At 47.4% G+C, this 68380-nt stretch overlaps 4 protein-coding genes across 8 annotated transcripts; 2 read left to right on the top strand and 2 right to left on the bottom strand.

Annotated features, from left to right (window-relative positions):
* The first annotated feature begins 942 nt into the window (after nt 1-942).
* NRBP1 (nuclear receptor binding protein 1) lies at nt 943-12486 on the top strand. Its single transcript, XM_061155052.1, has 18 exons — nt 943-1089; nt 4009-4238; nt 4776-4898; nt 5088-5189; nt 6078-6167; nt 6310-6350; nt 6728-6822; nt 8325-8408; nt 8572-8630; nt 8788-8886; nt 10269-10401; nt 10589-10694; nt 10835-10885; nt 10982-11117; nt 11331-11384; nt 11473-11536; nt 11797-11852; nt 11941-12486. Exons 2-18 carry the CDS (start codon nt 4029-4031, stop codon nt 12043-12045), a joined length of 1608 nt encoding a protein of 535 aa, XP_061011035.1. The 5' UTR covers nt 943-1089; nt 4009-4028; the 3' UTR covers nt 12046-12486.
* Nucleotides 12487-12546: 60 nt separating this feature from the next.
* On the top strand, nt 12547-14233 carry KRTCAP3 (keratinocyte associated protein 3). 3 transcript variants are annotated; one of them, XM_061155055.1, is made up of 7 exons: nt 12547-12668; nt 12808-12992; nt 13072-13147; nt 13466-13542; nt 13670-13804; nt 13907-14020; nt 14140-14233. In XM_061155055.1, the coding sequence occupies exons 1-6, from the start codon at nt 12641-12643 to the stop codon at nt 14012-14014; spliced, it is 609 nt and encodes a 202-aa protein (XP_061011038.1). In that variant the 5' UTR covers nt 12547-12640; the 3' UTR covers nt 14015-14020; nt 14140-14233. The 3 variants fall into 3 exon arrangements, with proteins under 3 accessions (XP_061011038.1, XP_061011037.1, XP_061011036.1); XM_061155054.1 differs by having other exon boundaries at nt 13088-13147; nt 13336-13542; nt 14137-14233; XM_061155053.1 differs by having other exon boundaries at nt 13088-13147; nt 13336-13542.
* On the bottom strand, nt 13059-47688 carry IFT172 (intraflagellar transport 172). 3 transcript variants are annotated; one of them, XM_061155049.1, is made up of 49 exons: nt 47511-47688; nt 44767-44910; nt 44418-44530; nt 43940-43979; nt 43570-43635; nt 43279-43358; nt 42973-43060; nt 41758-41972; nt 40732-40855; nt 40218-40313; nt 39181-39342; nt 38770-38823; nt 38441-38544; nt 38180-38265; nt 33775-33887; nt 32758-32925; nt 31843-31979; nt 31498-31605; nt 29599-29683; nt 29209-29301; nt 28644-28721; nt 28180-28428; nt 27921-27999; nt 27637-27757; nt 27302-27446; nt 26006-26095; nt 25313-25410; nt 25014-25149; nt 24809-24925; nt 24330-24472; nt 22440-22533; nt 22214-22278; nt 21841-22021; nt 21500-21609; nt 21180-21309; nt 18532-18630; nt 18226-18335; nt 18036-18099; nt 17849-17935; nt 17445-17561; nt 16807-16917; nt 16493-16612; nt 15893-15988; nt 15613-15672; nt 15429-15527; nt 14970-15123; nt 14673-14764; nt 14324-14452; nt 13059-13177 (listed from the first exon to the last, which is right to left on the bottom strand). In XM_061155049.1, exons 1-48 carry the CDS (start codon nt 47547-47549, stop codon nt 14363-14365), a joined length of 5250 nt encoding a protein of 1749 aa, XP_061011032.1. In that variant the 5' UTR covers nt 47550-47688; the 3' UTR covers nt 13059-13177; nt 14324-14362. The 3 variants fall into 3 exon arrangements, with proteins under 3 accessions (XP_061011032.1, XP_061011033.1, XP_061011031.1); XM_061155050.1 differs by lacking the exon at nt 13059-13177 and having other exon boundaries at nt 14312-14452; nt 27637-27754; XM_061155048.1 differs by lacking the exon at nt 13059-13177 and having other exon boundaries at nt 14312-14452.
* A 1814-nt stretch (nt 47689-49502) lies between these two features.
* Nucleotides 49503-52417, bottom strand: FNDC4 (fibronectin type III domain containing 4). The gene is made up of 7 exons (XM_061156226.1): nt 52277-52417; nt 51955-52099; nt 51753-51868; nt 51301-51505; nt 50733-50822; nt 50284-50408; nt 49503-50110 (listed from the first exon to the last, which is right to left on the bottom strand). The coding sequence occupies exons 2-7, from the start codon at nt 52073-52075 to the stop codon at nt 50075-50077; spliced, it is 693 nt and encodes a 230-aa protein (XP_061012209.1). The 5' UTR covers nt 52076-52099; nt 52277-52417; the 3' UTR covers nt 49503-50074.
* Nucleotides 52418-68380: the final 15963 nt, after the last annotated feature.

The raw sequence follows: 68380 nt of genomic DNA on the forward strand, positions 1-68380 counted from the left end.
ATATCTAAAACAAGGTCCAGATTTCTAAGCGTGTTGGAGCCCTCTCTTTCAAAGATGAAAGAGCATCAAGGAACAAAGAAAGTTTGATTTTAAAAATTTTGAGGTGAAGAGATGGAAAATGAGAAGACTTTTGCCAGTCTTCTATCACTTTAAACAGGACTACAGATGCCCTTTAAGGATAGTGAAATTTGGTGATTATGACATTCCCAAGTACTGATTGATTCACCCTCCTCCCTCCACAATACGTGTCTAGGAGCCGAGATCATTTCTTTCCTTTGGGTTCTCTTCAATCTAAATTTTTTCCAAACATCTTTTCAAGGAAACCTGTGATAAACCTTACTGTTTCGGATCCTAATTTAGTTCTTACCAACTTTCGGTGAATAGCTTAATGCCTCTGATTCAGTATTTTTCCATTTGACAACTACTGCTGAAAGAAAATTTCAATTTCTTATGAGGATCAAAAGAGATAACATCTGTGAAAACCTCTTAGGAAGTTTTGGCCAACGTCAGTACTATCCACTTACGAAGCGTTAACTATTAATTTTCAGTTTCAATGTAACAGTAATTTAAAGAAAGTTTTCTGAATAGCTGTCCTGCACAGTCTCACCCCCAAATACTGAAAGCGGGTGGGCGCTCCTCTCGGATTGTGACTACATCTTTCGCTCCTTTTGTCTTTCAGTCGTACTAGAACTGTCATGGCGCCTTCAAGAGGGGCAAGGCCTTCCTTTCGCCCAGCAGAATCATCCGGGGCACCAGGACTGGACCGAGGGGTAGACAGAGAGACAAGCCTCACTGAGACCGAAAATACCGAATCCTCCGAGAGGTCTCAGCCGGACAGGCGCAGCGGGAGGAGACCGGGTTGAAGGCTACCTCTACCAGTACACCCGGGGCACCGCCCACCCTGGCCGCCCTGTCCAATGGAAACCCAACGGCAGTGCGGCACCGCCCACTGTTGGTCAGGACGCCGCGAGGGCGGGGTCCGCAGTTCGGTTGCGCCGCGGAGCGCAGCTGTGAGCGAGTCTTTCTGATCCGGGGCCCCGGAACCCGAGCTGGAACTGAAGCGCAGGCTGCGGGGAGCGGAGTCAGGAGGTGAGCGCCTAGGGGAGGGAAGGTTTCAGCGAGAGGACCGACGGATCGGCCTCTAGGGCCCAGATCTGGGACCCCCAGCAGGCGAGTGTCTGTAGGCGGCCCTGCTCACTCGGTGGCCAAGGCCCGGCCCGCCGGAGCCGGGGGGCCGCGTCGGCCCCACATTTCCTACCCGGCCCTCCCCGACTGCCCCCGAGTGGCGGCAGGGCGCCCGGAATTCTGCGGGCGCGGGGCGCGAGGCCCCGGCGTTCGTGTCGAACCCGGCCTGCCGAGAGGCGGGGCCGGCGGCGGGGGCGGGGGCGGGGGCGGCGGTCGCAGGCCCGGAGGCCTGCGGAAGCGCAGCATCGGGGCCGCGCCTGCTCGCGAGGCCGGCGCGCCGACTACGCGGGGGCGTGGCCTGCGCCCCTGACGGCGCCGCGGGGCCGGCCTCTGGTGAGGTGGCCGCTGCTGGCTGCAGGGCCTGCCTGGGGCCCCGACGCTCACTTGCAGTCAGCGGGCTAGGCGACCTGTTGGAGTGTTAAACTCTTCCTCGAGTTTATATCTGACTGGTCAGTCCTGCAGGTCTCAGGTCCTCTTCGGTCCGCTCAGGATGAGAGCGGGCGAGAGGCCTGTGGCCTGCAAGCTGTTGCCGAGGAGTTGAGATGCTGAGAAGCTGAGATGCTTAGAAGTTGCAGTCCAAAAAATGAAAAACTTTGCAGGAAAAACTTTGCAATGTTTTACCTGCACAGCTCAGAAGTCTTCACTTCTGAGCTGTTCATGTTGTGTGTGCATGCACACAACATGAGTGTGCATGTGGGGGTGGCTGGAGGCGGCGAGGAGATTCCCTTTTTCCGTCTGTGGTCTCATTTAAATTTCTGAACGACTCACCCTGAGACAAAAACTGCCAGTGTTGCAAAGGTTTCTTCATCAGCAGCAGGGGTCCTGGGGATTCTTGGGCATTGCCATCATCTTGCCTACTGGGGAGAGATTGGGGAGGGAGAGGACAAGCACATTCGAAGAGCGCCTATGACTGATGAAAGTTTGGCATTTCGTGCCATACTGTGGATTAACTGTCTGTGCCCTCGGTCCAGAAGTTTCTTTAGAGCTCACTGGCCACAGGCTTCCTGTATTTCAATTCCACTGATATTTCTTATAATGTAGCTGGGAACTTTCCTTAGCTGTTCAGATTCAGGATACATTCTATAAATAACGTTACTCTAGAAAGTAATCCCTGTGTGCTTTTAGCTACTTTTCAGGGGGAGAAGGAAAATGATCTGTAACTTGAATTTTCTGGTAAATTACTAAAACTGTTGATTGAAATCCATGATAGGCAAGAGAAAAAACAGGTGAAAAAGCATCTTGCCAGATTTTCTCTGTAGTGCTTTGTTGCTCTCTGATATTTACTGGAATGTCATCTAATAAAAATCTCCAAAATGAAAAAAATTTTTTAAAAAGACCAAGGAAATCTCCTGACTTGAGTTCAACATAGTGTAGGTTGGTGGCAGAGATGGGCAGAAGAGGGCATCTGAGAGTTCTAAAACGAAATGAGGGCTTTTCAAAAGATCCTCATCAGGAGCTTCTGTATTTTGAACTGACTTACAGGAGCAAATCTACAGTATATTTTCATCCTGGGGAGCATCCCCTTGAGCCTAGCACACACAGGTTCCAATTTCTTTACAGCCTTCATTCTTAAGAGATATGGAATAACATTCATCGGTTGTCCTGTGACTCTCTGAAGTTCATGATATTTAGCTTTTGAGAATTTTTTCCAAGAAGCCATGTTCATGTATATACTACTATACACTATTTAGTGTAATATAGTACTTTTCCTGTAATGGCTTGGTCTTGAATTATTTGTGCTTAAAAGGGATACCTGTGTCAGATCCAGTGCCTCAGAGGATGGAGCCTTTGAGCCATGTGAATGAAATGAAAACTGGAAGATTAAAATCTTAACTGTGCCTTAAATTTAGGCTTTGAGTATCGGCATCTTATTTATATTGTTCACTATGCCATCTCAAGCACCTAACTCAATGCTTGGCCCATAATAGGTGCTTAATAAACATTTGTTGAATGAGTGAATAGAAAAAAAATGTTGCTAACCAGTACCCACCCATTTACCACACTCACATCACAGGGAAGGTGAGGTCATCAGGAATGAAGTCACTAACCACTGCCAGTTACCTGGCCCAAGGGTAGTCTCATCATGGACTGGCAGGCTTATTCTGTGCATAGGAGGGATGGAGAGTGGGTGCCAGGGTTAGTCCAAGTGGAATAAATCATCTTAGGGTTTCAGTTGGACAAATTGGTTGAGAATACTACAGCTCTAACTCTAGAGCTGGTTCATTGGAACATTTGGGGATCTGGAGTCATCTGCCCTGCATAGTGCCCATGTAGCTTGGTTCTTGAGCATAGTGCAAGAGGTAGATGAGAATTCAAAGGAAAGGCTATTGGGTAGATATTTGCTGATGGAAAGGAATGAGGCCCCTGATTTTGCTGTTCTGTTTGAACCTTACTAAACATGACTCGTACAACCATAAATCTTTTGTTTGCCACTCTTGGGTGAATCATCTTTTTACATGACAAAATATGTTTATTAACATGTTTATGCATAGCAGCATATTCTTTAAGCTTGATGTATACTTCAGTTGGTCACTGACCTGGGTGAGTCATCTTCAGCCGAGATAGCTACCCTTCTCCAGACTAGGAGAGTAGTTAATGTTTAGGGTTCATACAGGACTAATTGTGATTTTGGACTTAAAGGAAACAAGGGAGGTATATGGTTTTTTTTTTTTTTTTTTGGGGGGGCCCCACCCCCACCCTCCCCCTCGAGGTATATGTTTTATTTACTTTTAAACCCCAGATTATGTTATTAGGATGGAATCTTTATAGAATCTATTCTAACCCTCTCCACCTTCTCCCTTCACCCTGCTCCAACCAATGCAGGCCTGAGTGTTTGTTCCAGCATGTCGGAAGGCGAGCCCCAGACAGTACTCAGCAGTGGTTCGGACCCAAAGGTAGAATCCTCATCCTCAGCTCCTGGCTTGACGTCAGTGTCACCTCCTGTGACCTCCACAACCTCGGCTGCTTCCCCAGAGGAAGAAGAAGAAAGTGAAGATGAGTCTGAGATCTTGGAAGAGTCACCCTGTGGGCGCTGGCAGAAGAGGCGAGAAGAGGTAAGGCAGTGGGAGTGTTTAGTGGGAGTGTTGTTTCCCTGGTAGCTCAGCTGGTAAAGAATCCGCCTACAAGGCAGGAGACCCCAGTTCGATTCCTGGGTCAGGAAGATCCCCTGGAGAAGGGATAGGCTACCCATTCCAGTATTCTTGGGCTTCCCTGCTGGCTCAGATGGTAAAGAATCCACCTGCAATGCGGGAGACCTGGGTTTGCTTCCTGGGTTGGGAAGATCCCCTGGAGGAGGGCATGGCAACCCACTCCAGTATTCTTTCCTGGAGAATCCCCATGGACAGAGGAGCCTGATGGGCTACAGTCCATGGGATCACAAAGAATGGGACACGACTGAGCAGCTAAGCACAGCACAGTGGGAGTGTGACTTCACAGTGAATTCTAAGAGGTGAGAAGTGGAGGGACAGAGTCTCAAAGGGGCAGACCAAACTTGAACGGGTCAGAGGCAGGGAGAAGATGACTGTATGGAGCATTACAACAGATAGTTCATGTGGTAATTTTAATTCCCTTTCATTTGAATTTCTTCTCAGGTGAATCAGCGGAATGTACCAGGTATTGACAGCGCATACCTGGCCATGGATACAGAGGAAGGTGTAGAGGTTGTATGGAATGAGGTACAGTTCTCAGAGCGCAAGAACTACAAGCTGCAGGAGGTAAGTAATGGTGAAAGGATGCAGCCTGTGGGTTGTTAGAATGCTGGTGTTAAAGAGGAATTGATGTTGGGAAGCTACTAGGAGAAGAGTATGTTGGGGTTAGATCATTTCAAGTGGGGATAGGAAATGGCTTTTTAGGATGATAATGCTTTCTGAACATTGTAATCCCAACATCTCCCCTGCTTCCAGGAAAAGGTCCGTGCTGTGTTTGATAATCTGATTCAGTTGGAACATCTCAACATTGTCAAGTTTCATAAGTATTGGGCTGACATTAAAGAGAACAAGGCCAGGGTAAGAACTTTTTCCTGAGCTTACTGGAAACAGACTAGCTACATTTATTGTTCTTTTTACATTCAGAAAAAGATAATATTGAAACAGCTGGAATCAGCTGGTCTTGAGATGTTGTGGTTTGGTCACTAAGTCGTGTCCAACTCTTTGCGACCTCATGAACCGCAGCGCACCAGGCTTCCCTGTCCTTCTCTATCTCCACATTTTCTCAGACTCATGTCCATTGAGTCAGTGATGCCATCCAACCATCTCATCCTCTGTCACCTCCTTTTCTTGGCGTCAGTCTTTCCCAGCATCAGGGTCTTTTCCAGTAAGTCACCTCTTCGCATCAGGTGGCCGAAGTATTGGAGCTTCAGCTTCAGCACCAATCCTTCCAGTGAATATTCAGGGTTGATTTCCTTTAGGATTGACTGGTTTCATCTCCTTGCAGTCCAAGGGTATGCCTATGACTATTACCTGTGCCTTTTGTCTGGTTATAGTTGGGGCAAAAATGAGTGAATTTTTGTTTCTTCCTTGCAATAGCTCATATTGCTCAGTAATTTTCATTGCCCTATTAAATCTAAGGAAGTAATACTAAGAACAAAAGAGAGAAACTTTATTAAAAATACAAGGCTTCCATGCACACACAGAGAACAGATGTGGGGACATAGTAGAGTAGCATGGAAACTTATACATTACCATATATAAAATAGATAGCCAGTGGGAATTTGCGGTATGACACGGGGAGCCCAACCTGGTGCTCTGTGACAACCTAGAGGAGTGGGACGGGGTGGGAGATGGAAAAAAGAAAAACACCAGGCTTCCAAATTTTATGGGTATGTCATATAAAAGTTACCCAGATAAGGGATAATTTCTGTTGTAAGGCTTTATTTGTGTGTTCTGCCTCTCCAGGTCATTTTTATCACAGAATACATGTCATCTGGGAGTCTTAAGCAATTTCTGAAGAAGACCAAAAAAAACCACAAGACTATGAATGAAAAGGTACAGAGAGAGCAGACAAAGCTTTAGGCTGGTTTGGAAGTTTAAAAAAAGATTATGAATCTGATCAGGAAAGGGATGGAGGGAACTGTGGAGGGCGAAGAGAGTGGATAACTGCTGACCCTTGGATCAAACTCTGTTCCAGGCTTGGAAGCGTTGGTGCACACAAATCCTCTCTGCCCTAAGGTAAGCAAGATCTGGTAGTGTCTTTCCCATATTTATTCCTGATTAGTTTCTCCAAACAAATTTCAGGGCACTACTCTGCCGTTCTTTTCTGCCCCACTTCTTTTCTTCCCCACTTTCTTTGAACCATGTTCTCAAGGTTAGGCCCCTATGGGTCTTTTAAAGCGGTCATCCCAATGCCTTGACCATGATACTGTCTCCCACCTCTTTCTCCTAGTTCCTATCCAGCTGTTTAACTCATCGGGCATAATGGAGATTCAGAGTGTGGGTATTACCTTTATGATGACCAGCAGGAGACCAGGCCCTTGCTCTTCTTAACCCTTGGGTTCCCCCTGCCCTAATTTCCCACTGGCCCCTCTAACAGCCCAGTGCCCCCACAGCTACCTGCACTCGTGTGACCCCCCCATCATCCATGGGAACCTGACCTGTGACACCATCTTCATCCAGCACAACGGACTCATCAAGATTGGCTCTGGTGAGGGGAGGGAGAGGTTCTGGGCAGGGGAGCCTCGGGAATTTGGGAACCATGGGGGTAAGATGAAAGGAATGGGGGAAAAGAGGAAAATTCTGAGGTGTGGGCTGGTGATAAGAGAAAGGACCTTACTAGGGGCAATTTATAGAGAGGCCAGTCAAGTAGTGGAAAAAGGGGTAGGGCCTAATCTTGAACCTTTTTGTAGGGAATTTGGGGTTAATACAGAGATCTCAATAGAAGGTTGGGAAAGGGCAAGAGTTGGGTGTAAGGTCTGACTTGAGCCCCTGGGGCTAGACCTACCAACGGAGGTTCCAGGCTGTGCCTGCTGTGAGTGCTTTCATTTGCTGTGTACACGTGTGCAGTGTTTAACATTTCTGTGTGCTGTGTCTGTGTGTTGTTGTGTGTCCATTTGTCTGGGGCTTGGCTGCTCCATCGCTCACAACTTTTCTCTGTTTTCCTCCCTCCCGCTTACGGGCTGCTCTGTTCCCAACAGTCTTTCATAGGATTTTTGCTAATGGTGAGAGCCCCCTCTGCCCTATGTGGGGCGCTGTTTGTGCTTCCTCTGCTCCCCTTTGCGGCTGCCCAGTGCATGCAGTCGTGGGAGCAAACCCTGTCCCCCTGCCTAATTATGCCTGCTTGGCTTCTGCCCTACCAACCCTTCTCCTGCTTGCCCTTCCATAACCTGCTTGTTTCCTGTGGATTCTGCCTGGCTGGCCACTTATGTCCTGGATTCTTACTCCCCCCTCATCATCAGGCTGGTTCCTTAAGTCATACTGTGCTCCCAGACCCTCTGTGACTTGTAGTCATTGTTTATGATCCGAGTGAGTCCAAACTGGGCCCGGCCCTGGTTCCTCGTTCAGCCCTGTGGCAGGCAGTGTTGAGGAATGAGAGGGTAGAGCAGGGGTCTGAAGTTTTTGGTGGATTCCAAGTGAAACTGATTTAAGGGTATTGGTTCAATTTTGAGCTCGTTTTAAGTTTCAGTCAGTTAAGGTGGATAAGAAGGAGGCTGTCCTTCTTATGGTTGTATGTTAATCCTTCTTACCCATCTTCATCCAAGTTTCTAAGGTCTCTTAATTGTTCCAGATTGTTCCAGGAAGGGCTGCCAGTGTTTTTATGCGGTATGCAGGGTGGATGAAAGAACTAGAGCAAACATTTTCATGAGATTAGGGGTTAGATGTACCTGGGCTTTGGGGCAGGTAAGCAGGTCACAAGTGAAAGTTTTTCCTTAGGCTGTGTTATACGTTGCCAGCCCAAAGCCCCTAGGTACCTGCTAGTTTAGTGCAGAGCCTTTGCTGCTACTGAGTTAGAGACCTTAGATAAGAAGTGGTAGCTTGAGAAAGGGGAGGCAGGTGGTGTTCATGTTTAGTCTGGACTTCAGGGCTCAGTTTATGCCCGTTGAGGATTAGAGACTTCAGGAGAGAATTTGTCTTTTGGGGGCCTCTCTCTGGAGCAAAGCTGTGCTTTGTTGACGGTGGTCAGATTGTGGGTATCTCCCCTACTCCCAGTGGCTCCTGACACTATCAACAATCATGTGAAGACTTGTCGGGAAGAGCAGAAGAACCTCCACTTCTTTGCACCAGAATATGGAGGTAAGGCATCCCAGTTTCTCTGCCCTGTGCCCATCCCTGAGGGTCAGCGGTAACATACCTGAAACTGCTGTCCTTCTCTACTGGCATGTGCAAAGTTTTAAGACATCTCTGCCATGCCCTGCCCCAAATCTCTGATTCACCAAAGCTGCTCTGTTTTCCCTAGAAGTCACTAATGTGACAACGGCAGTGGACATCTACTCCTTCGGCATGTGTGCACTGGAGGTGAGGAGACCAGGAGGGTGGGTATTGGAAAGGGGTCACATCAGAAGATAGCAGGGGGGATGGAGGGTTGACAGGGAGGTGACTGGCCTGGGGGAGTGACTGTGGAAACACTGAGGTTTCTTAGGTCTCCGTTTCTCTTTATTCCCTGTCTCTGCAGATGGCAGTGTTGGAGATTCAGGGCAATGGAGAGTCCTCATATGTGCCACAAGAAGCCATCAGCAGTGCCATTCAGCTTCTAGAAGACCCATTACAGAGGGTGAGGATCTTTAGGATCACATCTCCTTAACAGACTTTGAAATGTTTTTAGGTTCTTATTCCTTGTAGCCACTGGGTGGGCTTCCCTTGTGGCTCAGCTGATAAAGAATCCTCCTGTAATGTGGAAGACCTGGGTTCAGTCTCTCCATTGGGAAGATCTCCTGGAGAAGTGAAAGGCTACCCACTCCAGTATTCTGGCCTGGAGAATTCCGTGGACTGTATAGTCCATGGGGTTGCAGAGAGTCACACATGAGTGAATTTCACCCACTGGGAATATACTCTCTTCTAAGAGCAAGAGAATATAAAGCAGAAAGGCAAAGTAGTGAGCATTTCCCTAGGTGTTTTTGATACACATACACATTCTCTCTCAGGTCAGGGGTTTAAGATGGCTAATAAGGTTGAGTCTTAAGGTTGTATGTTAACTTAGGTGTCTCTACATGAAGGCAAACTGATTTGATGGTTACCTCAAGTAATTGATACATACTCTTAAACAACCATCTTGATATTTTTAAACAAATTAATCGGTGTGAGTTTCTCAAACCAGTCATTTGAGGTTGTATATTTATGTAGTTTTAGTTAGGGAAAGTGCCCTGAAATAAATGAGCTAAGATTGGAAGGATATAAGGGTTTTGAATCAGGTAATAGATATGGTGAGTAGAGTCTGGAAAGAAAGGTCCAAAGAGGAGGTTAGTTTGTAAGTCATTATATGCATTTAAAAGGGACCAAAGAGAAAAGAAGGAAAAGTAGTGGGAATCTTGAGGCTAGTGTGGAATAAGTTTCTAGTTCAGTTTCAGGGTGTGATGTTCAAGTAAAAGATTAGGTATATGGCTTTTTGGCCTTCCACAGGGAAAGGAAGAAAGCAGGTTAATTGTCATGGGACCCAAGAGAGGTAAATAAGTAGGGGTTAGAGAAACATGGGGAAATCCAGTGAATAAATGATATAGTAGACAAAGAAAATTGTGATAGTAGGTTTGGGAAATAAAAAGATGGTGAATGTTACTGTCCACAGTGGATGAGTTTGGAAAGAGAGAGGTAAATTTGGCGAGAGTTGGAGAAGAAGGTAGGCAGTGAGTGGGCTAATAAAGCAGAGAGATAGAAAATAAGGAAAAAGATATCATAAGTTTGAACAGCAAAGGAAAGAGAAAGCTTGTGGCTAGGAAGCAAAAAAAATAATTTAAACCAGAAAGACAGTGAATGATATTTCATATATAATACATTATAGTTTTCAAAGTCTTTTCAAATATATTTAGCAATTTGTTGCCTTAGCCTGTGCTGAGCACCTAGTATGAACAAAGTCTTGTGCTAGATATAGTGAGAGAGATAAGACAAACACAGTGGGCTGCTTACCAGATGCCTGCTCCACTCCCTTGTTCCCTTTTCTAGGAGTTCATTCAAAAGTGCCTGCAGTCTGAACCTGCTCGCAGACCAACAGCCAGAGAACTTCTGTTTCACCCAGCACTGTTCGAAGTGCCCTCGCTCAAACTCCTTGCTGCCCACTGCATTGTGGGACACCAGCGTGAGTCCTCTTGACCCTCCTAGGAATTTTTTTCCAGTCTGGAGCCTTGTAACTCTCACTAGCATGTTCTCTTTCCTCTTCTACTTCCAAAAGGATTCTTTCCCACCCTCCCCCCGGACCCCTGTGCCCTCTATAATATTAATCTGAACTATTCTTCCATAACTTCCCATTCCATCTTGCCCTCCAGACATGATCCCAGAGAATGCTCTGGAGGAGATCACCAAAAACATGGATACCAGTGCTGTACTGGCTGAAATCCCTGCAGGACCAGGAAGAGAACCAGTTCAGACTCTGTGAGTAACTAACTGATAGGTTCTGAAAGGGACAGATCAGTCACCCCCATCTGGAGGTTTCTGTCAACTGTCCTTTCTCTGGGAATGGTTGAACCTGCTGTTTTGCTTCTTTCCTTCCATCTTCTTTTTTTTTTCTCCAGGTACTCTCAGTCTCCAGCTCTGGAACTGGATAAATTCCTTGAAGATGTCAGGTGAGAGAAGAATAAGAAAAAAAAACTTCTTTAGGAGGTAGGGGTGGGTATCTGAAGGTGTCCAGAGCCCATCTGACCTGTCTGATCTCCATTTAGGAATGGGATCTACCCCCTGACAGCCTTTGGGCTGCCTCGGCCCCAGCAGCCGCAACAGGAGGAGGTGACATCACCTGTGGTGCCCCCCTCTGTCAAGACTCCAACACCCGAGCCGGCTGAGGTGGAGACCCGCAAGGTATGGTTGTGCCGGCTGAGGTGGAGACCCGCAAGGTTATGGTTGTGTGGGAGTAGTAGAGAGGGACATGTCAAATAAGGCTTTGTCCTGTAAAGACAGGAATGTGTGTCTGCTCCCTGGCACCCGTGTCCTGTGGGCTGGAAACCCCAGCTCTTGGGGGCTTTTTGCTCACTGGTCTCTAATCTAATGACCCTTTCTGCCTCCTCTCCCTAGGTAGTGCTGATGCAGTGCAACATTGAGTCGGTGGAGGAGGGAGTCAAACACCATGTAAGGCTCAGAGCCCAGGGCTGTGTAGCACTGGGTGGCCAGAGGGTGGGGAAGGGGAGCCTCATTTTCTGACTGTCCTATTCTCCAGCTGACGCTTCTGCTGAAGCTGGAGGACAAACTGAACCGGCACCTGAGCTGTGACCTGATGCCAAGTGAGTCTCTCCTGTCCCTCAGAGGATGGAGAGTCTGTGAGCCTCACCTGTGAGGGACACCTTCAGGGGTGGGGAAGGTGACCTGGCAGCAACACACGGACTCACTTAGAATGAGTATCTTCGCCCGTAAATCTGGAGGGTGGATCTGATTTGACAGTTTTGCTTGTGTCCCAGCCAGGGTCACCTGCCCGGGGCTGTTGGAAGGGCCCCCGTGCCCCTCACTCGCGCACTGTGCTCACCTTGTCCTGTTTCTCTGTCAGACGAGAACATCCCGGAGCTGGCGGCTGAGCTGGTGCAGCTGGGCTTCATTAGTGAGGTGAGGCGTCTGCCTTCCGCCGCCCGGGGTAGGGCGGCCCCTCCGCTCTGTCGTCTCGGCCGGATCTCACTGAGCCCTTCCCTTCCAGGCTGACCAGAGCCGACTGACTTCTCTGCTGGAGGAGACCCTGAACAAGTTCAATTTCGCCAGGAACAGCACCCTCAACTCAGCCGCTGTCACCGTCTCCTCTTAGAGCCACTCGGCCGGCCCCTCCTCCGCGCTGTGGCCTCTGGAGAGGCTGCGGCTCCCGCCCCGCCCCCCAGTCAGTATTACCCCCGTGAAGCCCCGCTCTCCTCTGTTATTCAGGAGGGCTCTGGGCTCCCTGGTTCTGAGCATCACCCTCCCCAGCCCTCCCCTTCTCTTCCATCCCTCTGCACTTTGTTTACTTGTTTTGCACAGACGTGGGCCTGGGCCTTGGCCTTCTCAGCAGCCGCCTTCTAGTCGGGGGGCTAGTAGCCGAAATGCCGCTCCCGCCCAGCCTGTGTGGAAGGAGGCGCACGGGCGCGGGGAGCTGAGTTCTACCATCCCGCTGGGGCGGACGGGGCGGGAGAGAAGGGTGGTGCTGCAGGGGTGGCCCCGGGGGGCCATTCGATTCGCCTCAGTTGCTGCTGTAATAAAAGTCTACTTTTTGCTACGCGCGTAGTGTGTGTGTTGTGTGTCCCGCTGTCCGCCAGGGGGCGCGGAGGCCGGACCGCAGGTGTGCCGGGCGGGCGGAGCCAGCTGGGGCGCGGGGGTGGAGCCGGGGCCGGCAGGTAAGAGCTGCCCCGCGGCGAGCGCCAGTGGACCGGATGAAGTGCCGCCGCCTCTGCGCTTTCGGTAATTTCCGGCCTCTCCGGTCTTTATCCCCGAGGGCCCACCCTGGACCCACCTTTGGGCCTGTGGCCGACCTGGGGCGGCCGTGCGGGGCCTCCGGCTCCTCAGCCGGCTCATCCTGCCCCTCGCCCGTGCCTTTCAGATGCGGCCCGGGGCCCCCGGCGGCTCATGCGGGTGGGCCTGGCGCTGATCCTGGTGGGCCACGTGAATCTGCTGCTGGGGGCCGTGCTGCACGGCACCGTCCTGCGGCACGTGGCCAACCCCCGCGGCGCCGTCACCCCGGAGTACACCACCGCCAATGTCATCTCCGTGGGCTCAGGGCTGCTGGTGAGCGCGGCGGGGCAGGGCGGGGCGAGCCGGGGCCGGGGCGCGGGCTGTGGGGGCCGCCTAGCGGCGCGGGCCTCAGGTTTCGTTTCTTCCAGAGCGTTTCTTTGGGACTTGTGGCCCTTTTGGCGTCCAGGAATCTTTTTCGCCCACGACTGGTGAGGTTTCTGGAGCTTTGAGGAGGAGGCCTGGTGGCAGGGAAGCGGGGAGGGGTGGGGGTGGGGGGCTGATTCAGCTTCGTCTTTAGTGGGAGAGGGAGCCCCAAATAAGAGTAACTGAGGTGTCTGGTTAGTGGGCGAGGCAGCCACCCCCCAGGCTGCTCACCCTGACCTCCTGCCCCTGCCAGCACTGGGCCCTGCTGGCGCTAGCGCTGGTGAACCTTCTCTTGTCTGCTGCCTGCTCCCTGGGCCTCCTCCTCGCTGTGTCCCTCACTGTGGCCAATGGCGGCCGCCGTCTCATTGCCGACTGTCACCCAGGACTGCTGGATCCTTTGGTACCGCTGGACCAGGGGTCTGGACATGCTGACTGCCCCTTTGACCCCACGAAAATCTATGTGAGTCCAGTTCTCTCCCCAGCCTTTTTGCGGTCCACAGAGCCTAGGTACTGCCCTTTAATCGCCAGCATTTGCCACTCCTGCCCGGCTTCCTCTTCTTGTCTCCCGCCCTTCCTTCACCTTTTAGGACACAGCCTTGGCTCTCTGGATCCCTTCTGTGTTCATGTCTGCAGCCGAGGCTGCTCTCTCTGCTTACTGCTGTGTGGCTGCGCTCACCCTGCGTGGGGTAGGGCCCTGTAGGAAGGATGGGCTGCAGGAGCAGGTAAGGAAGATGAACAGCAAGGGTTCATTCAACACAGACTGTGTGGAAGAGACTGGATGGTACAGCTGAGGGCTGGAGCACTAACCCTGCCCTCTTCTGTAGCTGGAGGAGCTGACAGAGTTTGAATTTCCTAAACGTAAATGGCAGGAAAATGTGCAGCTACTGGACCAAACGCGAGATATCCGGACCGCACAGAAAAGTTGGGTTTAGGGCCAGGTAATGGGCCAGGAGGACTGTGGCCTGGGAGAGGGCAGTGGTAGGGAGCACGCCCTTTTGGGTTGAGTCCTTTGCTATGCTGCTGGCCCTCTGACCAGGCTCTCCCTTCTGTCAAGCAGGTGCAGGTCCGAAGGCTCTGTCCACAAGGGTTTTCCACTGACCCCTAGGATATGTTTATATAGTAACAACTGTAATAAAAGGATGTCTCTTCTACTTGATTATGTTTCCTTTTGGGGGAAAGGGGTGCTGGGCTAGTGCTGGGGGTGACCTTGTTCAAAGAATACAGTGGTCTCGGTTACTTACAAGACTTTAATGAAGGATGGAACCTACTGACTCTCCCAGTTACTGGAAAGAGAAGCTGGTGCTGGGCAGCCCCCCGCACCACTGACTGATGAATTTCAGCACGTCTTGGCACACGGGGCTGTGGGAGGTCTGTGAGCAAACAAGAGCACGAGAGGGACTCAGCAGTACTGGGAAGAACATTCCTGATATAAGGAAAACCAGCTCCATCTCAGTGTGGGGAGCAGGCTGTGGGGCCTGCACCTGCCTTCTTAACAGTCCACCCCCCTCCCAACACCACCCCAGTGGCTGGTGCTGGTTGGTCTTCAGTGTTGTTCTCCCTGCCCTCTTCCCTCAAGCCTTCCTCTCTAACCTTGATAGCCATAAGGAACTTGTTCCAGTTCTTCTTGTTAGCTGCCTTCCCTGGCCGCTTAAATTCAATTTTGTTCCTCAGAATGGGGTATCCTGGGGGTTGGAGGGAGAGAAAAAGATGAATTGGAGTATGAGAGGGATTGAGAGGGAATAACAAAGAGCAAAGTGAGGGATAGAAAGTAGGATGTTTTTGTCTTCTGCATCCTCCTTTACTGATCACAGTAAAACAGTCTCTTGATCCTGCTGTTTCCCTCTCCTTTCCACCCAGCACAGAATATGGTGCTCTAGCATTCTATACCTGTAATGAGGCAGGGCAGGGCCCGAACCCCAGTGCTGGCCGCCACCAGGGAAGCCTCGTAGGCCCCACGCTCATCCCGAGGTAGAACCTGCTCCAGCCGCTGGTCCATTGAGACCGTGAGCACCCAGTCTCGAACCTCTTCTCGCTGAGCCTCCTGGGAAGGACAGAGCAGCTTCACACAGGGCAGGGCAAGTGGAGGGTGGTAAGGAAGGGGTTTGCTAAGCTGTCATCCCATGTACCATCTTTCACCCACAAATGAAACTCCTTGCGTTGGCAGCCAGTTGCAGCCTTAGCTTTTTCCTCTGCTGCTACTTTCACTGAAGGAATAGTGAGGGCTGGGGCCCTTCCAAAGACATTGCTGACTGACGCCATTAGAGTGTTGGGAGGACCATCCTTAAGAGTGTCCTCCCTTCCAGTGAGGACTCCTGCTCGTGAGGCCTCCTGTTTCTGTGCCCTTACCGGGACGTGCTGCTTGGCTGGGAGTGGCACCTCAAAGGGAATGTCTGTGTCCTGAAAGTCAGAGTGGTCAAGGGCGTCCAGGGTCCCTTCTTCAATTGCCTATGGCAGAGCGGGCAGCCATGAGATGGGCACAGTTTGTGACAGGCCAAACCTTGCAACTTCTGGGCACAACTGCCCTACTCACATCAGTCAGATCCAAAAAGCGGTTGAGGAAGATGAAGGCCATGTTCTCCCAGCCAACTGCCTGCAACAGAGAAATGTTGCCAGTAGGAGTGAGCAGCTGGCCTTGGCTGTTGTTTTTCCAGGATGCAGGGGGCAGAATCCAGGAAGATGGAGGAAAATGGTATCTTCCACAACATCAGGCCCACACTCAGCTCTGCTCTAACTTGAGCAGCTGGGACAGTCTACCTTCCAACTTTTACTTCCTTCTCTCAGCCCCACCCTTGGTTGGCCCCATTGCTCACCTTGGCAGCAATGCCTGCTTCATAGAAGGCCTTATCTGCAGGTAGTAGTTGGGTGTGACGCAAGAGTGAAACAGAAAGCTTGGCAGCTACAGTTTCCTGTGAATTAAAGTTAAAGCATTATGATTCTGGCACTGTAGTGACTGAGCTACCAGACCAATGATCTTATAACTAAAGCAGCCATGGAACCAGAAGATCAACGATCAATATTAAATTGCTCTGGGTCATGCTCTGAGTTTTTTTCATCTGCACAAGAGAACTGGGCCTAGATTATTTCCTCCCACCTCTAGAATTCCATCATCCAACTACAGTAACTCAATATAGTATCATGAATAAGCTAAAAGTATGTATCTATTGTAAGAGGTCAATGCAGAAATCATGGAATTGGAATGTTTGAGCATAACGAGGCTGGAGCTGTGTGGGCACAGAGCCCTAAGACGGTCAAAGGGATACAGAAAGGAAACCATCTCAGCAAGGGCTAAAGATTTCTTTAAATGGAAGAGAGACTAGGAGAGAAGTGGGCCAAGCTTGAGAGTGTCCTGAACTTGCATTCATTCAGCTTCAGCCATTTGAAGCTGAGTGCCCCTCCCTGCTCCATCTCACCAGCTCTTTGACGCTCTGGGCTGCAGAGCGGGTGGCGTAGTAATGAGCAATCAACAGCATGGTCTCAAACTCCTCGTGGGCTGGAGAGTTGGCCTCACTGGACTTCACCAGGTTTTCACACTAGAGTGGGAAGAGCACACAGCCTGGGTCGGAGATCAGAGGAGTGCCAGGGACAGAGTGGTCAATAGTCAGCCATCTGGAGAGAGGAAGGTAGAGCCCGAGGGTGAAGGATTCTGGGTGTGAAAGGAGAGATGAGGACAGGGCCAGGCGGACCGAGCAGCCTTCCCGCTCTGCTGTCCACCCGGCTTCCTCACCAGGTTGAAGAGGACGTCCCGGAGGTCAGCCCAGTTGTGATAGGCCTCAGCACTGTTGGTCCCAGGAGAGCTCACCATGTCAGTGAAGATCCTTTTGTAGATGTTGAAGTTCTGGAGGTGGAGGGGGAAGGGGAGTTGAGCAAGAGGAATACAACTACAAGAGAAAGTCAGGGGAAGTGGGGCCAAAGAGGAAAACTGGGCTGGAAATGGCATGTGGAGGAGCTATGGGACGCTGCTGGAGAAAGTGCTGTTTTTCAGGGAAGAGAAAGGAGGGTAAGAAAACACCCATTTCTTCCTAACTGGTGCTCTGTGGGTGTGGGCAGATGTGTGACTGTGAATGCACAGTCACAGTGTTAACGGCATAACACCCGGAGAGCTGTGATGCTCAGACAGGAGAGGGGTGTTCACACTCTGGAGGAAGTTAGTCAGGCCCTCGAGGTGTGTGCAGGGCTCTGCTCTGAAAGACTGTTCCTTGTGTTAGCTGTACAGTTCAGAAGAGCCTAGGCGGAGTCTCTGGGCATGATGCTTTCTAACTAAGGAACCCTCTGAAAGACAGATCCTGAGTGGGGTGAGCAGTTGTCGAGGAGAAGGTAAGAATTTCTTTGGGGAAACATTCACCCTGAGGAGCAGGCTGGTACCTGTGGGTTAGCAGGGGCTCCATGCTGCACGTACAGGGCCAGTGCCTGGGCATAGCCACCCTCCCGGATCAGGTGAGTTGCATATAATGCCACGTATTTGTGCAGAATCTTGTAGTTCTGTTTGAGGGGTGCAGGAAAAGCAGGGGGAGGTTGGGGTCAAACCAGGCTGTGAGGGTGGGGTCATGACTTGAGGCCATGGATTTGTTTAGGAGGTGAAGGGTATGTGCATGCCAGGCCCAGCTAGGCCTCTGACCCAATGTCAGAGCGTGAAGACTGAGCTCTCAGATGCTGATTAGGGATCTTTGGGGTTTGGGCTTTGGAGGAAGAGAGAGACACTCTCTGGGACAGGTGGGGAATCAGAGGAAATACCCAGAGGGGCTGGCGTGGGAGGAAGGGACCAATACCTGCTTGGTGGCTGTTTCAATGCACTTGTCCCACTGGCCCTGCTCCACATAGAGGTCCAAAGCAGCCACCACGTCCACACCCACTAGCTATGGACCAGTTAAAAAGACAGAGTTACACGAGGGAAGAAGAGGGAAAGAGTCTCTGAGCCTCCCTGTGCTCGCCTCCTGCTGCCTATGCCAGTCTCACCGAGTCCACTTTGCCCTGGCTCTTGAGGAACTCTTTATAACACTGGTCCACATAGTCTTCATACCTGTGAAGGCACGCAGAAAGCTCACACATCAAAGCGCTAGAAGCACACCCGTCCCATGAGAACTTCCTCTCAGCCTTTACAAAAGGAAGTAAAAGAATTTCTAGTGAGAAGGGGTCATGAGCTTACCGGGGATCTAGCTCCTTAGCGACACGCTTGGCCTTGTTCCATTCCTCACCCTCAATGAAAGCATCGATCGCTTCCTTGACAAGGTCCAGGTTCAGATAGAGCTCTGCAGCCTGCACAGGGGAAAATCTGAGACTGGAGATGTCTCTCTCCCTTTCTTCCCCCCTCTCCCTCCTGGGAACTCTGGGAACTCTGGGGAAACAAATGCATGCCGAGCCTGCCAGGAGACCACCCCCCGCCCCTGACTTCACACGGCTTCTACCCATCTCTGTGGAATCTATTTCTGCTCAGTCTCAGCGCCCTACTTACTGCACTGTGCTTTCCAATTCCAATCAGCTGGGGTCCCACAGCCCGAACTACTTCCAGACTGCGTGGGGGAGGTAGAAACTTGATGGAGAGTTCAGCTGCCTGAGTGGTTGAACAGAAGATAGAAGTGGGCAGAGAGACAAATACTGCCCAGGGGTCCTTGACCTGCTCTATTTTTACCTCCAGATGCCAACTTTCTTGCCTTCTCCCTCACCTTCCACCCTGTGGGGCAAATCCTGCCTCATGGTCCATCAGAGCTTTTACATGACCATCAGAGGACCTAACTGTTCCTCTCAGCTCTTCCTCTTTCAGACACTCACTGCTGCCTGAGAGCACTGCATTTGGTTCTGTCACCTTTGACAAACTGGTTTCTCAAGGTCTTTGTCACAAACAGAACCCTGGTAGCATGGTGTAGAGAAAAAACCCCTAAAGCAGAAGCCCAGGACATTCTGCAACTATTTGTGTTGGGCATTTCTGAGTTTCAGTTTCTTCATCCATCAGAGTGATGGTTGGTCTAGATTCGTACTGTCCAGAACAGCAGCCAGAGTCACATGTGGCTAGTCCTGAGATGTGCTCTAACCTTATATATTTCAAAGACTTAGTATGAAAAAAGGAATGTAGACAATCTCGAATAGATTTTTACATTGATTTTGCCTTGAAATATTGATAATAGTTTCGGTATAATAGGTTAAGCAGAATATAATTATTTTCACCTTTTTCTTTACACTTATTTGAGTGTGGCTACTAGAAAATTTTAAAATTACATATATGACTTAGACCTTTGTGACCTGCATTGTATATCTACTGGACAGTGTTGATCTAGATGATTTTGGAGACCCCTTTCAACCCTAAAACTCAGTAATTCTACAAGTGTTCCATGAAGCTCACTCTGTTTCTGCTGTGATGCTGACATCCTCACCAGATTTTAACTTCCACAGAGTCCACTTCAGCCATAGTCTATGTGAATCCTCCTGGTCTTTCCCCACCTGTTCTTGCCTTTCTTCTTTACCTGCCAAACCCTTCAAGGCTTAAAGTGCTCCCATCCAGAAAGCCCACTCTCTGAATAACCTAAAGAAGGTATAGTCATGCACAGACCTGGGTAAACAATGCCCTAGCGTAAGGTACAGCAGATGCTTCCGTTCAGTTCAGTTGCTCAGTCAAGTCTGACTCTGCAACCCCATGGACTGCAGCACACCAGACTTCCCTGTCCTTCACCAACTCCCAGAGCTTGCTCAAACTCATGTGCATCGTGTCAGTGATGCCATCCAACCATCTCATCCTCTGTCATCCCCTCTTCCCGCCTTCAATCTTTCCTAGCATCAGGATCTTTTCAAATGAGTCAGTTCTTCACATCTGGTGGCCAAAGTATTGGAGTTTCAGCTTCAGCATCAGTCCTTCCAATGAATATTCACCACTGATTTCCTTTAGGATTGACTGGTTGGATCTCCTTGCAGTCCAAGGGACTCTCAAGAGTCTTCTCCAACACCACAGTTCAAAAGCATCAAAGAAAGTTCAAAAGCTTTCTTTATAGTCCAACTCTCACATCCATACATGACTACTGGAAAAACCATAGCTTTGACTAGATGGACCTTTGTTGGCAAAGTAATGTCTCTGCTTTTTAATATGCTGTCTAGGTTGGTCATAGCTTTTCTTCCAAGGAGCAAGCATCTTTTAATTTCATGGCTGCAGTGATTTTGGAGCCCCTAAAAATAAAGTCTGTCACTGTTTCCATTGTTTCTCCATCTATTTGCTATGAAGTGATGGGACCAGATGCCATGATCTTAGTTTTCTGAATGTTGAGTTTTAGCCAGCTTTTTCACTCTCTTCTTTACTTTCATCAAGAGGCTCTTTAGTTCTTCTTCGCTTTCTGCCATAAGGGTGGTGTCATCTGTATATCTGAGGTTATTGCTATTTCTCTCAGCAATCTTGATTCCAGCTTGCAGATGCTTAATACCTGAAAAAACTTGCTAAACTCTCATAACCAACCTCAGTCCTTTCTACTTCCTTCCCCTCCAACTTCAAGGGCCTATTCAGTGACAAGGCCTCACAAACCTTTGGGAAATTCTGCAGGGGCATCTGCACAACAACATTTTATTCAGGGGCTGATCAGTCTCACCCCTTCATAACTTCTAATACCCTATTTCCCTGCATGTGAGGTACATGACTAAAATATACATGTATCCCCATCACAAAGACCCTAAGAATCCATCTTAGAATTGATGAAACATACTAGCTTGGCTTAATCTGCCAGAGGCTTAATCTGCTGAATGGAGGAGGGACCTCTGCTTTTTCACAGCCTCCATCTGGCCCAGTTTCAGGATCTGGATTTGCCATTCCAACTCTGGCCCTAGGCCTATTCTTCCCTCACAAGGCCTCCCTGACCCCTCCAGGCCACAGAGATCTCACCCTTCTCTGAACTCTACTTGAACTTCACTAGTGAACTTCCATCTTCACTAAGCTGCAATATTAACCAACTGAGCCACGTGTTAGTCTACCTTCCCCCAATTTCTGTCTCTCTGAGTTCTGTCTTATATCCCTTTTTATAGCCTTCATAGATTCTGGTCTAGCATCCATCAGGCACTCAAGTCTGAGAAGGAATGCTGGGTGTGAATGGAGGCGGGGAACAGAGTCCGGCGGGTGTGGCACCTCACCTTCAGCCAGCACTTCTCCACCAGGCTGCTGCTTCCTGTGTCCCGCACTTTGAGGTAGCAGTCGACTGCACGGCTGTACTCTCCAGCCTGTTCCCACTGTCGAGCCTGTTCCACCAGACCCTCCATGCCCCTGTGTGGATGAGAGCCCTTGTGACCAGGACAGGGGAGGGGCAGCGTGGCTGAGCCTGTGTGCACGTTCTGACCCACCCCCAGTCTTGCCAACATTTCCTGGTACTCTGGCTTCATATCTGGCTCCTTTCTTTCCTGGTCCCCTGGCTTCATACCTGGCCCCCTTCTTTCCTGGAGCCCTGGCTTCATACCTGGCCCCCTTCTTGGTAGCTTCCCGTTCATACTCTTCCTGCAGCGCCTCCAGCTGGCCGGGCACGTAGTCCTTGCAAATCCGCAGGGCATCACTCCATAGTCCAGCCTCCTGCTCAGATTTCCAGGTATCAGGATGGCATGACAGCTTCCCACTGCACACAGGCCCACCACTATAGCCCGCTGGTCCCTGGGTCCTTGGACCTCTTTTCTTCCTTCTCTCTGCTCCTCCCCCTCCCCTAGGGTTAACCTTCTCAAAACCAGGGTTCAGTATAGTGCTCTATGGGTTCTCCTACCTCTCACCCTCCCTCATGGGATTCTTCCCCTGAATCTGCTGCCCCACCTTATAGTAATTGAGGGCCAGGCCTGGTCTCTGGGCCCGAAGCAGCAGCCCTTCTGCTTTCTGGAAGTCCTTCTCCTCCAAGGCCCCCCGAGCCTGCCCCACGAGCACCTCGGCGACACTGTCAGGGTCATGGGCCTCGGCCACACGCTGAGCTGCCTCCCAGTCCTGGTTATGGACAAACCTGTTCCCAGATGAGGACAGAGAGGAGACTGAGTATAGGACTGAGGCCTCAGTGATGAGAGGCAAACCACCGTGTCACTGAGGGGGGATAAGAGTTATTGGTACTAGGTTTAGATGAAGGTGAAAATGACAATGAGCGGTCCTGGGGCTGAGTCTGGGAGGACAGGATTAGGGAATTCATGGGGTAACTCACATGAGGACTGCTTCCTTAGGTTTACCGGCCTTGATAAATTCAGTTTCAGCCTCTTCAAATTTTCCCTAGAGGGAGAGGGAAACAGCCATACACGACGAGAAGGAGACTGGCACCCCAGGCAGCCGTGAGACAGAAGGTCTGGATGCCTGGCAGCAGTGGACCAGGGCATGGGAAGGAGGGCTCTGTGGTCAGAGTCAAAAGCAATGGGGAAGAACCACATCCATACCTCATCCTCCAGGTACATAGCGTATCGGAGATGGATCTCAGGGGTTTTGTGCTTGAGGGCCAGCCGAGAGAGTTCAAAAGCAAATTCAAAGGAGCTGAAATGGGAGGTGCAAACAAGGTTTGTCTACACTATACTTCCTTTTATAAGAGAAGAGAAACAGAGGGCAAGGATTGAGGGGAAGAAAAGGGACAGATTTTAAAAAATCAATGAAATGATAAGAGAAGCATAGCACTATACCAACAGGCAGGAAGGACCCCTGGTGCTTCCACCACCTCCCAGAGCCACAGCTGCACTAGCAGGAAAATAATCTTCCCGAAACAAGTAAAATCACCCATAGCAATTTGACTCATTGCAGGATTCCTACTGGTGTTCTTAACATTTGCTTAAGAAAACCTCACTTTTGGGCAGAAGTCTTGAGTAGATGTTTTCCAAAAGAGGATATGCAGATGGCTAACATGAAAACATGGAGATGCTTAACAGCAGTAATCATCAGAGAAGTGCAAGTCAAAACCACAATGAGATAACAACTCACATATGTCAGAATGGCTATCATCAAAAAAGATCTACAAGTAACAAATGCTGGTGAGGATGTGGACAGAAGGGAACCCTTATGCAATGTTGGTGGGAAGGTAATTTGGTGTAGCCACTATGGAAAACAGTTTGGAGGTTCCTCAAAAAACTGAAAAACAGAACTACCATAAGATCCAACAATTATACTCCTGGGTATATAGCTGAAGAAAACAAAAACACTAAAGATACAGGAACCCCAATGTTCATAGTAGCATTATTTACAATAGCCAAGATATGGAAGCCACCAAGTGTCCATCAACAGATAAATTAATAAAGAAGATGTCACACACACATAAATATTACTCAGTAATACAAAATGAAATTTTGCCATTTCCAACAACATGGATGGACCAGGAGGGTATTATGCTTAGTAAAATAAGTCAGACAAAGACAAATACTATAGGTTATTACTTATATGTGAAATCTAAAAAATGAAACAAACGTGAATATAACAAAAACAGAAACAGACTCACAGATATAGAGAACAAACCAGTAGTTCCCAGTGGGGAGAGGAAAAGGGGAAAGGGCAAGCTGGGGATAGGAGATTAAAAGGCATAGACTATTCGGTACAAGTAAACTACAAGGATACATTACACAGCACAGGGAACACAGCCACTGTTTTCTAATAACCTTAAATGGAGTGTAATCTATAAAAAATATTGAATCACCATGTTGGACACCTGGAACTAATACTATAAATCAACTGCACTGCAGAAAATTAATAATTTAACTTAAAAAAAAAAGAAAAGCTCATTTTGCATTTAATGGAATCACATTTCCACTGTGTATGTATGTGCTTAGTTGCTCAGTCATGTCCAACTCTTTCTGACCCTATAGACTAAAGCCCACCAGGCTCTTCTCTGTCCATGAGATTCTCCAGGCAAGAATACTGGAGTAGGTTGCCATTTTCTTCTCCAGGGGAATCTTCCCAACTCAGGGATCAAAACCAAGTCTCCGGCATTGCAGGTAGACTCTTTACCATCTGAGCCACTGGAGAGACCCACACTTTACTCACATCACACATTACTCAGCAGTAAATTACTGGCTTAGAGCATTTTAGCTTTAAAAATTGTTCTCTTTCCCTCTTTCTCCTTAGAACAGCCAAAGATTAAACACCCTTCTGAGCCCCCAGGGGAACAGGAGCAGAATTACTAATTCATTCTTGCCTCTCTATCAAGCTCTTCCAAGGATCTCTCCTTACCACATTTCTTCATTCTTGCTTTAGCCTCTAGAAATGCTTTTCAGTTATACATCAATTTTCTTTCTCTATATAGAGGCTGTCTGGAATGGGGCCCCCAGAGAGAAGGCTTGGGGCCTCACCAGTTGTCAGCAGCATGGTCAATAGCAGCTTCCAGGAGTCCCAGCTTGTTGAGCAATCTAACAGCAGCCTCTCCTCCTAGGCTCTTGGCCCACAGATAGGCCACGTGTTTGTGGGCATTAGCTCCTCCATGAGCCTTGGCCACCTGAAAGGCAAAGCCCCTTGGCAACCCTCCGATACAGGGGTACATGGCTGCTCCCTTATCATCACTTACTTGACCTCAGCTTGGAAAAAGATCAGGTACCCCCCAGAGCAGTAGGAAGAGGGCTAAATTTCAGCCCTATTCACCTGATTAGGGTCCAAGGATGGATTTCAGGTCGTTCACAAACCATTAAAATTGTATGTGAAATTGTGTGTGTAGGTGTGGACTTTTTTCAAATATACCCATGACCAGTTTAAAATTAGATAGCTACTTGAGCGTGGGAAAGCAGGATGGATGGACTCTGTACATCCTTACCCAGTAAGGGGAAGACCTCCTTACCCGGTAAGCCTCTTCCCAAAGCCCATTGGACCGGTACATATTCACTGTCGCCTTCCACTCCTGGGCCTCAAGGTAGTGATACTCAGCCTCCTGGAGTCGGCCTTCAGCCTCCAGCTCCTGGGGAGGGAGAGGCAAGTCAGGATGGGGAGGGGGCAGATGGAGCCGCTTTGGGGGAGAGATGGGCAGCAGCAGGAGAAGGGCTCACCTTGCCCAGATGCAGGTGTGTGTCGCTGAGGAGATCTGGGTGGTGCTTCCCTACCAAGCGGATCATATCATCATACAACTTATGCTTTTTGAACATGCTGATGGCGAGGTCAGGCTCTTCCACGGTCACATATAGCCTGGGGACAGGAGAAACACCTGTGGCCTCCTAGACCCAGATTCCTGCTGTGAGAGTCATTCCTAAGGGATCCTGTCCCTGCCTTCTGGGCAGAGGGCACGTATCTGCAGACCCAGCCCTCAAGCCCTGTCTCCCGCTACACCTCCCCTGGGGCCACAGCTCACCTCTCGGCCTCTCGGTACTTGCCCTGTGTCTCCATCTCCTGAGCCTGAGTGATGTACAGCACCGAGACGTCTTCTGGTCTCATGCACTTCATGGCCAGCTGTGCAGACACACAGGGTCAGGCCAGCCTCAGGCACTAATTCCCAAGGGAAGCAGAGGGCAACACAGAGCGGACAGGGAAGTGGGGTTTCTTCAAGGAAGCCTGTGTTCACAGGAACTCTGAACTTTCCCAATAAGCACAGGAGTTCGTTTACTGCCACTCTCCTATTCAGCTCAGGGATCCCAAACCCATAAGGAGCAGAGTAAGAACTACATTCTGCTAAGGCAGGAGGGTCAGAGATGCCCTGTGCTGGGTGGGGGCACCCAATCCCACTAACTTACTCCTACTGCACCCACTGGGCTCTGGGAGCACGAACGAGAACAGTTACCAGTGTGACTAGAGCTCCAGCAGAGGTATTTCAGATTCCCAGCTCCCAAGGCCATCTGCTCTCTTCAGAATTGCAGGTTTGGGAACTAGAGCCTCTCATGATCCTTGCCTTTCCTTTTGGCTAGGCATCAGTTACCCAGACTGTACTTTGGTACTCTTCCTCAGCTTTCAGGGAGCCCAGTGAAGCGGGGAGATTGGCGACTAGGGGAAGGGACAACACGGCCATGAAGGAGACATTCTCTTCTCATGAATGTCACCCGTTGCCCACCTTGTGGGCTTGCTCCCAGCGGCCGGCCTGGGTGTACATGTCTATGGCGTCTTTTGTCCGGTCTCCCTTAGTGTAGAGCTCTTCTGCAATCTGTGGATGAGATAGGGAGAGGCAAAAGATCAGAGTGACAGAGTGAAAGCAGCCTGGAGGAGGAAAGAACAAACCTCAGCTGAGAGGGAGTAGAACCTGGGACTCCATTAGCGTACAGTCAGAGAGAAGACAAGGTGACTGTAGGTGTCTCAGGCTTTCTTCTGTTTTGATAAAAGACCAGCCCCAAACAGTATGAGGACAATACAGTGGGAGTTTAAGATTACTTTGCCAACAAAGGTCTGTCTGGTCAAAGCTATGGTTTTTCCAGTAGTCACATATGGATGTGAGAGTTGGACTATAAAGAAAGCTGAGCACCAGATAATTAATGCTTTTGAACTGTGGTGTTGGAGAAGACTCTTGAGTCCCTTGGACTGCAAGGAGATCCAACCAGTCAATCCTAAAGGAAATCAGTGGTGAATATTCATTGGAAGGACTGATGCTGAAGCTGAAACTCAAATACTTTAGCCACCTGATGCAAGGAACTGACTCATTGGAAAAGACCCTGATGCTGGGAAAGATTGAAGGCAGGAGCAGAAGGGGATGAGATGGTTGGATGGCATCACCGACTTAATGGACAGGAGTTTGAGTAAACTCCGGGAGTTGGTGATGGACAGGAAGGCCTGGCGTGCTGCAGTCCATGGGGCTGCAAAGAGTTGGACACGACTGCGCAGCTGAACTGAACTTAAGATGGCTTCATGTTTTTGCAGTCCATGACAATTCTATACTGTAAATGTGTTGGCGATATGTTTTTTTTAATTTTAAATAATTTTATTGAGGTATAGTTAATCTACAATGTTAATTTCTGCTTCAGTTTTATATATACATATTTTTATTATATGTATTATGTTATTATATTTATATTATATATATTCTTTTCCATTATGGTTTATTACAGGATATTGATTATAGTTCCCTGTGCTATACAATAGGACCTTGTTTATCCATCCTATATATAATAGTTTGCATCTGCTAATGTTGGAAGTTACTCTTGAAGCATCTCTCATGCTAGAGACCTGCTTTATATGTCTGGGAGAGGGTTCTGTGTCATGTCAGAATGAAATGGTGGTGTGTTTCATTTAGGGTGGTAACACTGTTGGGCCCCAGTAAGAAGGATCTGGTGAGGTGGCCCCCACTCCCTCTTCTGGGCTCTCTCCTCATCCTCCTGTACTGTACTGCTTCATGCTGCAGAAAGGGGTTGTCCCTCACCTCATACTCCTGCAGAGATGCATAGTGTTGGGCCACGCGAGGATAGTATTTGGACGCAGTGTTCCGGTCCTGCAGATCTAATATATAAATTGCCTTCTTCCACTGGCGGGCACCCAGGGCAGCCTCAATTGCCTTAATGGAGCACCTGGCGTAGTTGGAAAAGGGGTAAATGTGTATGGGGAAAGAGGAAAATGGATGGAAGTAGAGATACCTCAAGCATACTCCAACCCACATTCAGAGATTTCCCTTGTTTTAGTAAGGCCTTGGTGCCCTTGCCTGTCCCATCACCTCTCACCTCATGTCCAAATGCCCTCTGCACCCCTGGACCACCACACCTGGCTTCAATGTAGTGATTAATGGCCGCGTCGAGCTGCTTCTGCTGCACCAAGTGGTCCCCCCACGCCTCCTCTAGTCTCACCACTTCCGCTGGGAAGGCCACCCGAGCCAGCTCCACTGCTGCCAGAGACAGAGAGGGCACTCAGCACAGGCTCCGGGCACAGAGAGGCAGAGAAGTGAGGCGTGGAGTACAAGGGAAGAGTGGAGGGATGGGGGATCCCTGAAGCCAGGTGTCGGGGGACTGCTGGGGCAGGAGTCCACAACACTGTGGAGTGGCCAGTACCTTTCATGAATGCGCTGCCTTTACAGTAGCACTCCAGGGCCTGCTGTGGATTTCGTATCTTCTCAAAGAGATCACCTGCCTGTTAACACATCCCATGTTACTTCAAAGATAGCCCTACTACACAAAAATCAACTGTCAGATCCCCAAGGTGGGGGATTCAGCCAGCAGTCAGGGAGGGCTGTGCACTCCAAGACGCTGCTGGGTAGGAGAGGACTCTGGGCTCTGGGGGCTAAGGGATGGGAACTGGGAGCCAGGGTACCCGTTCATACAGCTCGCCCTTGATCAGGGCAGCGGTGATGTGCTCCACCAGCTCCGTGTTAGCCAGCAGTTCCTCCCGGTTCAGCACCAGCCGAGCAGCCTTGGCGGGGAGCCCAGCTTTGAGGTAGAGGCTGATGGCTGCTAGCCCATCCCCTTGGCTCTCTTGAAGTTCGCCTGCCCGCTCCTCTTGCTGTGTGTCCATCAGCCACTGGTAGTAACCCCGGCGCAGCTTCTCTAGGGCCGGGTGCCCCTGACATGCAGCAGAAGAGAACCAGGAGTCACACCCCTCCTTCCTGCCCTGCTGCTTCCCATCATAACTGTAACAGCCGAAATCCTCCCAGTCACCAGCAGCCCAACTCCCCGCACTATGACACTGTTCCAGCTCCTGCAGCCCCTTGACAAGAAGGGTTTCTGATACTGGTGGGCCCTAGTTCTGAACAACTGTGGGGAAGACAGAACTGGTACCTTGGCCTCAGCCACAGCGATACATTCATCCCAGCGGTGTAGCTCCTGGTACATGTCCATGGCCTCCTCAACGGCATTCTAGGCAGAGGGAGGAGGGACACCAGGAAGACACGAAGATCAGAAATGAGCAAGCTCTCCTCAGCCTGGCTGAGATGCCAGCCTGTGTGGGTTGAAAGCCTCATCTCCTTAGTATGAAACTAAAAGAAGCTTAAACTTCAGGGCACCTTATTTGCACAGGCTCCTTCCAAACCAACTTTTCTTCAAGAGGGTTCCTCAAACTGAATAAGCTTTGGGCCTCACAAAATTGGGATCTACCTCCATGCACAAGAATTGTGGAGAACAGCAGGAGATGGTAGACTTTCTATGAAGTAAAGAAGTGACTGTCAGAACGAACCCAGAGGAGGAAATTATGGAGCAGTGAAATTCACTGTATAAACCTTTTAAAAGTTTCTCTCCAGGCCTCTGATAGCCCAGCTGATCAGCGCTCATTCTTTCTTCCTCTGAGTTTGCCTCACTTTTCTCCCCTCTGATCCCCTCTTCCATCCAGCTACTCTGCTCCTATTACCTGTTCTAAGAAGATCATTTCCGCCAGCTTGTAGTTCTTCTCCAGCATGGCTAGTCGTGCTCGGACCTGATAAGAGTCTGTTCCTTCTCCACCCTGTGGAAAAAACAAGGTTCTGGTTATTCTGTTGGTGCCCAGGAACAATTCTGTCTGTGTAAGAGGAGACAGGAAGGTCAGAGAGATGTGGAGGCTAAAGGCTTAAGAAGCTGAAAACTTGGGGCTTAGAGGCTTGAGGTTTGGCAAACAACTCCAAAATGGCCTGACTTGAAGGTGGCGATGGGGAGGGCAGAGTAGAGGAAATTAGCCATGGCTGGAAAGCTAAGAGTCGTGGGTCTGAGTGCCAAGAGAAATCTCAGCTCAAAAAAGTGAACGAATCAGGAGGAGAATACTTGCATATTCCCGAGACACTTGATCTGCAATCTCATTGGTTTCATGGAGGAACCGAGCTTTTGCAACATGTCCCAGAGCAGAAAAGCACCTAAAGTATGGAAGCAATAACAATAATAATATTATTATAGAATCATCATTAATTCATTGGTTTAGCAGATATATGATGAGCATCTATTATACGCCAGGCACTTGTTCTTGCCACTGGGGACACAAAGGGGTCCACTGGGGACACAAAAACAAAGATGAGGGCCTGGCTCTTAGGGAACTTACTTTCTAGCCGAAACAGATAATTAGTAAACAAATAAACAAAGATTAATTGAAATAATGGAAAATGAAACTAAGGGGACTATTTAAGTTGGCTGTCAGAGAAGGCTTGTTCCAGCAGCTGTCATCTGAGCTGAGACCTGAATCCAAGAAAGAGCATGGCAAGATGGAGAAAAACTACTCCAGACAGAGGGAGAAGTTAGTATAAAGGGCCCAAGGCAAGAGTGAGCCCGGTGTGCTCAAAGGGACAAAGGATGCCTGTGTGGCTGGAGACTAATGGGCAAGCACCTGATATGAGAAGGAAGCGGGGTCAAATCTTGTGGGGCCTTAGGAGTTTGTGTTTTATACAAAGTACAAAAGCAAGAAAATGATTTAATCTAATTTATGTTTTTAAAAAACTACCACAGCTGTTATGGTTGTAAGGATTATAGGAGTCTAAGTAGCAGTTTCTAATTAAGAATTAAGAGGTTTTTGCACCACTGTACGCAGGAGATGGTGGTCTGTTCTAGGGTTGAGACAGTAGGGTTGAACAAATAAGAGATTTGGGGTATGTTATAAAAACCCTGGATCACTGTCCCTATGACTTGTAGTGAGTCTAGCTCTTGGGGGACGGGATAAAAGGGACCAAGGATGAATCCTTGCCAAAGCCACAGCAGCTGATGTTTAATGAGCACTTCCGGTCTGTGCTCTTTGCACAGATCCTTTCACTAAGTCTCCCCTATCACCGCCACTCTGCCACTCTTCTTTACCATCCTGTAAGGTGAATACTGTTATTATCCTCATTTCATAGAGAAAATGGAGAAGCCACGGCTTGAGAAGGTTAAGTTAATCTCTCTAAAGTTACACAGTTGGTAAATGGAATCAAGATTTGAAATAGGAGAGTCTGGAGTCCCATGTTTTTCCCGTTAATTACACTCCTATACCATTACTGGAATATACACATCAACACATAGATTGTAGGGTAGGAGCGTTAAACACTTGGAAGTGGCACCTAGTTACAAGATGGGGGAGTGAAAACAATAAAAGACATACTCTTATAGTAAGTCAGAGAAAAACAAATATGTAATATTGCTTATATGTAGAATCTAGAAAATGGTAGAGATGAACTTATTTGCAAAGCAGAAATAGAGTCTCAGTTGTAGAGAACAAATTTATGGTTACCAAAGGAAGAAGAGGGGATGGGATGAATCGGAAGATTGGGATTGACATATATATACACTAGTAATGGATCTAATCTAACAGATAACTAATGAGAGCCCACTGTAGCTCAGCGAACTCTACTCAGTGTTCTGTGGTGACCTAAATGGGAAGGAAATCTAAAAAAGAGGGGATTTATGTATATGTACATGAATACCTAATTCACTTTGCTGTACAGCAAGAAATTAACACAACATTGTAAAGCAACTATAGTCCAATAAAAATTAAAAAAAAAATTTTTTTTTAAATAAATAAAAGCCATACTCTAATACTCTAGGATGGGAGAATGTTTGGAATAACTGCACTGTGGAAGGGTTCTCTGTTGGCATGGGAAGGCAAGAGGTGCCCTAACCCTGGGGAGGAGCAGCCCATGGGGAAGACACTGTGTGGCCATCTCTCCCTCCAAGCTGCCTGGCACCTAGGTTCCAAAGCCCAGCTCACCTCTCAGCAATGTGAAGCTGCTTTGCTTCCAGTGACAGCTTACTCAAGGTTTTCCACATTGCTTCTGTTTCTGGGGTCATTTCCAGAGTTTCTAAGAAGGCTGTGGCCCTGGAGAGGGAAGGAAGCAAAGCACAAGGAATGAGTCCAAGATGAGGAAGACACTAAGGAATATTGGTGATGGGGCAGGAAGAGGATGGGGGAGGCAATTATTTGCCCTTTTTTTCTAATCTCCTCCCAGGACCACCAGGTCCTTTTCAGACATGACTGGTTTTACTACCCACCTCAGGCAGGTCCTCAGACCCAGACTTTCCCACCACCGTGCTGGTTATCAGCCTCATGTCTCACCGGGTGTAGTTGCCATCTTCAATGGCTGTTCCAAACTCAATAAGGCCCTCATCCAGGGTGTAGGCAACTGTAGTCACACCTTCGGTCACCATCACCTCTGTCTTTCCCCCACCTCGCTCGAGACCTACAACATCACCCTGTAAAAATTCAATCCCCCCACCCCACCAAAATTCCAGGTAAGTGTTGCCACAGGCTCAACTGCAGAAAAGACCCACCCTCATCCAACCCTACTGCTCACACCCTGAGGGAATGACTGTACTCTCTGTTTTTCTGATACTTCTCTCAGGCAGATAAAAATTCCCCATCTATGGTAATATCCTTGGGTTAAAGTACACCATTCTCCCCCAGACTCCCCTCCCATTTTGGATAATTTCTTAAGATACATCTTTCAGTTCATCAATTCACTTTCATCATTGTCTAATCTACTATTTAAACCGCGGCAGTCATCCTAGCCTAGCACAGGGGCCTCTTTTCTGTTTCCATAGGCTCCTCCCAGATTTGGGATATTACTGTGTGTGTGATGTTGTCATGGGGTAAGACAGAGGGTGTGATCAGCAGTCTGAAAAAAACAGAACTCTGAATGGCTTGTAACAGAGAATCAGCACATAAGGAGGTGTGATATGGAACTCCTCCTCAATTGGGGATCTTCCAGTCTAAGGGAACTCTACAATTCGACTTGGTGAACTCCCACTATAATAGGGACCAGTACTCTGAGGGTCTAATATAATGTCAGGAATCTGAACAAGGATGGCTCTGGGGCCCAGACCACTGTGGGAAGCAGTCTAAGTGTCACCTGCCAACTCCATCAGAGAGGTTATGGGTGGCAGGCAGAGAAACCAAGCAGCCTTCAGAGTTTCCTTGGGTTCTAATTAATCAGCTCGACACTACGTGTGAGGTGCCCTGATGTTGACATACCCTGATAGAGGACGTGGTGACCCTCTCAGGTGCCTCAATGTTGTACCACACACACAAGTTGTTTCGGTTCTGAGCCACCAGCACATCACTTCCTGGGACCCACTGCACGTAGGAGCAGAAGTTGAGGATCATCGTCTTAGAGCAGCTTTCAACATCATATAGATGCAACTGGAGGAAGAAGAAGTAGATACACAATTAAGAAAAGATGTGGGTGTCTTCCCATCTGGACCATTTCCTAATGGGGAAATGTGGTGAGCTCGCCCACTGGTCAGGTACATGCTGAATTTCAAAGCTTACTGAACTTCAACCATAAACCCTTCAAGTTCATGCTGTTGGTATATTCTGACACTGGCCAAATAAGAGATGACCAAAAGAGCAAAGGGCTACACCCTAGGAATTTAAGTTAGGTGCAGGTCAGACTTTCATTCCTAGAAGAACTCTGGCCAGAGTTATCGGTCTGGATTACAAAAATAAGGTCATGAGACAAATTAAATGGCCTGGAAATATGTGATGTGGCTTTTACATCACAGTGAAAATGAAATGAAAAATCACCAGGTAGTCCCTGAGGTCAAACTCACGGGCGATACCACAGAGATCAGAATGAATACAGGACTGGGGGAGACTGTCCTCAGGCCAGCATCAGTGCAGTCAGGCAAGTGTGGTTGAAGAGCCCTGGAGCAGTAGGTGTGGGAAAGGTCAGCTGGGTGCTGAGCAAGGGGAATGCAGGGGTGAGGATGGTTCATGAAGTCACAGATTTGTGAATAGTGAGAGACACATCAACTCCCAAATTCTCCTCGTGACTTTGGTGCCTGTATGATACAATCTCTCAGGGTAAAATGGGATGCGTGGTGATATTAGACGTAAAAAATGTTGATCCTTCTGTGCTGTTCGCTATGCTTATGGCACAGCCCCAAGAAATCATGTTTGCCGTTCTGCCTCCCACTGTCCCTAGTGGCAGCTAGTACCACATCCTTTATGGACCAGTCCAGTGGTTAAGGCCTTAGTAACCCTTCTCACACGAAGTTTCCGGTCCCTGAAGAGAAGCTTATGCCCAGTCTCATTAAGTTCCAGCCAATCCACACGACTCTCATGGCTGATGGTGCCAATGTTGTAGCCGCCAATCAGGTCCACTAGAGAGTAAAGGAAACAGGGTGAAAAAGAGAGATTCCACATAATCACATACAAAGCATGAGGTAGCTTATGAAAGTTTAGTTTTAAGAATGTTGCAAAAAAGAAAAAAAAGAATGTTGCATTAGTCTACAGCATGTCACTCAGGAGCACAAATGGTCAGTATAATATAATTTTGCTAAGTTGCTTCAGATGCTGTGTTTCTTCTAAATTTAGAGATTTCATTTAACTCCGCAGTTAAGTTAGAAGATCCAGACCCACCAAGAAATCTGATTCCTCTCAGGGACTCTGGGACTTCTCTCATAGCAGGTCAGAACTATGGCTTCTGTTACTCATGATAAGCCCCAGTTACAGCAAGCCTCTTGACCTGCCTCTTGAGAAACCTGTATGCAGGTCAGGAAGCAACAGTTAAGAATTGGACATGGAACAACAGACTGGTTCCGAATAGGAAAAGGAGTACGTCAAGGCTGTATATTATCACCCTGCTTATTTAACTTCTATGCAGAGTACATCATGAGAAACGCTGGGCTGGAGGAAGCACAAGCTGGAATCAAGATTGGTGGGAGAAATATCAATAACCTCAGATATGCAGATGACACCACCCCATGGCAGAAAGTGAAGAAGAACTAAAGAGCCTTTTGATGAAAGTGAAAGAGGAGAGTGAAAAAGTTGGCTTAAAGCTCCACATTCAGAAAACTAAGATCATGGCATCTGGTCCCATCACTTCATGGCAAATAGATGGGGAAACAGTGGAAACAGTGGCTGACTTTATTTTTCTGGACTCCAAAATCACTGCAGATGGTGATTGCAGCCATGAAATCAAAAGACGCTTACTCCTTGGAAGGAAAGTTATGACCAACCTAGACAGCATATTAAAAAGAAGAGACATTACTTTGCCAACAAAGGTCCGTCTAGTCAAGGCTATGGTTTTTCCAGTGGTCATGTATGGATTTGAGAGTTGGACTATAAAGAAAGCTGAGTGCCAAAGAATTGATGCTTTTGAACTGTGGTGTTGGAGAAGACTCTTGAGAGTCCCTTGGACTGAAAGGAGATCCAACCAGTCCATCCTACAGGAGATCAGTCCTGGGTGTTCATTGGAAGGACTGATGTTGAACGTGAAACTCCAACACTTTGGCCACCTGATGAGAAGAGCTGACTCATTTGAAAAGACCCTGATGCTAGGAAAGATTGAGGGCAGGAGGAGAAGAGGACGACAGAGGATGAGATGGTTGGATGGCATCACCGACTCAATGGACATGGGTTTGGGTGGACTCTGGGAGTTGGTGATGGACAGGGAGGCCTTGTGTGCTGCGGTTCATGGGATCACAAAGAGTAGAACAGGACTGAGCGACTGAACTGAACTGATACACTGTCAATTCCGGAGAAGGCAACGGCCACCCACTCCTGGGTTCTTGCCTGGAGAATCCTAGGGACGGGGGAGCCTGGTGGGCTGCTGTCTATAGGGTCACACAGAGCTGGACACGACTGAAGCGACTCAGCAACAGCAGCAGCATACATTGTCAGTTATCTTATACATTATCAATGAGCAATGTGCCTGCTTTTGTTATATATGCTTAAGCTAAAGACCAAATGCCAGCTGATATCCACAACTGGGAAGACCAACTTAAAAATGAATTTTTCTTTAATTCAAAAGCAAAATAGTATATCCATGTTTTAATGCCTCAATTATAAGTACAATTAGAAAATGCTAAAACTGTGGGGACCCTATTTCTATGAGCACCCTGAAATTACATGCAAAATTATGTGTGTAGTTATTTTTCTGGGAACAAAAATAACTACACACATAATTTTGCACTTAAAATTTTTGCCTTTTACCTGGAATTTATTTTTGTGCATAATACGGGGTTGGTGACCCAAAAAAGTTAAGAGATAAACTCTGTCAATGCACACTGAAGATGAGACCTACAGAGTGAGGTGACTTGTCCAAAGTCATATGGCTCACTACTGCTATTAGAACTTAGGCCAGTGGACTGTGTTACCATTTGCATTATACTTATATTTCTGAGCTCAGAAACCTCATATGTAATATAAAATTCTTGAAATGTAAAAATATCTTAAGGATAGACCCATATGTATATGGAAATGATTTATGAGAGATGACATAGGTGTATTATTGGGTGAAGAATGGATTTTCAATAAATGGTTACACATATGGAAAAATAAAATTAGATTCCTACTCATATTATGCACAAAAATAAATTCCAGGTAAAAGGCAAAAATTTTAAGTGCCAAAATATAGGAGGGAGTAGAAAGGGATTTCCTAAAAAAGACCTCAAAACCCACAAACTATTTATTTAAAAGTGATACACAACACTGTAAATCAACTATATTCAATCTTAAAAAAGTGATGAAATGAATTACATTAAACTTAAAAATGTCTAAACACTAAAAGATGCTGAAAAGGAGAGAAAAGACAAGCCACAGGCTGAGACAAAATAACTGCAATGCAAATAACCATCAAAGTCTACACCTGCACACACACAGAACTCCTTCAAGTAAACAAGGAACTGAGTGAAAGTCACTCAGTCATGTCCGACTCTTTGCAACCCCACGGACTATACAGTCCATGGAATTATCCAGGCCAGAATACTGGAGTGGGTAGCCTTTCCCTTCTCCAGATGATCTTCCCAACCCAGTGATCAAATTGAGGTCTCCCGCATTTCTGGTGGATTCTTTTCCAGCTGAGCCACAAGGGAAGCCCAAACAAGGAAAAGACAATCTAATTTTAAAAAGAGGCAATGGATATAAACTGGCAATTCACAGAAGAAGAAATCCAAAATGCCAATAAACAAATGAACAAAAACTTAATACAATTAAATATATTTTCATATATTGAATACATCAGATTGAGCCAATTTTGAAGTCAGGCAATTTCAAGCATTGGAGAGGATGTGGAACTGTAACTGCTGGTGGGACTGTAAATTGGTACAACCTCTTCAGAGAGCAATTTAGAAATATTTAGTGAAATTGAGGATGTATCTCTTTTATGATTCAGCAATTCCATGTTGGGTGTGAACCTTAGAGAAGTGAAATACTGTAACAGGGAAAAACCAACAACTTAAATGTCCACCAATAAAAGAAGAGAGAAAAGATCCAAGGAAAATATAATAGAACATTAAAGATTTGACAGAATTTGGTATGGGTATAGAGCTCTTCCCTGTCACTAAGTCATGTCTGACCCTTCTGCTACCCCATGGACTGTAGCCTGTCAGGATCCTCTGTCCATTGGATTTTCCAGGCAAGAATACTGGAGTGGGTTGCCATTTCCTTCTCCAGGGAATCTTCCCAGCATAGGGATTGAACCCCTGTCTCCTATGTCTCCTGCATTGCAGGCAGATTCTTTACCCACTCAGCCATCAGGGAAGCCCATGGGTATACAAGTAATAATAATAAGAAAAGCACTTAGACTACTGCTTGGTATATAATAAATATGTAACAAATGTTAGCTATTCATAATAATAATATTATTATGGGTATACAAGTAATGATAATATTATTATTATGAATAGCTATCATTTATTAAGCACTCATCATATACCAGGCACTAGTTTAAGTGCTTTTCATATGAGGTAGGTGCTATTTTTATCCCCACTTTGTAGATGAGGAAATTGAGATACAGAAAGGGTAAGTAATTTACCTGAAGATCACACAGGTAGTAAGTAGAGAAGTGGGGAGGTTTGACTCCAGAGCTCTGCTGGTAACAACTACACTACCTTATTATTCTCTCATAAGCTGTTTAGAGAATATCATGCTATTTTTTATACTTTTTTCCTATCCTTGAAACATTTCATGATACAAAATTAACTATTAATATATAAAGTGCGATTTATAAATGTGAACACTTGTGAAATGTACATAAAATTTGTCATCACTACTTATTAATGACAAACTATACAGAAAGTAAGTCCCCTTCCTAAGGGGATTTACCAGTTCTAAGAATCTGTGATCCTATGAAGTCTAAACAGGAAAATTCTTAAATTTGCTAATGGTTCTTCTCTACAATTCACAATTTTCCAGCCCTAAGATAAATGCCTAGAGAACATGAATAATTATATGGGCAGGCCTATACATATCAAGGTATCTATATCAAGACTTCTAGACACAGACACACAAAGGAATTTAAACATTTCACATATCTACTGTAAGAATGAAGACACACATTTACCTGCTGTCTCTCAGATTCTTGGATTCTCCACTGCACACAATCCTGTGATATGGAAGTGCTTTATAAATATCAATTTTGTTATTACAATTATGAGGGAGTCTTACTCACCTATAGCAATAGTCTTGATATCAACAAGATAAGCCAATTTCTTATTATCCTCCATTCCTCGCTGACGCCTCTCATTAATACGGACACTGAAATATGAAAGGTCAGGTAAGGCAAAATGGGCTTAGGTAGCTAGGATGTTTAACAAGAGCTCTGAAACAAGACATGGGATGAAGACTTTAGATTAACTCGAGGATACAGGAGTTAGAAGTCAAAAAGGAATTCTTTTGGGTTTCAAAAATTTAGAGAACTAAGTGGGGTTACCTGATGAGATGGGGGTTCATGAATTCAGTACGTACAGAACCCAGGGTATCATTACTCCCATATTCCACCAGGGTGAGCTCTCCAGCATTGAAGATCATGCATACCTGGGGATGAATGGGATTGTTATATGGTGGAAAGATTGCATGAAGAAAGAGACAAACAGTCAAGGGAGATACATTGTGAGTTCACAGCAAAGTCCACTTTTCTCTTTATTCTGTTCCTCTATTTCACCTTCCCATTTTATCTGCTGTTTCTTCAACCCCTTGCCACTTGCCATCCTATGACACAGAATCTAGAAGGAGGTTTATGGTGAATCAAGCTCTACTCACATTTTCATTTTCAAAGAAATACTTCTCATTGCCACCAGATCCCTGCCAAGCTACCTGTTAAAAGGGAAGAAGACATAAGGAACCCATGGATAACCACCCGAGGCAATGCTGCAAGAACAACAGGGTGGGATGCAGAGAGATCAATCTGGGGAGGTTTGACATTGCACAAGAGGGATGCTATGTCAGATTCTGCCTTGGTCCCTGTGCTTCTGGGAGAAGGTGTTAAAAAAAAGTCCAACAGCGGCAATTCATATTCCAGGATTCTAAACCTCCTGGGTCTCACTCCCTGAAACCAGGTCCCCAACACAGGAATGTTAGAGCATCCCATGGAGACCTTCCCCAGGGACCCTGGCTCACCTGGGCAGCACCTCGGGATGCCCCATTCCCCACCTCTCTATGTTTGGTTCCTACCTCACTAAGGCGATTCGTGTTCAGGTCCCCCAGCAGCAGTGTGTCTGACGTGTGGGCCACCAGGTAGCGTTCCTTACCCAGGATTTTCACTTCTTCCACCTCGTAGCCGTAGTGTGACTTGAGTACCACTCGGGTCCCCGATGAGAGGTTCTTCACAATCACCTTGGTAGGAGATGAGTCTCAGAGTCCGAAAGTGGGCGGAATGGGCTGTGCCCTTTGCCCTCTGCCACAATGCTAAGCATAAGCACATCTTGTTTCCTTGCCTGGCCTGGGATATTCTTGGTGAAAAGGACATCTCACATTTATAATGCTTTTACTATTTATAAAATGCTTTCATCTATTATCTCTTTTGATGCTTATAATACAAATGATTCTGAAAGTTCCACTGGGTTAAACTAATCACTCACCCTGTGTTCCTGTAGCTCTCTGTACAAACTTATAATTTTACCATGTGTGTTATATTATTTTTTGATACATGTGTCTCCATCACTAGAATGATCTTCTCGATTAAGGGACAATGTATTACAGATAACCATCTTTGAATTCTCAACGCCTAACAGTGCTGACAGATAAAGAAAAGACAAATATTTCTGGAGAAACGGAAAGACTCAAGGAATCAATGAATAATAAATGAAGGAAAGGAGGGTAGAGGTAGAGAAAAGATAAAACTGGGCTCAGGAACTAAGGCATGAGCTTGCAACATCGTATACAGTGAGTTCAGAGGCCCTAAAACAAATGAATTCAGAATTATAATCCTATTTATCAACTTCCCCAGTTGACATCCTATAGGCAGTCAAGTTTTAAACCAGGAAGATGTAAATGGCAATCTCTATATTCCTTAAACCTGGTATTTAATCCTTCTCTTACAATAAGCTGGAAGAACTACAGCAGGAAAGTTGTCAGACACATTCCGTTCCTCGGAACAGCTCTGCCAGAGGTTAAATTTGAGTCTATGTTGTGGCCAGACCGCAGGGTAGTACTACAAGGATGAATGAGCCATGGCATGACCTCAGTGTGGTAGGCTATCAGCTGCTTACCTGGCTAGGTCCCACATACGTCAATTCAAACTTATTCTTGTAAATGCTCCTTCGGAGGCAGCAGTCAAACTGTTCCACTCCACCACAAAGTGTGCCCTGGAAGGGAAAGTGGCAGCATAAAGGCTAACACACATAGTACAGAGGCGTGAAGAGGGTATTTAGAGATACTCTCAAACCCTAGGTTCTAGAATCTACAGAAGAGTTGGCAGTGAAAGGGCTGGTAGTTTTTAGAAGTACCAGCAGGAAAGAGGTGGCACTTGCAGGACTCAAGAGCATCACATAGTTAGTGATGGGATATGAGGGAGAAACGAGCCCTGCCTATAAAACTCTTGACCCATGTGACCTCCAATAAAGTATGGATTTCTCTTTCCTGCCTGGAACATCAGAGTTTTAGACTGTGATCAAAAGGGAAGAGGAGATTCTCCAGTGCCAGGAGAGAATGCTTTAGGATAGGTGGGATTTTTCTTAATTTGAAGAAAGACACCAAAGCAGAAAGGGGTTACTAGTTACATACCGCACAGAGTCGTGAGCCATCCCGCTTCCAGGCCAAGGCAGTGATGGTGTATAAGTTGGCAATCTCCTTGGGCTTCGCCTCTTCCCAGATGTTTCTCCGAGGACTCCAGTTGAGCACCCGAAGTCTGAAATTAAGTATGTGGCTTTTAGAAGAGATGGAGGCTGAGAAAAAGTGAAAATGGGCTTGTAATGGAAGGAAATGAGTTTTGCTACATCAGAGAACAGAGGAAATAAAAAAGAACAGACAAGGTCGGGGGGTGGGTGTCTAGTAGGAGAGGACAAAAATGTTCAAGGGAAGTAAACTGGGAAAATCAAGTCAAAAGTAAAATGGAGTAAGAGAGATAGGAGTGAAAAAATAAAAAGAGATTGTGAATATTTAGAAAAACGAGCTGTTAGTATAGAGAAATACAGAAAAAGAAAAGAGAATTGCTAGGAGTCAGAGAAGAAAGAAAGGAAGAGACATACATGAGACTGAAAGGGTCAAAGACAGTACTGACAAAGCTGAGGTTAAAAGCACTCCAGGAAGAGATGGGACCTAGAATCCAGCTGTTTATGCACCGTCCCAGCATTCATGCATTCATGCACAAACATCTGAGCATCTATGACATACTAGATGCTAATCTAGGCTCTGGGGACTTAAAAAAAATAAGTAATAGAGGCTCTCTTCTTAAGGGCTCTTCAAATTAGCCAGTTAGACACAAACACCAAAGGATAATACAGTGTGATAAACACAAAGCCAGTAGTCTGAAAAGGCGCAACGGGAATACAAAGAAAGTAGAGATGAAGTCTGCTGTGGAGTCCTGGGGAGAGACAGAGACACACAACCAGAGCACAGTGCATCTTGGAACTGCTGGCATGCTAATGGATGGTGGGAGCAGGAAGAGGAAAATGTGCATGAAATAAAACTTGAGAATCACTTGATTCTGATGCTCAACCAGTCTTCCACTCTGGTTGGGAAGCAAAACTGAGCTAAAGAAGAGTGTACACAGGGAAGGTAGGCAGAAGCCACAGCTGGACAGGGACCTACCTGTCATAGCTTCCCAGCACAACCGACTGGCCCCCAGGACTTGCTGCAGCTGTGGTGAACTCCCGCTCCAGAGGGTCACGGCTGTAGTCAAAAGTTTGTAGCACATGGCCTTCCTTTCCATAGGCCACAATCCTCCGGTCACAACCTGCAGCCACAATGCTGTTGGTTGCCCAAGCCAAGGCATAGGGTGGGCACGGATGGTTCACCAACTTTCCCTGAGAGTAGAAGAGGGTTTCCGTCACTCTGAGGACACCACCTCAGAAATTTCTCATTCCTAGCATCTGACACTCTCCCTTGGACCATTCTACTCAAGGAAATCTTTTCCCCAACATTTTCCTGCCATAATACATCCTAATCTGAAGACTTCACAAATTATCTGTCTTATACTCACACACACATCTATGACATTTTAATATATATGCACTTATCAATTTTATGTTCAAAGTGAAAGTTGCTCAGTGATGTCTGACTCTTTGCGACCCCATGAACTATGCAGACCATGGAATTCTCCAGGTCAGAATACTGGAGTGGGTAGCCTTTCCCTTCTCCAGGGGATCTTCCCAACCCAGGGGTCAAACCTAGGCCTCCCGCATTGCAGGTGGATTCTTTATCAGAGGAGCCACAAGGGAAGCCCTTATGTTTAAAAGGAAACCTCAAAATACTTGTTTGGAGATCTTCAATATTCACCTAATAAGGCCCCCAAAGGAAGCTGACCTATACATCAACCAACACTGTATAGGCCCACAGGGAGTATACGACTCCTTTATTTTAGGAAGGGCACATTTAATTATTACACCAATAATTCTTATTGTAAATTATTCAAGCAATAGAGGATTAAAATATGAACCTTCCTTTATTCCTCTGTATTTTCCCTTTCAAGCATAAACAACTTTTTTCCTTTGAATTTATATACCTATGTAAAACATTTTACATAAATGAGAATAATTTTCAATTTTCATTTCTCTCAGAGTCTTTATTTCCCTTTGCCTCAAGGTCCCTTCCACTTGATTCATCCTTTCCTGTAACTATTAAGCTCTGGCCTCCTAAAAACAAATCCTCTTCTGCAGCCACATCCAGGTGTCTCTCTGCCTGAGGCCTCACCCTTCCAGCCTCCTCCCTGAGCACCATAATCTAAATTCCTGAGATGTCCAACCTTCCCTAGGACAGTGCTTGGGATTTCCTTCTCCCCTCTCCCAGAGCACCCTTTATTCATACCTGTGACTCTCCTGAGCCTTCGTCATCAAAGAAATACCTAACAATGGTGCCATCTGCATGACCAGAGAGAATTCCTTTCCCAGAGCAACTAAAAAGGGGGAAAAGGAAGAAAGGAGAGACATAAAGGAAGCAGTTAGAATATCCTGCCTCCCCAAGAAAGTCCCCTTCCTCGTCAGACACTACCCTACCTGTGGTTCCTGCTCCCAGCCCTCTCCATCGTTCACACTATGGTCCCCCAAGCCAAGACTCCCCTAGAGCTTTTCCTACCATTTCCAAGCTTCTGGGATACCATTCTTCCTTACTCACTTTGTTGTCAAGGACACCACATAAGAATCTGTCCCATAGATGGTAGATGATTTGTTAGTTTTGGAATTTGCTAAACGAACCTGAAAATGGGAGAGTGGACACAAGTCAGGTTAGGCTACTTTCAACTTGACCCAGGACCTAAGGAACGAGAAATAAAAACACAAAAACTGTTCCCTGTGTGGTCTCCCCCTAATACATAACTTGACCCTCAGGGAGAAGATTAACCATATACCTCTTTCCAGAACCATTACCCTCATCCACAACCTTTCCTGGTTTCTCTCCCTCCTTTACCTTTCCTTCAGCCAGTCCAAAGACAATGATGTATTCTGCTGGCCACTGCAGGCAAGTAACAGCACTCTGGAAGAAAGCAAGAATGAAAAGGATAAGCCTGTCTATGTATATGAGCACACGGATAGACAATCTAAATCTGAACAGCCTATCACATGCCACCACCCCAACCGCCCATAGGGAAGGAGAGGAGGGGACATGACTGGGCTCTAAGGAGGAAGGCATAGGGGGTAAGCAGCCAGGCAGCACCATTCATACAGCAGGAAAAGTCAGAGCCAGATATTAACAAATGCCAACTTCTGGCTGTATTTATAAGCAGATATACTGATATGTTTGTTCCTCCCAATCTCTCAGGGACTGGTTAGAACATTACCGTCTGGATGAACTTGTTACAAATGACTTTCTTGTCACCCCTGCCAAATAAAGGAGAGAAGCATACTAAAAACCACATCCACGAATAATTGCCACAAATGATGCTGGGGGAGGGGAAGGAGCTGCAGACACCATCCTTGGCCCACCAGTGTTGCCTGTCACTCCACAGAAGCCCTCAGAGGAGGCGTAAGAAGGAGCCAGAGTAGCTTTGGAAGAATAATAAAAACAGAATGTCACTCCTGGCTCCCCAGGATCTCAGAGGGCCTCCTTGTTGATCTAAGACTGATTCCTCCAGGGATGGGATCACAGGACACACAGTGCAGGCAGAGGGCAGCAACAGCAACAGACTGAAGACGGCCCCTGCCTTCCAAGCCCCAGCTTGGCTCCTTATCCGCTCCATTCCCCCTTCCCAGTGAGGCATTTCTTCCCGCCTTTCCCTTCTTCTCTGGGACACCCCATCTCCCAATCTCTATCCTCACCAGTCTTCTCCAATCTTGTAGACGTAGATGATGTTGTCAGTCTGTCCTATGGCAATCTTAGTGGAATCAGGAGAAAAAGCCATGCCCTTCACCATATAGCTCTTCCTGCCATACTAAGAGTCAAACAAGAAGAAAAAAAAATAAGAAAGAAAAGGACAGAAAAAAGAATGAGTATACTGAAAAAAGAAGAAAAGGTGCATGTGTGATGGTAGTGGGCTTGAGGGCTTTGTACTAAGAAAAGGAAGGGCAGGTCATTTCCTATGCCTGTGGCTAGGAAGCAGGTAAGGAAGCCTTCTAGGTTTATAAGATCCCATCAACAGATTAAGGTACCCGTGAGTATTCCCTTCACCTTCATGTCAGCTGGTTTGGTGGAGAACTTATCTCTTCGCTCCCCATGTTCATCATACAGTAAGACCACGCGGTCCACTGTGCAGACAGCAAATTTGGCATTGTTCTGGGACCATGCCATGCAGGTGACCTTTGCAGCTCCATCCTGCAGAGGTAGAGGGGGCAAAAATAATCCAGATGCTGGTGGAGAATGCCATTAGCATTTCTAGTTCCATTACTTCTACTGTGACTTTGGTCAATTTTCCTTCTAGCACAGTCCTTAAAACAAAGAGATGCCCATGATCTATCCAGGTCTCTGAAGCCTCAGAGCCCTGGATAGCGAGAACAAACTGCTTCTAGAAACCATAATGCAAATGCACTAGGAGGTGACACAGTAAATAAGTACCAGTGTGTCCCTGCAGTGGCCTTCTTATTCCTTCATTCTGCTACTGAAATAAATGCAACTGGTCTGATAAGTTTTGGTCTTCAGCCATTAATTCAATTAATGTTTTTGAGTACCATACTGAAAAAGGCTCTTGGCCAAGAGCTGAGAGACGTAGAGACAAAGAGCAAAATGTGGTCCCTGCCCAAAGATCTAAAAATGGGAAAAGACCCATAAGGGAGGCACATACAAAGCACTATAATAGTTTTGAAAAGCCTGAGATAATTTTCCATTTAAATGATCAACACTAAGCTTTGAAGAATGGATACAGTTAAGTAGGGAAATTCTCTGAGGTAAATGAAATGGCATGATAACAAGTTCTGGTGAATAAACAGTCATTTAATTTAGCTGACACTATATTGTAAATAGCAGAACAAAAGGGGTAAGGCAGGAAAAACAGATGGAGGCCAGTTCAGGAAGGCTCTTTGAAGCCAGGCTGAGTTTGGGCTTATTTGGGAGGAAAGGGAGAGACAGTAAAAGTTCTGGAATGGGAAGTAAAATCATCACAGTTGAGACTTAGGATTCAAAAAATGCCTTTGTTTTTTATTTTTATTTCTGTCATTGTTTTTTCCCTTAACAATCCACTTCACAGAGGTCCAAATTAGAAGCGATCAACTCCTGGTGAATTATTCTTGCCATGTCTGTCCCTTCCACCACCAGCCCTGGTGGTCTATGCAGCAGGTTCTGCACTAAGGATTTCCCTCCTAGAAATAAAAAAATCTAGTTTCTGCTCCGTTTGATTAACTACTTGGGCTGTAGAGCCCTGGTTTAAAACATTGTTAATTTTTACTCCTAACCTACCCACTTTCAACATCAGAGGTAAAAAGGGCTTTTTTTCCCATCAAAATCCTCAAACCAGAATCAGAAAATAGTCACCCCACCACCTTTAGCGTTCTCCAACTCTTGACTAAATTAGGTTAGGAGTGTTGAGGGTTCCTCATCAATTGTTGCTGACCATCTTCCTTCATCATTTTGCCCCATCCTGGGCATTCAGTCCTTTCCTGCATCTGACATCATCTTATTTTGAAAGATTGAAGGGAGATTTCATTTCCAATTATTCCATTAGTGTAAAGGAGTTTTCAAAATACAGATTCAAAGCAATGAGTACACCTCTCTTTCATTCTAGTTTCCTTCTAGTTTCCTAAAGCCACATGCTCTGTGAAGCCTTCCTGATTCCCATAATCAATCAATTCTCCTTTCTCTACAATATGTACCTCACAGGACTGTTGTGAGGATTAAATAAGTAGAGAAGAGGATAATAGCTAAGTTTTAATGAGCACTACAGATTAGGCACTTTGCTAAGTGTATGATATGCACTATCTCACTATATCTCATTACTGAGGTAGATGCTACTCTTATGCATCTTTTCCAGATGGAGGCACAGAAAGGCTAAGTAATTTGCTCAAGTTTACAAACAGAGTTTAAGTGGCAGTATCAAGATTTAATTCCACGTGTATCTGATTCTATAATCCACAACCCCTTTATTTATGCCACCCTGGTACACATTAAACATTCAGTTATGACAGATATTCTTGCTTTGTATTATTTTGTCCTTTGAAATTTTTTTTTTTGTCCTTTGAATTTTGAATATCGTTCTCTCTCTTGTCTAACAGTTTTCATGCTGCTTTTTAGTTTACAAGGTTCTCTTGTGTATTCTACTGCCTTTAACTCTTTCCCCTAATCCCCTAAAGCTGTGATTACTATTATTCCCATTTTCCAAATGTAAAAGTTTGGGTGAGTACTCAAAGAGCCTGTGAGATAAAGGCTAAAGTCAGGGGTATCTGGTCATTGATTTAAAGTAGCGGTGACGCTAGGACTTGAATTCTGGTCTCCTAACTCCAAAACCCAGCCTTTCTTCAACATGTTCTAGGGTTACATCCCTAGTGCCCAGCCTCTTCTGAATCTGAGATTTTCACCATCAGAACGAACGGTGTGGTCGCCTGCACTCCCTTAGGTGGGACATGCACCTTGAGCGCTCATTTAAGCGATGTAGATTATTGTTAGTTGTTTACACACGCGCCTCTTTCTCTAGTACGAGCCTCTCGAAGGCAAAGGCAACAACTGAGGAAGTTCTGGACCCCCTGGAGCCCCAGCATGGGACCTGGTACACAACTGATCCGTTAAATGAAATGAAACGAAAGCTATGGTGCTCAACAGCCCATCTCGCCTACTTCACACTCTATCGACGGAGCAGAGTCCGTATCACCGCTAAAGCCTTCGGTCTTCTGCACACAGTAGGCGCTGACCGTTTTTAAACTTCAACCCCCCACTTTCCGTGGAACACTAAGGCTGGAGAGGGAGGGAAGAGGCACGCGACTCCTCACCTGAGGGCTCAGCAGCGTCCTCAGGTGCTTCAACTGCATGACGAACACCTGTCTCTCAGATGCCTACAGACAGCGACAACTCCCGTGGTTACCTGGACAACCCGCCACGCAGCCGCAGCGACGGCCGCTGACGCACTAGCGACCTGAGCGCGACACGCGTCGCAAGGTCACCACGCAGTTTCGCAGCTTAGCAAACAGAGCGCGCGCAGGCGCGTTGAGATCTAGGGCGGGCCCCTGAGAGGGTTTGCTGAATTCTCTCCTCGACCAATCCCGTCGCGGCATGCAAACCCAAACTCCAGCCACGCCCACAAGCCTTCCGCAAACTCCGGGGTCCTACGTAATCGTAGTCTCTCTCGGTGTTTGATGTACGTAAACGCGGTTGAGCGCTCTCTTTTAATCCTCACAACCCTGGATGAAAGCAGGGCAGTTGCTCTTATAGGCCTTTTACAGTTGACAGAATTGAACCCAAATAGGTTATATAACTTGCACAGGATCACAAGGCTAATAATGAATACTCAGCATGTGTCTGCCAGGTACCGTGCGAAGTGTTGTACATGTCTCACTTAATCTCAAAGCCACGTTTTGACGGGGATAGCATTATTAGTCCCACTTTACATAACAGGAGACTCAAGATTAGAGGGCTCACTTGTCTAACCTAATACAGCGGGTTAAGGACGAACTGGGATTCAAGCCAGAGCTGGTACGTTTATACACCCTTGGATTCTTTCTCAGTGTCTAGCTCCTTATCTCCGTGCCATGCTACTGTATATCGTGTGACACTCTCATCCCCAGAAATGATGTATCCAGAGTCTGAGAGATATGTGGTTTGGAACCAGTGGTCAGAGGGAGGTAAAGCACCCTACTTTTGAACTGAAAAACTGTGGGTTTAAGACTGCTACTTAGATCAGGATGCTTTTATGGTTTAGGGCAGAAGGCAGACCAACGCTTGGCTCACCTAACAAATTTAGTCTTGTGATAACCGGGGTTGGAGCTTGGCTAAGCATCAAAGATACTTCTTGACTTTGTTTGGGTTGGGGTCCCTTTCAGAGTTATTTATGTAATTTCTTATAATAAAGTAGAGTGATCAAGATGCAGAAAAGGGAAGTTATTCATAAGCCTCCGCTGGGAGGGTCATACATTGACTGATCACACTAAAACTGTTACCTTCCAGACAGTGTAGCTTGTGCTGTCCAGAAAGATTCTGGGTTCTGAAGTCTTTCCCCCTTAGTGTTACAGATGTCAACAAGTATTTCTTTCACTGGCACCAACCTCCCCTTGGAACTTGGGGAAAAGTGGAGGACAGTCCCTATTTTCACAGGAAACAAGTAGGCCCCAGAGGCCAAATTATAATTCTTTTGACAGGAGAGTCCCAACCCCAGTTTTATTTCCAGAATGCTCCTCTGGATATAATGGCAGAAAGTAAATATAAACTCATTTATTCTTTATAATTATTATTGGCTTTGACTGAATGAACAGAGATACATACAGACAGACAAAAGGGAAAGCAAGGACAGGGAAGAATAGGCACAGAAATGCACAGGAGAGAAACACTTGGCTCCCCGGGGATCCATTAATCTTTCATTTGTTCCAAAACCCTGTTCAGTCCTTTACTGATTACTAGCTCAGGGTTGATGAAGTCAGTGGAATAAATGATGAAAAGTTGGGCTGCCAATGTGGACAGTGAAGATAAAAAGGCTCCTGGCCCTCTCATGTAACATAACTTTATTTTCCACTGGTGCACAAAGAATTTATATCCTCCATTTTTTCCCCCGCTCCTCCTTTTTACTGAACAAAAGAATCGAGGGCCCTAGTTTTCTATGCTCCTTTCTGGCCCCTCTCCACCCATTCTAGATGAAGAATCAAAGCAAACACCTTCAAATAAGAGTCTGCTCCTGTCAAGTTGGCAGTGGTGGTGTGAGAGGCCCTTGTGGTCAGGGGAGAGGCAGTAGAGAAGTGTCTTCAGCATACTAGACAGTATTGCATACAGTCAGCTGCAGTTTGTCCAAGAACCTTTATTGGAAAAATGTCCAAGGGGTGAGACCACCAGCAGCTGGAGGGGCTGCCCGTGAGAAGGGGAGCACCTGAGGCTCCATGGAAGACGTTGGAGTAGTGCAGTGCAGCGTCTGCCTCCAGACCCAGACAGTTCCTTTTATTTTCTGGGGGAGGGGGAGTACCCACAGAAATAATGCTCTCTGAGACCCGGAGGCAAGATGTGGGGGCAGCAGGGGATGCCAAGGGTCCTGATGTAGGTGAAATGGGGGCCCCATTTGGGACCCAATGGGATAAGGTTGAACAAGTGACCCTCCTCTGGACCTGGGGGGTGGAAGAATATATCCCATCTGACTCCCCAGGTCCAGGGGCTCAGAGCCTAACAGACCTACCTTCTGGCCCTGCTCACAGTGGAAAGAGGATGGATACCAGGCCTGAGATTGTGGGAGTGCCATTACCCTCTGGGAGACTGTGGGATCCTTCAGTCTTGGGCAGATCACCATCTTGGGCTCTCCCTGACCCCAGCCCCAGCCCCAGATTATTAGGGCATCCGTCTTCTGGTTCTGCTTCTTCATTCATACGTCAATAGTATTGATGGATGGTGACTTTTTCTGTGAAAGAAGATGGCCTGAGTCTCTAATTTCAGGAAAGTGATAGTTTCCTCCATCCCAAATTTCCGTTCTCCCTCTTCTCCTGCCCCTCTGTGACCCTTCTCCCTTTCCCTTGATGCTTCTAGACACAAGCCCCACCCCCCACCTTCCTGCCCTCACTGGCCCCACATTACCTGTCTTGTCCCCACTGGCCTTCCCTGAGGGCTCTGTTCCGGTCCCTTCCCCTTCTCCTTGGGGTTGTTGTTGGAGTCATTGTCCTTGATGATGTCATACTGACGGCAGAATAGCCCGATTACAGCTGAAACACAATCATACAATCTGAGCCTTGATCTTGACCTCCCCACTCATAGCCCTGAAGGGCAGTGAGATACCCGCTGTTTCTAGAAAATCAAAGAAACACTTTGAATTCCTGTTTCCCATGCACATTACATTCTTCATCATCCTCTCTGGGCTCCCAACAGCCTCCTTTTCCCTTTCTTCAAACTTTTCCTGCTTATCTCCTACAACTGAACATCTCCCCACACCATTGCTCTCACCCTGTTTTCTCCCGACAACCTTCACCAACTCCTGCCTTCACTCAGCCCCACTCAATCCACGGTCCCCCGTCCAGCTGCTTACTCACCAGCCCACATGAGCAACACCACCACAATGATGACCACCTCCCCCGTCTGCAGTGGTCGCTCTCCATCCAGACCCTCCACTGTGATGTCACCTGAGAAGGAAAAGAAGACAGACCCCAGGTTCTGGGGAGCAACTAGAGAGCTATGCCTGTGCAGACAGTTCAGGATGGAGATGCTGGGGACTAAAGCCAGTGTAGACCTGTCGCAACACTGTTGCTGGTAGCCCCTCTCTGGGAAGCTATTGGTGGACAGGTGGTTAGAGACCAAACAGCAGGAGGGCTGCAGGTCAGGTGCCCACTCATGCAGGCTGCAGCTGCTATGAACTGAGGCTGGGTAAAAGGAAGCTTTAAAGCCCTTCCCCCAAAACAATTCCTTACCAGCCTGTCTATACTCAGTCTCCTGCCAACCTGCTTTCCTTCCTTTCCTGGCAGTACAATGAATTATATCATCCTTCTACTCATCTAAGCTAGACTGCTGCTTGCTTTCAGGAAGTAAACAGGAGGCCAAAGACCAGGTAAACAGTCAGAGAATCCAAAGCTTTAGAGGTTGAGGAATAATCGAGACTCTCACCTGGGCTTGAGCTGTTGGAGGGTAGCCGGTCAGACCCCTTGAGAGTTCGGAAGTGCACCCGTGGCCCTGGGGGGCTTTCTCCCCGGAGGCCGATGCTCCTGACCTGCACTGTGTAGTCACTGTCTTCAGCCAGGCCCCAGAGAGCACAGGCCCGAGTCGTGGTGTTCACCTCTCGGATCACACGTTGCCCAGGGCCATTCTGTCGCTGCAGGGAGATGATGAGAGAGGAAGACAGCCTCACCCCGGTCCCAGGCCACAAGGCTTAGCCCAGGATTCTTGAACACCCAAGCACTCCGGAGGACTGGGGTGGAAAGGGTAGCTTGAACCAGGGAACCCCAGCTCCCTGTCTCCCAGGGCAGGGAGGGGAGCTGGTGGGGGTGGGGGGCAGCTACCAAAGGGAATGTTCAGAGATCCAAGGACACAGGTTGGGGCAGCAGAAGGGTGATTCATACTTGCTGGGAAATGGAGTAGCCAATGACGATGTTGCCTTCTGGGACGTCCCAGGACACAGTGGCCGAGTTGGCTCTGAGGTGAGTGACTGTCACATTCACAGGAGATGGAGGCCGGTCTGTGGGGGCCAGTGTGTGAACAGGTTACCAGGGTCCACCCCCAGACTAGCTCTGGTGACTCCTCACCCGCTCCCCTTTTACTCACCTGCTCGCACAAAGCCCAGGTCACAACTGACCAGCAGAAGGACCGTGGGGCTTAGATATGGGGAGAGGGGCATTAGCGAAGCCATGGTCCCCACCGAGTCTGCTGGGAGGCACCGGGGCATCCGTTTGACATCCAGGCGGGGCTCCTGGAGGTGGCAGGAGTTGGGGGGGGGGGGGGGTGGTCAAGGACTTGCCAGAAAGCACAAGCGGGCAGCCGCTCTCCCTGCTCCCCACAGCCCACAGCAGCCCCAGAACCCCCCTTTCCCCTTGCCTTGCCCACCCCCGCAGCCCTCAGTTCTCGCCTCTGCTCTGCCCACACCCACCTCCGCCGGTCCTCGCGGTGGGTCAGGCCTCGGGGGGCTGCTCGGTGCCCAGAGGGCGGCCCATCGCCGACTCCGTGGTGCTGTCCCTACCCCATCCCGGCGCGGGCCCGGCCAGGCGGGCAGCGCGGGACCGAGCTGCGGGCAGAGAGTGGAGGCGTAGCGGGTGCGGGCCGCGGGGCCCCGGAGCCCCCAGAGCTCGGACCGGCCGCGCAGTCTGTCTAGGAGCAGGGGGCGGTGCCCGCGCGGCCTGGCGGCTGGCCTGGGTCCCCGGGGCGCGAGGCAGTGCGGCTGCCCCCGCCGGCCCCTGCAGCGCGATGTGACCGTCCCGGCGCGCCAGCCGCCGCCTTCTGCAGAGCTGGCCTCGGTCGCTCAGCCGCAGCCCGGCCGGGACGTGCGGGCCCGCCCCGCCCCGCTGGGGTTCTCGCCGCCGTCATCACCGCCCCCCCAACCCGGTTCTTTCGGGGCTCCTCCCACGACCCTCTCATTGGCGGCCTCCAGGGCCCCCCATCCCTCCTGATCCCGGCTCCCGTCTGCTGAGCCCCCGCAGGGGGGTGGGGGGAGGGGACGTCCGGAGAGGCGCAGGTGCGAGGGTCTCGGGATCTGGGAGGCCCCTCCTCCCCAGATGGAATTAGCCAAGTTGGGAAGAGGAATTCCACCTCCGGTGCGCGAGGGGACAGAGTCATGGAGATAATACTTATTTTGACAGTCTCCTACTTGTAGACTGCGTCAGTTTTTAACTCTCTTCCCCATTCATGATCTGATATTCATTCCCTTCCTTCTCTCATTCATTCTTCCACTTATTAGGCAAATATTTATAGAGCTTTCTCTATGTGTCTGGCATGTTAATAGCTGGAGATACAGCGATTATTAAGGGTTCTGGGTTTATAGGGGAAATTTAAAGAGCGACAACCTGTCTCAGCTCTGTGACTTACTATGTGGCCTTAGGCAAATAGGTTAATCTAAGTTTCAGGTTTCCCACCTGTAAATCAGAGCATGCAAAACCTCACAGGGCTGCTGTGAGGATCAAATGACACAATATTGGGGAACGATCTTTAAAAATCTCATGACACTGTGTGAAGAGAGATTATTCTTAATTTGCACCAGTTTGTTAGTTACTTCATTTATTCAATAAACATGTAAATCCTTAAGTTATTTCACGCTTTGGTTGAGCATGAGGCCTGGAGTGAGAACCTGGGTGTGAGTCCCAGTTCCCTCAGCTGTGTAATCTTTAGCAACTAACTTAACCTCTCTGAGCTTCAGTTTCATCATCTGAAAAATGAGCATGTCAATATCACCTTTTTTTAAAATTGAATTATCAGTTCAGTTCAATTGCTGAGTCGTATCCTACTCTTTTCAACCCCATGGACTGCAGCACTCCAGGCTTCCCTGTCCATCACCAACTCCCAGAGCTTGCTGAAACTCATGTCCATCTAGCCGGTGATGCCATCCACCCATCTCATCCTCTGTCATCCCCTTCTCCACTGCCTTCAATCTTTCCCAGTAGCAGGGTCTTTTCCAATGAGTCAGTTCTTTGTATCTGGTGGCCAAAGTATTGGAGTTTCAGCTTCAACAGTTTTTCAATGAATATTCAGGACTGATTTCCTTTAGGATGGACTGGTTGGATCTCCTTGAAGTCCAAGGAACTCTCAAGAGTCTTCTCCAATACCACAGTTCAAAAGCATCAATTCTTTGGTGCTCAGCTTTCTTTATAGTCCAACTCTCACGTCCATACATGACTACTGGAAAATCCATAGCTTTGACTGGATGGACCTTTGTTGGCAAAGTAATGTCTCTGCTTTTTATTATGCTGTCTAGGTTGGTCATAGCTTTTCTTTCAAAGAGCAAGTGTTTCTTGATTTCATAGCTGCAGTCACCATCTGCAGTGATTTTGGAGCCCCTAAAAATAAAGTCTGTCACTGTTTCCATTGTTTCCCCATCTATCTGCCATGAAGTGATGGGACCAGATGCCATGATCTTAGTTTTCTGAATGTTGAGTTTTAAGCCAACTTTTTCACTCTCCTCTTTCACCTTTGTCAAGAGGCTCATTAGTTCTTCGCTTTCTGCCATGAGGGTGGTGTTGTCTGCATATCTGAGGTTATTGATATTTCTCCCAGCAATCTTGATTCCAGCTTGTGCTTCATCCAGCCCAGCATTTCACATGATGTACTCTGCATATAATTTAAATAAGCAGGGTGACAATATACAGCCTTGACATATAATAAAATCATCATTTTTTAAAAATTGAATTATAGTTGACTTACAATGTGTTAGTTTCAGGTGTACAACAAAGTGATTCATATGTATATGTGCCAGTGTGCTCAGTCACTCAGTCCAGTCATATCTGACTCTTTGTGATCCTGTGGACTGTAGCCTGTCAGGCTCCTCTCTCCATGGAATTGTCCCAAGCAAGAATATTCCAGTACTCTTGCCTGGAAAATTCCATGGAGAGAGGAGCCTGACAGGCTACAGTCCATGGGGTCACAAAGAGTCGGACACAACTGAGCAACTTCACTGTGTGTATCACATTACTTTACTGTGTGTGTCACACTAATATATATTCCTTTCTAAGTTATCACAAGATATTGAATATATTTCCCTGTGCTATATAGTAGATCTTTATTGTTTATCTATTTTATACACAGTAGTGTGTGTCTGTTAATCCCAAACTCCTAATTTGTCCCTCCCCTCCTTTATCGTTTGGTAACCATAAGTTTGTTTTCTATATCTGTGAGTCTTTCTCCATTTTGTAAGTTCATTTGTATCATTTTCTTTTTAGATTCCACATATAAGTGATATCTAATGATATCTGTCTTTGTCTGACTTCACTTACTTCACTTAGTAAGATAATCTCTAGATGCAAATGGAATTATTTCATTCTTTTTAATATCATCTTCTAATGTATCAAAGGAGATGCTTTATGTGAAAAGTACATTGTTCAGTGTAAATAAATGTTGGCTAAACTTGTATTTAGGGCAGATACTTTGGTTTCTAAGTCTCACTGCAGTATTTCTATTTCTGTGGCCCTTTCCCCTGTAATATCCAGTTCAGTGTGTGCACCCCTGGGGCTCTGAAGCTTCTGTTGCCTTCTTTCTGAGAGGAGAGTGAAATGGTGTATGTGGGGCAGGGAGGACTGTGTGATCAGGGAAGACTGTGTGACCTGGTCTTCTGACCTTTGCTGACCCTGAGGACCCTGATCTCTGGCTTCCTGATGCATCCTAGTTCCAGAGCACTGATACCCAGGGATTATCTCTGCCCTGGGCCTGAGTATTGTCCTTCCAGACCCCAGGCCCTCCCAGAGAAGAGGCCATTGTCTGAAGGGCAAGAGTAATGAACCTTGGGTCTTCCTCTTCAGGAGCAAAGCAGAGGCTGGGGACTCTGGATGCCTCTAGAGAGGGACTTGGGGAGGTCCCTGGGGGTGACCAGAGGGCTGGGGGCCTAGTGATCAGGAAAGGATGCAGGCAGAGGTGTTCAGAGGGGGTGGTGCTCAGAGAGGCCAGGGTACTTGGGTTAATCATCACTGTGCCTCATTAACACTGTGTCTGATGAGATGGTCAGATGGCATCACCGACTCAATGGACCTGAGTTTGAGCAAGCTCTGGGAGTTGGTGATGGACAGGGAAGCCTGGCATGCTGCAGTCCACGCAGTCGCAAAGAGCTGGACTCCACTGAGTGACTGAACTGACTGTGCCTCAGGTAAGGCCCTGCCAACTGGAAGTGCAGTCAGTGTGACACAAGGGGTTGTGTGGCTGAAAAGGCACACAAGACCGTGTGTCCACAGCATCAGACCATGCCAGGCACAAAACGGTTTCAATTTGTGATTGAGACCCTGGAGCCTGGCAAGTGGGAGGTGAGACACTTTCTCCATGTTGGCCTTCTGTGCTGATTCCTAGAATCCTGTCTGTTCTAGGCTTCCCTTCCCCCTGAGTTTCTGCTGTTCCTGCCCTCCTTCCTATCTTCCTTCCTGATTTTCTTTCATGGATAGGCCCAGAGTACCAACTGCAAGCTAAATGCTCTGTGTGTGTGTGTGTGTGTGTGTGTGTGTGAGTGTGTGTGTGCATGTGTGTATGTTTGTCTCAACACTGTGCCTGCAGCCACTCCCACCTCCAGTTCAGCAGGCGTGAATGAAGCTTTGGCTCCCTGCCCTTATTCTTGTCCCCGCTTCCCTCTCCTTGTCTGGGTATGAGGCAGCCCTGCCAATCACAGTGAAGTCAAATCATTGACCCAGGACATGAACAAAGCTGATGCTGAGCAAATTGTTCGATTGCTGGGGCAATGTGATGCTGAGATTTTCCAGGAGGAGGGGCAAGTCATGCCCACATACCAGGTGACCCAGACCCATCCTCTGGACACTGCAAATAAAGACGCCAACCTCAGCCTCTGCCCTCTCAGGCCATGGTTCCTTATTTTTGAAATCCTGAGAGCCTCTCCACCCCCACCCCCAATCCATTGTCCTTTCCTTGGCTGCTGATGCCCACCTGTTGCCTCCAGTGACTCTACAATGAGTCAACTCTGACCACCATGGAACAAGTGGCTGAAAAAGTTCAGAAAATGCTGAAAGTACCACCTCTCCATCTCCTCCCTGCTTAAATCTGTGTTTCCTTCTACGTTTCTCTTTTCTTGGTCTCTATGTTTCACTTTTATAGACTTTAGTCCTCCTTTCTTCCAGTCCTCCCTCTTGGATCCTTATTGTCATCTTATCAATCAATAGTAATTATAATAAATATTATTGCATACTACTTTATGATTGACCATGCACTTTCACATCCATTACCTTCACAAAAACCTGTGAAATGGGTGTTATTGTCTCCATCTTTTTTTTTTCAGATGGGAAAACGAAGACTTAAGATAATCATAGTGGTGGTGGTTTAGTCTCTAAGTCATGTCCAACTCTTTCGACCCCTTGGACTGTAGCTCACCAGGCTCCTCTGTCCGTAGGATTCTGTCCATAGGGTTTTCCAAGCAAGAATGCTGGAGTGGGTTGCCATTTCCTTCTCCAGGGGAATCTTCCCGACCCAGGGATTGAACCCAAGTTTCCTGCACTGCAGGCAGATTCTTTACCAACTGAGCTACCAGGGAAGCCCATAGTAGCTTGCCCAAATATACACAACTAATAATTGCTGGATAATGCACTTCTATCTATCTACCTATCTAGGACAAAACTGCTTTCAGTCCTTTTTTGGATTAAGTAAGGGTTTGAATAAGTAGCTAAGCAAGAGTTTTGGGTCAAAATTAATTTTTTCAAATCCGAGGTTCTTTCTACTGCACTGCACTCTCTGTGTTCTGTTCACTTTTGTGATAACAGGAGAGTTCTCTTATCAACAAAGAAGAAAGCATACTTTTCCTAATGGGCTGGGGCCTGGAGACCTAGGCAGTTTTCTTTTCTCAGGAGCCTGGGGTGGGGTGGGAGGCTGAGTGGTGCTGAGTGAAGGGGTCACCTCTGGCAGGATGGCATTCCTCATGTCCGTGAGTATTTCAGTCCCTGGTTTTGCTCTCTCTGCCTTCTTGGGGTGACCCTCAGGACCATAAAACTCATCATGGCTCAGCTCCCAGGCAGACCCCCTCCAGCTCTGACTTTCTCTCTTCTCTGAAAGCTAGATCTTACTATGGAGCCCCGTTTCTTCCAAGCCCATCTGAGCCCCACCAGTCTACTGCCAGTGTCTCTGTGGCCCACACACCCCTAGTCAGTCATCTCCAAGCAGTGTCTTTAAGTGTCAGATTCCAAGCAGTACTGGCTAAACACTAACCTAAGAGAATCATTATACAACCTCTCCTTTCCAGGTATTGAAAATCCAAGATAATTGTTCCTTCCTTTACTACTTCATGTTGTCTCCCTTGGCAGGTCTCCTTTAACCAGCTGATGAAAGGTCTAGGACAGAAATCTACCTTGTTGCTGGTGGTGACAGGTAAGCTAAGTTGGCCTATGACTACTGTGCTTGACCTGAATAACTTCTTTTAGAAATTGAATTTGAATGCTTTTAGGCGGAGATTGTGTCAGTTTGCTTTCCACTTTGCATTCTTATGTTGCCTGACTAACCCTCATAGGTATTTCAAGTTTTTCAACCCTACCGAGTATTTATCATGGTGCCCAACAAATAGTAGGTGCTCCTCAGTGATAGTTTTCCCTTCATTTCCTCCTCTCAGAAGCAGCCTTAATAAACCATAGGCTTCTGCTTCCCAAGCAGTGCCACTGACCTGGCATGTGTCCTTTTAGGTCTGTGATGGCCTCTAGGGAGGGGACAGAAGATAGTGCCCTGGACAGGATTGAGGAACTGAAGAAGGTCTGTGTTTTCCATTGACACTCAGCCAGAGTCCTCTGTCCCTTCCTTCTCATGGGGACATCAAAGCCCCAGCATCCAGCCAAAGCCCATCCCCCACCTCTGCCACCCCTCCCCCACCCAAATCCCTGCCCTGACATCCTCACAGTAGGTTTGTATCTGGAATCCTCCTGGTGGCCTCCCCTCCTAGGTGGCTGCTGGGAAGAAGAGGGTGATTGTCATTGGTGTTTTGGTGGGACTCTGTGAATATGAAAAAGGGTTATATGGATCAATTTTACAGGAATGCAGGCATAGGAGTGGAATAGCATGGAAGAGATGCTGACAAGATTTATGTAGATTTAGCTCGAAAACAGAAAGGATTTTTCGTAAGGAAGTTTGATTTTATGGTTAATTAGGATCCAGTTGTATGAATGTGGTTAAAGGGAAAGGGATCCTATCTTAGAATAACTGTGTACCAATCCATTTCACAACCAAAACAGAGAAGTCCAGGGGTCAGCCAACTATGTTGGTAGGTCAGTCCAACTGCTGCCTGTTTTTGTAAATAAAGTTTTATTGAAACAGCTATTTATGTTTACATATTGTCCATGGCCACTCTCATGCTTTAAAGACTGAGTTGTGCAATAGAGGTCATAGGGCCCAGAAAGCCTAAAAAATTTGCCTTATGGCTCTTTACAGAAAAAGCTGACCCAGGATTAGTCCCTTGCTACTTAAAGTGTGGTCCTTACACCAGCAGCATCAGTATTACCTGGGGTTTGTTAGAAATGCAGAATATCAGTCCTCCCCACCTGGGATTTCCTGAGCCTGAATCAGCATTTTAACAAGATTCCCGGGTAGTTTGAGAAGCAGTGGGCTAGAGGACCCCGAGTTTCCTCTCAGCTCCACAGCTTTGACTCTGACTCAGCATTCACTCAGCAGAGCCTGGGCCCCAGCAAGGGCTGGATGTGAAATGAGGCATGTGAGGAGAGCAGGACACTGACCTCATGGAGCTTTCAGTTCAGTATTTTCAGACTTTCCTCCAGATTTTTCAGGGGAATTTGTTAAAAATGTTAAGTCCAGGGCTTCCCTGGTAGCTCAGTGGTGAAGAATCGGCCTACCAATGCAGGAGACATGGGTTTGATCCCTGATCAGGGAGGATCCCACGTGCAGCGGAGAGGCTGGGCTTGTGCACCAAAAACTGTTGAGCCTGTGCTCTGGAGCCCGGGAGCCGCAGCTGCTGAACTCATGTGCTGCAATTACTGAGGCCTGCGAGCCCTGGAGCCCGTGCTCCCCAACGGGAGGAGCCACCATGCTAAGGGGCCTGCACACCACTAGAGAGTAGCCCCTGCTTGCTGCAGCTCGAGAAAAGCCCTCACAACAAAGACCCAGCACAGCCAAAAATAAATAAGTAAAATTTAAAAGAAAAAGAAAATTTAAAAAATGTAGGTCCAAGGCATTCCCTGGTGGTCCAGTGGTTAAGACTCAGTGCTTCCACTGCTGGGGGCCACAGTTCAATCCTTGGTTAGGGAACTAAGATTCTGCAAGCTACATAGTGCAGGCAAAAATAAAAATAATAAGACAAAAAAATGTAGGTTCATGGGGTTCTCCCCTTCAAATTCAGATCCAGCAGATTTTAAATGGGCCCAGGAAATTGCATTTAAATAAGCATTTGGGGGTATTCTGATGCACATGGGCCCTGGGCAGCAGTAGAGTAACCCCCTTATTGTGCCCTCCTCCCTCTCTAGGCTCCCTTTGTGCAGGCCAGATGGACTACTGCGTGGATAACCCAGACGTCTTTTTTGCCAGTCCTGGTTGGTTTCAACCCATTGAGCATGGCCAGGTGAGCCTTCTGTAGTGAAAAGTCATGTCCAGAGCCCCGGGGGAGGTTAGGAGGGAACCTATGAAAATTACAGGATGATCACAAAAGAGAGGGCAGGGCGAATATAGCCTTGTTCACCAAATCTCAGAATAAAAAAGTAAATAAAGGGTGTTTCTAGCTTAGAAAGCTTTTGGTTGGTTGGTTGGTTTGTTCTCTTATTTCAGAAAGGACTGAAGGCAGCTTACAAAGGATAGATAAAATATACAAAAGCATACATTGAAAGCAGAGGGAAGAGGCAAGAAAAACACAGGTCAGAGGACAGAATGAGTTCAGGAAAATGATCCCACAAAGACCAGTACTTTCATCTGCTGTGGGCCCCAAGCCTCTTTTCAAAGAAGAAGTAGTGAGTGCTGACTGGCGTCCTACTCTCTCTCCTTTGCCTATTTTTCTTATTTTAGAGCCCTTTCTCCTTCATTCCACGAGCCCCTTTGGTCTCTCTCTGGCTACTCACATTCCCATCCTGTTTCCCTTTCCTGAGATCCCTGTGCCTCCAGATGACCTCCCTCTTATTCTCTGTCCAAATGGCCACTTTGATCTCAAGAAGGTCAGCATATTAAACCAATAATGCTAATTGTAATTCTGTGGATGCACTGCCTTGAGAGTATTTAAAAAAACGTAAGAAAGATTTTTGTAGGAGAGGTCTGATGTAGGCTTGAGGTAAGGTCCTGAAATATCCAAATTTTGGAAGCATCCTTGGAGATTCTGATGTACAGCCAGGCTGGGGAAACTCTGCTAAATAAACCATTGGAGTGGGCCTCTTGAAGAAGCCGAGGGTTTCCTGTCACTGGAGGTATTTCAGCAAAGGCTTGTTGATTACTCAACAGCTCCTTTGTGTATCTAGTGGTGGTCTTGGGGAGAGGGACAGCTGAGTTCTTTCAGAGACTTTTTCAACTCTCAGATTCCAGGCATGTGGTGTAATTAATATGAAGGTATAAATGATCTCTTTTAATGGAGGACCTTCCTTTACCAAAAATGTTTCTGCTGCAGTGGATGCTAATTTCAGGCACTGTGACTAAGTGAAATGAAGGATTTCAAACAATGTAGGCGTGGAGATCTTCCAGTTGTTCCTTAAATCAGTGGCTCCCAAACTTGGCTGATCTTCAGCATCGTCTGGAAAGCTTTTTAAAAATACAGATTTGGGGGCTCCACTCCAGAACTTCTGAAGCAGATTCTCAGAGTGGGCATGGAACCCAGAAATGGGTAATTATTAAAAAAACAAACAAACAAACAAACAAAGCTCCCCAGGTGATTTTGATGACCAGCCAAGTCTGGGAATCTCAGTTTTCAACCACACAGTAAACACTGTCTCCTCTCTCTGCTTAGGTCTCCTCTGTCTGAGGTCTCTAGAAAGTTTCAGAAGTAGTTTGAGGACAAGATATAGAAAACACTTTACCCAGTAGGTATGTAACATATAAAACTTGTTTGACCCAGAAGTAATGCAGATGAAAAACATATTAAAATAGTTCAAGAAGGGATGGAACTTTTGTAGGAATGCCATGATAAGAGGAAGTTAGGGAAGCCATAGACAGAAATAACTTTTTGAGCTCTTGCCATGGTGAGTAATTCCCAAATTATCCCCTTTCAAAGCCTGGAGAGCCAACTACAGAAGATCCCCATTCTTTGAGATTCCGTGGTTGCACCTAAGCAGATAACAAACCTGTTGCTCTCCTCATCCACACTTTGTCATGTTCCTGATTAACTTATTCAAGGGAGGTTCCCAACTGTTAGGTGCTGCACTTCAGACCTTGTAGCTTGGTTCTCTCAGTAGGAACTTCAGCTAGTGAGGGGTTCACTATTTGGAGAATTTCCAGAATATATTTCCAGGAATGCGAAAAGCTTCTGACGGACCCTAAAACTGAATAGGTGGTGATTTTGACATTTGGTTGATAGGCATTCCCTTAGGTACCTGCAGAGGGTGTAGCTAGTGTGGTCATGGCAACGAGACCTGTTCAAGGACCAGGTCATGAGGAAGTTCTGGTCTCAGGCTGGAACTTTACGTGTGAGTGTCGGTTTTGCTCTGGGCTTCAATTGCTGAATGTTTTATTAACCCTCATCCTTGAGGTTCAGGGACACAGTGCTCCTGTGGGCATCAAAGCACATCTCTCTAGGAAATTGTAGACCTCTGACCCCAATCCCAATGTGGTCTTTGATCTCAACTCCCATCTAAGGTCCTTCCTTTAGATTCTTACAGACAATCCCCCCTCTGTCTCTCTTTGGGCCCTAGAAATGATCCTATTGAAGACTAGAGTTCAACATTCTGACAAATTGTGGAGCAGATGCAGAAACTGCAAGAGAAACAGGAAGCTTTTGTGCTCAATCCTGCAGTTGGGGTGAGATCTGCCACTGCCCCTACCCCTTGCCCCCAACTCAGGATGGTTTGCCATTGCGGGCCTCTGATTTTAGTTTCCGTTACATCTTGTCTGAATTCCTGGCATTGTGTGTCTACTGAAATGTTGTAAATCACATCCTATTTTCTCATTTTGTTTTTCATCTTAAGATGTGTTATTTCCATTGTGGCCCTGTCGCTTAAATCAGTAATTGTTAAATACCTAAATGGTCTAGGGGAAGTTTCTATTTAAAGACATTCTTTTGCATCTGTGTGTGTGTGTGTGTGTGTGTGTGTGTGTATGTCTGTGTGTGTTTTGCTAAGTTCCTTCAGTCATGTCCAAGTCTTTGCAACCCTGTGGTTGTAGCCTGCCAGGTTCCTCTGTCTGTGGGTATTCTCCAGACAGAAATGCCGGACTGAGTGGCCATTTCCTTCTCCAGGGGATCTTACCGTATAGAAAGTATCAAGTAGAGTGGTGAACTGCTTTATGTCTCTTTTATATGTTTAAATTTCAAATATGGGATTTTAAAAACAATGGGATGCAGTTTCACTCTTCTGCCTTTCTAAAAGTCTCCAAAATTGACTTGGGCTTTCTAAGCCTCCTGTGCTCCTGTTCCTTTTGTCTCTGGATTGTGACTGCATCTCACTAGCATCATCTTCTCTTCTTTTCACCTTACAAAGTATCTTAACCAAATCCCTGATCTTCTCTGCCAGGGATGGGCACATCTGTGACATTTCCTTGACCTTCCTTCTGCGAGATTGGAAGGCAGGAATTCCATATCACCCAAAAGTTCTGTATCTTTCATCTCCCAGGGACTCATCTCTCCTCCTCTCTGCAATTATTTACTTTTAATCTCCTATTCTCAAACACTGCTTTTTATCATTCTCTTTGCTGTCATCTCTTTATCTGTTTGGTGTGTCATGTTACATATCATGTTGTGGCTGCTTCATCGGTCTGTCCAAAGAACAGGAAATGTGGTTAGTAAATGCTAATGGTTAGTAAATGTGTGTTAGTAAATGTGGATTAGTAAACTGCTATTTAAAAAGGGGAGGATGTAGGAGGGAGAAAGTTCTTGGGAAAAAGAAAAACCCTCTTTGAAAACCCTTATCCCCAAGTAACGGAAGACCCATTATTCTGGCTTTGTCTCCAAAGTCCTGAATGTACCATAGAAATGACCAAAGGGGGGCTCTTTCTCTCTCTCTTCTCTTCTCTCAGTTAAACTCTCAACCCAGCATTCCTCGTCACAGCACACTGGGGGCCACTAGTCCTACTAGTACCTATGCAGTGGCCACTAACCAGAGCACATGTCCAAGAGCCACTGTAACCAGACTGCATGCACAGTGGTCACTAACTAGTAAACTCTAGGACCCTCTTTCCATTCCCAGATTCTCTTGGGTGTCATCATCACTCCCCAGTCTGAGGGCCTCAGTGACTCCTTCTGGATGAAAGGTCGAAATGCCACCAACATCCTTCTGGAAGCCCTGTTGCCAGCAGCCCACAAGACTGTGGACCATTGTAGCATCAGGACCATTGGACCATTGTAGATGGGGCATTGCAGCATTTCCAAGGTAGGGAGGATCTGGACCAGAGAGAGATCAGAGTCGGGCAGTTGGTGGGACAGTGCAGGTGGAGAATGGCAGATCCAGACCTGGAGACTGGGCTTAGCAGCAAGACTGAGGCCCTGCTGGTCCTTCCCTGAGAAGGGACCTGACTGGGGACACTGGTGGTCCCATGACACAGTCACGGCATCTGACTTGTTCCCAGTGGACCCTGAGTTCCTCATGTCCAGACCTGATCCCTTTGCCCACCTGAGACATCCAAAGCTAACATGGCTTCTGAGAGTCTTTGCTGTGGGGATGGTCCAGGCCATGTGGGGTAGAGGTGATATTGCTGTGTGCCTGGTCCGCTCCCCAGGGTCTCTTGCCTGGCTTCCACATGGTTCACTTACCTCCTTGTCAACTCTCTGATCCCATCCTGCTCTCAGCGCTCTGGATGCTCTCTCCCACTCTCTGCTCTTTAGTTTTCTTCCCACCAAAGCCCTTCCTGCCCTTCTTGAATGCAATCTGGCCCTTCTTCCTGCACCTCCACCAGGGACCAGCAGAACTTAGTTTCAAGGGAATTGTGCCATCTCTTAAATTGGGTGGGAGGGACCTTGGTTTTCTGAAGGGTGCACTGGGCCTGCCCTGGGAGATGGTCACCTTTCTCCCAGATGACTTTTGGAAATCCTGCAGACATTTGAGCAGGCTTATCAAGTGACCTATGGTTAAAGCCCCAAGATCGCCACACTGATGAAACAGGCCAGCACCAGGTGTGTAGATGTATATTTGGTGGGAGGAAGTGGCCTGGGCAGAGAATGTTCTGAGAGCAGGGGAGAATCTATGGGATATGTTAATATGGGAAGGTCTGGGGATGGGGGCCTGTGTGTTGGAGGGTCAGGATAGGCTTTTGGTTCGTTTATTCCTATGCTCTTCCATGTGTATTTTTCTCTGATCTCTGGACTTTTTTCACCGTGATCTCTCCTCTCACGTCCTGACCTCTGACCCACCCTCAGCCTGGCTAGAAAGGCCAAGTGTACCTGGTTGGCTGGCAGACCCTGGGCATCATTGCCATCACAGATGGAGTAGAGTGCATGCATGCCTTTGGTGCCGATGGGACTCTTGTCCAGACTTTCCTCCTGATTCTTCCTGATCCAAACCAATTGGTCTGCTATCCAAATTCTTTCCTACTCCAACCCATGGCGGGGCTCCTTATCCAGTTTTCATCCTGCTCTATCTAGGTAGGCATTCAGTCAAATGCTCCTTCTTTTTGAACCTTTACTCAGTCCTTGATCCCTTGCTTAGCTATGGCCTCCCATGTGTGTTACTCCACACCCTGCACCCTACTTGCCACTTTCCTCCCAGTCCCACTGACACCTTCCCAAACCTAGAGCCTTCCTGTCCTATGAAGCCTCTCACTCCTCTCTCCCTGATTTCTGGGATGTCCATGAATTTCTCATTGCTGATCGCAGTGGCATGTTTAACCAGGAGGCTGAGCTTATCAACCAGGTGGAAAGATGATGGGATGTGGGGAAGCTGGGAAGATAACTAGTGTGCAGAGGGTGGGAGAAAAGAGGAAGTTAGAAACAGATAGGGGAATACTATGGGATTCCTTTCTAGAGAAGGGGAAATGGTTTAAAGGTCGTGAGGCTTGGGGCAGCATGGGGACAGTGTGGGAAGCTCTTTATTCACCCCTCTAACCTGGCTCTAACGGAGAAGGCAATGGCACCCCACTCCAGTACTCTTGCCTGGAAAATCCCATGGACAGAGGAGCCTGTTAGGCTGCAGTCCATGAGGTTGCTAAGAGTCGGACACGACTGAGCAACTTCACTTTCACTTTTCACTTTCATGCGCTGGAGAAGGAAATGGCAACCCACTCCAGTGTTCTTGCCTGGAGAATCCCAGGGACGGGGCAGCCTAGTAGGCTGCCATCTTCGGGATCGCACAGAGTCGGACACGACTGAAGTGACTTAGCAGCAGTAGCAGCAACTTGGCTGTAGTCCAGAGCTCTTCCATCAGCTGCGTCATCTTGGACAAAACACTTTTTACTTCTTTGAGTCTTGGTTTTTTATTGTACATCTGTAGATAAAAGCTCTGGACTCAATGTCCTCTAAGGGCCTCTTTGGTCTCCAAGTCTGTGTGTCAGAGTTTTTCATGGGAGGCATTCTCTCTTTTTCTGCTCCAGGGTCCCCATTTCTCCTTCTCCCAGGAAGACTTCCTGACTCCCATCCTGCCGTCCCTCACAGAAACTGACACTGTGCTCTTCATTTTCACCCTGGATGGTGAGAGGGAAGGTGGGAATGGTAGGGTGAGGGGCTGGAGGCAGCAGAGTGACTCAGAGGAACTATCATTTGTCCAGGTCTTAGGGTGCCTGCTCAGAGGTGGGGGCAGCAGTATGTATCCTGACTGGGCCCCAGGGGAGGAGGAAGAACTACCAAAGAGCCAGCCCTTCCACTCTGATGGCCTCTCCCTCTCCTTAGACAACCTCACAGAGGTGCAGACACTGGTGCAGCAGGTGAAAGAGAAGACCTCCAACATCCAACATCCAGGCCTTAGCACACAGCACCGTGGGGCAGTCCCTGTCAGTGAGGGGCTAGCCTTGAGGAGGGGACCCTGGGGAGCAGTGACAGCCAGGTCTTCCTGGAGATGCTGCTCCTGCTCCTCTCTCTTTCTCCAGATCCCTCTGAAGAAGCTCTTCCCCTCCATCATCAGCATCACATGGCCACTGCTTTTCTTCGAATATCAAGGGAACTTCATCCAGGTATGAGGGATGAGGAGGTAACGTCTACAGTGAGGGGCACAGGAAAGGAGGGATCCCAGGAATTAGAAAACCCAGTGCTGGGACTTCGCTGGTGGTCCAGTGGCTAAGACTCTGCTCTTCTACTGCAGAGCACAGGTTCGATCCCTGGTTGAGGAATTAAGATCCCACATGCCGTGTAGGTGGTGCTAGTGGGAAAGAACCCACCTGCCAATATAGGAGACGTAAGATAAGTGGGTTTGACCTCTGGGTTAGGCAGATCCTCTGGGGAAGGACATGGAAATCCACTCCAGTATGCTTGCCTGGAGAATCCCATGGACAGGAGAGCCTGGTGGGCTACAGTTCATGGGGTTGCAAAGAGTCAGACATGACTGAGCCATTAACACTTATTACTTATGTTGTGTGGAATGGCCAAAAAAACCCCCAAAAAACCAGAAGAACAAGGAAAACCCAGGGCTGGAGGGTAGAAAGGGTTGTTTGACTTCCACGAAGCCAGCTGGGCAAGTTCTTGTGTTACCAGGTCACTAATCAGAGTTTTCAAGTCAATGGGCTGCTGCATTCAGTTCTCTTGAGAAAAATGCAAAAATACAGGATGGGCCACCCGTCAGCTGACAGATACTCTTTTATCCTTTTTCACAGGTTAATTATCAATACCACAGTCATCTACACTATGCAGAAGGCTTTGAGGCATATTTTTTTTGCAAGTTGTCCTATGAGTTCACTGCAGATAACAGTACACTGATACAGTCCCTGCTCACTAATGAAATTATGATCAGTACAAGCACTGGTAATAACTGTAGAAATAGTAATCACTTTGGGTGCACTTTGCAGTTTAGGGTTTGGAGTGAGCACCAGGATGTCTGGATGCCACTTCAGCTCTGCTTTGTGGCCCAAAAGAAAAAGCAGTTTTACACATCTCTGGTCCTCAGTTTTCACACACAACATCCCTTATCCTCCAAGGGGCAGAACCAGGCCCCTGAAGGATGGAGCTGGAGAGACGTGGTCTCATCCATTATTCAAACCACTTCCTCCAGGAACCTTCCCAACTTGACCAGACAACAGCTGGCATGCTCCTTACCTGCCCTCAGAACTCAAAGGAGGTCCCTCTCTGAGCAGGGAATCCACACTCCTTTCAAAGTGTATCTTTGTCTTTCCTTCTAAATGGTGTTCATTCATTATATCTCTATTTCTCTTGGCATGCTTTCCACATTCACTGTTGCTTTTAAGCTCTCACATCTCTCAGAAGTCTTTTCCAATTACACCCACCTTGTCTAGACCCCTTCCTTTTACGTTATATACTTCTTCACACTTATAGGTTCCATTGCATAGTCATAATACCTCATACACAGAGGCC

Source organism: Dama dama, chromosome 11 (genome assembly GCF_033118175.1).
Source record: "Dama dama isolate Ldn47 chromosome 11, ASM3311817v1, whole genome shotgun sequence".
Taxonomy (NCBI): domain Eukaryota; kingdom Metazoa; phylum Chordata; class Mammalia; order Artiodactyla; family Cervidae; genus Dama; species Dama dama.

What these genes read in the sequence shown, in the direction of transcription:
- NRBP1 (XM_061155052.1), top strand. Translation starts at nt 4,029, where the DNA reads ATGTCGGAAGGCGAGCCCCAGACAGTACTCAGCAGTGGTTCGGACCCA. An exon ending in ACAAGACTATGAATGAAAAG is followed by an intron (nt 6,168 to 6,309) that starts GTACAGAGAGAG and finishes ACTCTGTTCCAG; the next exon opens with GCTTGGAAGCGTTGGTGCAC. An exon ending in AGGAGGGAGTCAAACACCAT is followed by an intron (nt 11,385 to 11,472) that starts GTAAGGCTCAGA and finishes CCTATTCTCCAG; the next exon opens with CTGACGCTTCTGCTGAAGCT.
- KRTCAP3 (XM_061155054.1), top strand. Translation starts at nt 12,641, where the DNA reads ATGAAGTGCCGCCGCCTCTGCGCTTTCG. An exon ending in CCGTGGGCTCAGGGCTGCTG is followed by an intron (nt 12,993 to 13,087) that starts GTGAGCGCGGCG and finishes CGTTTCTTCCAG; the next exon opens with AGCGTTTCTTTGGGACTTGT. An exon ending in ATCTTTTTCGCCCACGACTG is followed by an intron (nt 13,148 to 13,335) that starts GTGAGGTTTCTG and finishes TGCCCCTGCCAG; the next exon opens with CACTGGGCCCTGCTGGCGCT.
- IFT172 (XM_061155049.1), bottom strand. Translation starts at nt 47,549, where the DNA reads ATGCAGTTGAAGCACCTGAGGACGCTGCTGAGCCCTCAG. An exon ending in TCACCACGTCCTCTATCAGG is followed by an intron (nt 31,980 to 32,757) that starts GTATGTCAACAT and finishes GAATTTTTACAG; the next exon opens with GGTGATGTTGTAGGTCTCGA. An exon ending in CAGCCAAGCAGCACGTCCCG is followed by an intron (nt 15,124 to 15,428) that starts GTAAGGGCACAG and finishes TGTCCTTCCCAG; the next exon opens with GAGGCTCAGCGAGAAGAGGT.
- FNDC4 (XM_061156226.1), bottom strand. Translation starts at nt 52,075, where the DNA reads ATGCCCCGGTGCCTCCCAGCAGACTCGGTGGGGACCATGGCTTCGCTA. An exon ending in CTCCAACAGCTCAAGCCCAG is followed by an intron (nt 50,823 to 51,300) that starts GTGAGAGTCTCG and finishes TTTCCTTCTCAG; the next exon opens with GTGACATCACAGTGGAGGGT. An exon ending in GGTGTTGCTCATGTGGGCTG is followed by an intron (nt 50,409 to 50,732) that starts GTGAGTAAGCAG and finishes ATTGTGTTTCAG; the next exon opens with CTGTAATCGGGCTATTCTGC.